This window comes from Blennius ocellaris (genome assembly GCF_963422515.1).
Source record: "Blennius ocellaris genome assembly, chromosome: 14".
Taxonomy (NCBI): Eukaryota; Metazoa; Chordata; class Actinopteri; order Blenniiformes; family Blenniidae; genus Blennius; species Blennius ocellaris.
Window position 1 is genome coordinate 8,871,697 of NC_137663.1, and position 52,682 is coordinate 8,924,378.

At 42.2% G+C, this 52,682-nt stretch overlaps 5 protein-coding genes across 5 annotated transcripts; 3 read left to right on the forward strand and 2 right to left on the reverse strand.

The window, feature by feature from the left end:
* Positions 1 to 10,033: 10,033 nt before the first annotated feature.
* On the reverse strand, positions 10,034 to 19,964 carry LOC308139200 (apoptosis-inducing factor 3-like; the record flags this gene model as incomplete). Its single annotated transcript, XM_080508546.1, has 19 exons — positions 10,034 to 10,067; positions 10,166 to 10,270; positions 10,385 to 10,460; positions 10,679 to 10,777; positions 12,088 to 12,205; positions 12,417 to 12,493; positions 13,398 to 13,461; positions 13,552 to 13,623; positions 13,704 to 13,819; positions 14,702 to 14,832; positions 16,077 to 16,168; positions 16,284 to 16,370; positions 16,516 to 16,628; positions 17,240 to 17,321; positions 17,447 to 17,491; positions 17,585 to 17,694; positions 18,275 to 18,384; positions 19,708 to 19,798; positions 19,946 to 19,964. 19 exons carry the CDS (start codon positions 19,962 to 19,964, stop codon positions 10,034 to 10,036), a joined length of 1,641 nt encoding a protein of 546 aa, XP_080364672.1.
* Positions 19,965 to 21,959: 1,995 nt separating this feature from the next.
* On the forward strand, positions 21,960 to 23,980 carry LOC308139201 (TLC domain-containing protein 2-like; the record flags this gene model as incomplete). The annotated part of the gene is made up of 5 exons (XM_080508547.1): positions 21,960 to 22,138; positions 22,228 to 22,310; positions 22,416 to 22,498; positions 23,322 to 23,527; positions 23,785 to 23,980. The coding sequence occupies 5 exons, from the start codon at positions 21,960 to 21,962 to the stop codon at positions 23,978 to 23,980; spliced, it is 747 nt and encodes a 248-aa protein (XP_080364673.1).
* Positions 23,981 to 26,463: 2,483 nt separating this feature from the next.
* Positions 26,464 to 27,651, reverse strand: LOC308139202 (TLC domain-containing protein 5-like; the record flags this gene model as incomplete). The annotated part of the gene is made up of 2 exons (XM_080508548.1): positions 26,464 to 27,020; positions 27,462 to 27,651. 2 exons carry the CDS (start codon positions 27,649 to 27,651, stop codon positions 26,464 to 26,466), a joined length of 747 nt encoding a protein of 248 aa, XP_080364674.1.
* A 3,844-nt stretch (positions 27,652 to 31,495) lies between these two features.
* lrwd1 (leucine-rich repeats and WD repeat domain containing 1) lies at positions 31,496 to 37,178 on the forward strand (the record flags this gene model as incomplete). Its single annotated transcript, XM_080508549.1, has 15 exons — positions 31,496 to 31,575; positions 31,824 to 32,058; positions 32,138 to 32,257; positions 32,609 to 32,755; positions 32,969 to 33,052; positions 33,255 to 33,593; positions 33,702 to 33,816; positions 33,936 to 34,042; positions 34,165 to 34,375; positions 34,524 to 34,596; positions 35,376 to 35,519; positions 35,623 to 35,723; positions 36,152 to 36,313; positions 36,510 to 36,619; positions 37,023 to 37,178. The coding sequence occupies 15 exons, from the start codon at positions 31,496 to 31,498 to the stop codon at positions 37,176 to 37,178; spliced, it is 2,184 nt and encodes a 727-aa protein (XP_080364675.1).
* Positions 37,179 to 39,113: 1,935 nt separating this feature from the next.
* bckdk (branched chain ketoacid dehydrogenase kinase) lies at positions 39,114 to 50,844 on the forward strand. Its single transcript, XM_080509136.1, has 11 exons — positions 39,114 to 39,727; positions 42,038 to 42,106; positions 42,198 to 42,308; positions 43,739 to 43,786; positions 45,498 to 45,617; positions 45,856 to 45,954; positions 46,208 to 46,281; positions 47,076 to 47,204; positions 47,415 to 47,504; positions 47,887 to 48,042; positions 48,186 to 50,844. Exons 1-11 carry the CDS (start codon positions 39,479 to 39,481, stop codon positions 48,328 to 48,330), a joined length of 1,290 nt encoding a protein of 429 aa, XP_080365262.1. The 5' UTR covers positions 39,114 to 39,478; the 3' UTR covers positions 48,331 to 50,844.
* The last annotated feature ends 1,838 nt before the right edge of the window (positions 50,845 to 52,682 follow it).

A 52,682-nucleotide genomic window follows, 5' to 3' on the forward strand; every position in this document is an offset into this window, starting at 1 on the left:
AGATGTTTAATAAGGTCACAAATTAACTGGTTTAAATCTTCTTCTTTTTTTAATCAGTTGCCTTAAACTCTCTCATGTTGAGAAACCTGTGTTTGAGTCAGTTTTAGCTTGAAGGTCTCGGGAATTCAGAGCAAACGAAAACATCAACATTTAACTAGATTCTCTGTGCTTGTTAATCGGCTGTTAATGGTTAAAGCCCGAAATCAATGACACAAATTTGGTTGCCGTTCAGACGGAACAAGAGTCTGTTTAAATGGCGTCTGGAGACAGAAGGCGGTTGAGATGAACCTGTTCCCCTCTCGCTGCTGACGCACGCAGACGCTCGCGCAGCACGGACTGTGAGGCCGCTCTCCTTTTTCTGCCTCCCTCCTCTGAACCTGGGCTTGTCACTCTGCGGCTTTAAGGTTGCTGCAGTTTGAGAGGCTGCTTCCTCACTGTCACCTGACACACACACACACACACACACACACACACACACACACAGAGCAAAAAAAAAACACAAGGCCAAACCGTTTCCGTTCCTTTTTCCAATTTCATAACAATTTCAGAGAAATGTGTATCCAGATTTGAGTAAGTGCACATAGTCAGATGTTTAATAGGATTCAGCTGAGTCATCAGAAGCTTGCTCTTTGAGCACTCCTCCTTCAAGACTTCTTGTGACCTGTTGTATAAATGTGGTCGTGTTTCTGGGGAATTGCCGGCTGCCGGCCTTCTGATTCAGACACGGGGAAGTTCTTTGGGTGGAAACTGTTATGAATCAGTGATTTCCACGAGAAAAAGGCACAAACATTCACGATGGAAATCACACAACCGGTGTTCAGGTGACGTGAGAGCTTTATTACCTCTTCCGACAAACACCACAGTCCTGATTCTTTTTTCTTTTCTTCTTCTTCTTTTTTTCCCCCACCTTGCCTGCTGTGGGAATCTTCCCCTGTGAGCTTTTGTTTGAGCTTACATGTTTGTGGTGGAAATAGTTGCATAACATTGGTTCATTTTCAGGTACACATTGAGCCCAGAGAATAACATGTACTCAGCGTCTGTTGTGAACACAGAACAGCCCAGTTCAAGCTTGTAAGACGATCTAATTGCTCTCTGAAAACTGCCTGTACGAGCTGCTACGCATATCTGGAGTGCCGGGTGGGACGCCGGCGAGGTTAAACCCTCCGTCGGTAAAACATTCGCCCTGACCGCACTGAAATCGACTCGATCCGCCAAGTCCCTCCGAGTTTGAAATCTCGTCGGGCCTGTTTGCAGACGCTGTTTGAGTTGCTGTTTACAAAAAAAAAAAGCGCTGCGTGTGGATGCCAAGCACTTCTCGGTGCGGCTCAGAGATCTGTTTGTATAATGATGTCCGCACCAGCTGGAGAGGCATTCAAGTCACATTCAAGCCCCCCCCCCCCCCCACCCCCAACAGCCACCCGTGACTTGCAAGCTCATCGGAACAAGACATGACAGAAGCACGGCTTGCGAAACATAAAAAAACACACACACAGAAATCACATGATCAAGTTGAAAGGATCTGTGAAATGTAGGTTAAAGGTTATGTGAAAATTTGAAGGAGTTCACAGGTCGAGGCTTGACGTGCTTTGCATTGTCTGTAGAAGGACAGTATTTGTCCTCGCCATTGCCACTCTTCAGTCGTCACGGGATCGTCTCAATCAGCTCGATCACGTCCTAAAAAGGGTCGACGCGAAAAGCTCCTCTATCAACGTCAGCGTGTTACTGTGAACTTTGTCATGCCCGCGTGGAGAATTGCTTGTGTGTCACCTGTGATTCAGCAGGATGATTTAGTGTCTTTTCTTTCTTCTTCCTGCAGTTCTTTCAAGAAAAGCTCAGATACGATGTGGAAAAACACAAGCTGGATGGACTCGTTTGAGCTGCAACACCGAGTCTATTCTTAGTGCTTGCAAAGGGAAGCAAGTACAGAACATGTCAACGGGACAAATTTAGACACAAAGTGGGTTTTACAGTGTTTTTACAATGTTTGAGACGGACTGTGATGAGCCAGCAACATTTGATAGCTCAGGATTGGTTTGTACTGGATAAACACATGAAGCAGTGGCGGAACCTGGACACAGAAATAGGATGGTGAAGTCTTCTCTCAGGAGAAATGGACATGAAATCCCCTCACAGAGTTTCATTTACAATATTCAGTACATTTTACTTAATAGACTTAAACTTAGTAAAATGACATTCTCTTTCTCTTCTTACCAAACTACATCAGCTATGTGATACAACACAAATGGAGGCAGGCTATCAGAAGGCTTTTTTAAGCATTATTATGAAAAGCCATGGAGGTGGGAATAGAAAGTGACCATAAAGTATCACAGTCATGTTCAAAGTGTGAGACGTGCATCCCCTCGGGGGCACCAGAGAGTTTCAGCACTCAAAAAAACTCTGGGGGTGAGGGTGATGCCGTTTCCCTTCCAAATGATCTTCCAAATAGAAATGAGTGTAGGACAAACTCTTTTTCAAAACACCCTGGAAGTGGAACCTGTCAGAACAGATTCTGAATTATGTTCAAGGTTCAACTTATATGATCTATGACGTAAAAGCCGTCTGCTAAATAAACACAGTACAATATGTCAAGTCACATTCATTTAAAAATAATACATGTAAAATGTTATGTAACCATACAAATATATATAATGACATGTTTGTGAAATTATATTATGTTATGCATGATAATATAATGTGTAAAATGAAAACCATGGTAAAACAAATATGTATGAAAATATATATAGTATATATATGTATGAAAATATATACAGTATATATAAAACATATATAAAGATGGAAAAGATGATGCATGGTTAAAGTATGTGGAAAATCCATGGTGATAAAATATGTAAAATGATAATCATTGAAATAAAGTTTGTTATATGGTGTACATCTCTGTGGTCTTTGAAAATTTCATGTTTTACCCTCAAATTTGGGCCTTGGGGGGATTTAATTGCCCTGGGGACATTTCAAATTCTCCCAGATTTCAATCCCCCCCCCTCCCATGACACATTACGCAACTCCCAACCGAGGTGAAGAGCCAAAACCAGGTGGAGGACCCGCTGGCACGAAAGCGACTCAACACTGCCACCCAGAGTACAACAGAGGCATTATCTAAATTTTACACAGGGCCACTTTAAGGGACGTGATTATTCTGTGACTGACAGTTTCTCTTCTTTACACTGGTAAGGCAGGGATTCCATAAAAAAAACATGCTCAATACGTAAAATGTTTCATTTTTGGAAACTGCTTGCTTCTGATACTTGCAAGAAGGCATATTCGTGGTTATATTAATGCACGTGAGACATGGAATCACATGAAATCACATGAAATCATGATGCGCACCTATGTGCCAATCTTATTTAGAGCTATTCAACATGTAAATGACAGAGGGTAGTGATCCGCAGACCCTGATCCATGCTCTTCTGTGTTTTGTCTCTTCGCGACGCGCTTGTTTCCTCCTCCTCCTCTTCCTCCCCCTCTTCCTCCTCTTCCTCCCCCCACCCCCCTCCTGCATACTGTCGCACCTGATGAGCACGAAAATTGAGGGTGTCGCGGACCTCGTGGCGCAACGGTAGCGCGTCTGACTCCAGATCAGAAGGTTGCGTGTTCAAATCACGTCGGGGTCATTTATTTAGCTGTTATTTATTACCAGAATGTCTCTGAATCTCTCAGGTCATTTAATCTGTTCTTGTTCCATGATGTCTTATGGCCACATCAGTGGTGGTGTCATTATATGCCTTAAGTATAGATGATTTATGGTAACATATATATTCCAAATGATAAGTACTATTTTTGAGAAATTGTAATCGACATCATTAATGAACCGCTTTCAAGAGTTGTGAGAAGAAGACTAAAGTCAATATCAACGTAGGGCTAATAGTTCAAACAAATTCTACAGTTTCTTCATGTTTTCATGTGGAACATTTTTTAAGGTGTTTTTAAAAACCACTTGCCTGACAATATGGAAGCAAAACCAACCAACTGGACTTCTTTATTTCACTAAAAATTGAATATTTAAGAATAGGTTCTTAAATATTTATCAGATCAAAAAGTAAAAGTAAAACTTTTCACTTCACCGATCCACAATGTGTTTTTCAAGGCATCTGGAAACTGTTCTGGTTGTTGTGCAGGGGGCTGTAAATATGTCGCCTCTACAAGATGCACATAATGTGATGGCCTTGTTAATGTTTTCCCATTTCCTTGCGGTTGCCATTTTCCCCGGGCAGCATGTGTCCGTGTTCCCACACATTAGAACCGTTGTTTGTCCACCAGCTTGATCATTGGCAACGACACAAGTCATTTCATAGGTTTTTACACCTTAATACTCAAATAGAACAATAATAAAGGTGCTCATGTGGTCTGAGATGTCCATCAGACAGAATGTGCTCCATGTCCCATTAAGACCCAGGCAAACAAAGTCCTCCAGTTGGATGACAATTGGTGACTTGATTCAGTGGAGCTGACATGGCATTTTCATACCATAAGTTTGACTTCAGGAAAAGCGTCTTTTGATTCAGTTATGAATTAATGTGAATTTAATGGTTGACAGAATTAGAAAGTTGCTAAATGAGAGCATTGACCCCGACGTGATTTGAACACGCAACCTTCTGATCTGGAGTCAGACGCGCTACCGTTGCGCCACGAGGTCCTTCCGTAAGAGGTTCATGTGACACCATGTAGGCCCCGTGGTCGGTCCAGAGATTATGGCTTTTGTTTGGGTTCCCTCGAGAGCGGGAGGAGGAAGTTGGGCTTCTTCCACCATCATATTTCTACGTTGACCTCACATGGAATAAATGGAACAGAGAATGAATGGATGTCCAGTAAAAAGCTCAATATACATATAATCTCACTTGCTACCTCTAGTTTATGATGCATCCAATAAAACAAATTACTGTGTAAACTGAACAAAATAATGTGTATGTCATACTGTCATGCTTCTATGTGCTGGTTAATCCTGTTCAGGGTCAAAGACAGACAGTGACTGTGGACTGTGAGAGGAAAGAGGAGTATTTCGACTAAACTCACACACTGGGAGAACATGCAAACTCTGCACAGAAAGATTAATATCTAAACCCATGATATTCTGCATGAGGTGAAGTCATCAAATACATTTTGTAAAAAGGACTGAATAATGAGTGTGACTAATTGTCAAGTGTGTAACAGTAAACAAAACGATCCACATATTTCGAATATCCATGTTTGATTTATTGGCAACTTTCTATCTCTTAGAATAAGAAAAGTCATGTCACGTGACAAATAATTAAAACAAAGTTCATTTATGATTCCTTTAGAACAAAAAACTATGAAATTGTCTATATTCTGATGTATCTATATATGAGTTGACCAGTTTCATAGTAAAACGTGATTTTATTAACAAATCAGGGTGTGTGACTTTATAGGAAATAGAAAGGACTCACGTGCGGAAGGCGTGTCCTGTCGTCATGGAGACGAGCCCCTGAGCAACACGGCGCTGAAGCGTGATTGTGGGAATGTTTTTCTCGAACACAGACAACAAACATAGAAAACAGCAGCTGCATTTTATCCTCTCCCGGTTTTTTCCCCCTGTTTATTTAGCGACACTTGGACAATCTGAATCGTTCTGAAACACGGAAACTTGAATGCTGCTTGGTGTTCTTCTTGTTTTTGTTTAGTTTTTTCTTAGAGAAAATGAGAACAACCATCTGAAGGGACATTTAAAGTGTTCGTCTTTTATTTATTTATTTATTTTTACATGGTTTTTGTTGTTTTGTTTTTTTAACTCAGCACGGATCTTTTACAATGAAGCTTCAACATGCTTGACGAAGGACACTGCAAGAGCTCAGGACAGAAAAAGAAGAAAAAGAAAAGCACCACTTCCACCAACACTGCAGAAAATGCAGGTAACGACGAGACTTTGTGTCAAAGAAGTTCATGCAGGCAGTAGAAATGACACATTTCCATGGGAAAGATTTGTCACACAAAGTTAAATGATCTCCTTTAAAAAATAAAATAAAATAAAAGAGCTGCTGGAGAGACAAGTGAGCCAAAATTGTATATAAATAAAAACAAACACATATAGAATGACTACGAATAGCTGATTGAACTGTTTTGATAAGATTCAAAATGATGTGATTTACCAAATGACTGGAAAACTACAAGTGAAATTGAACATAAAGGGACAGAGTGGCTTTTATATGGACAATGCTTTCTTTGGAAAAATGTAAAAAAAAAAAAAAAAAAGATAGCGATTGATTTTCCCCTGAGCCTTGGTTGGAGTAAGGGAAATGTAATCAATTAAAAGAAATACAAAAAAATCTGACTTTGGGAGCAAATCATGTATGTTTCATTTAGTTCATGAAAAAAAAACACAGAAAAACATTTCGATACATACTTTTTTTTTTCCTTTATATTTTTTATGCCATACAGTTACGGAGCACTAGAAAGAATAATTCATTTCCATCAGGTATCATTGCTCAACCAGTTCAAATAAAGGTCACCATAATGTAAGTACTGGTGTAAAGGATCACGTGTCGCTGGAGAAGATTCCCTAGCAAAGCTGAATGGGTCTTTAAAAATAACGCACCTCATCAACTGTAAACTAAGCCAACAGGCTTCTGAGTCGGCAGGGAGTCATTAGTAATCTAAACCATAAGCTTTGTTTGCTGATGAATGTGCCGGAGCGCTCATGTTTATGACGCTTGTCCACAGAGGAAGTCCACGCTACGTCAGCCCCCCTGCTGCCCCCTTGGTGTCTGACTCCGCCTCGGTTCCAGCCCCCCGCTCCAGACACGGCCCGCGAGAAGACCGCAAGCCGCCTGGCAGCAAGCGGCCGCAAGAGCAAGAAACTCCACAAAAAGTCCCGGGCAATGAGGCTGACGGAGGCCCGAGACACCAGCAAGGACTGGGACGAAGCAGAGGGCTTTGGAACCCAGTTCTGCATCCAGGCCAACGAGAGCCTGAGGTGGGAGGGAGAGCTGCAGGACCCGCAGGCCGAGGCCCAACGGCTGGAGCAGTACAGGGCCAGCAGGCGGCTGCGTTACATCGCACACAGTGAGGCGGCGTCAAAAGACTCCACGCAGCGCTTTTAAGACAAACTTTAAGTGAAGACCGTAGCGAGGATGAAAGGCTTGAGCTTGAGTGCAAACCACAGGAGACGGCATCATCACTGGGCCTGCACACACTGAAGTGAAGAGGCAAACAGATTTTTACCATCTTTTAGAGACAAAGTAGTGATCTTTGGGTACTTTAAAGAGTCGAATCTGGAAACATGCTGTTCTAGTTCAGTTCCCTTTAAAGCACCTGCCTGAAAAATGCTATTTAATATATATACAGTATATATATATATCACCCAGTGGTTCAGCTTTTGCAAGAGCGGGAACTCCTCTTTCTGAAAACGCCTGTTGAAAGCCTAATAGAGGATTTGCACCATTTATCTTGCTCTCCTGAATTATGTAACAGTACAGAAATGACCTGAAGTTGGAAACCCAACCAACCGAAACCTCCCTGGAGCTGTCAGTGAGGCGAAATGGACGAGGAGGTCACGTTACTTTGCTTCACGACCGCACCGAGAGAGTGGGAAGATACAGAGGGGGTTAAACAGAAAGATCCTATAACACTGTACGTGCAGCGTTTGGCTCTCACAGTTCTTCTACAGGGTCTCTGTAAGAGCTTTTAATGACATTTGACATTTGACCCCCCCCCCCCCAAACATTTAATACTGATTATGAGATTAAAAGTATGTTAATGGGGCCCTAAATCTTACAGCCAGCCCGGTTGTTTATGGAAGTGAATTAATTAAAAAGTTCAGCTGGAAGTTGTGATATTCAGCCAAAAATACGTCTGCATTTTTTGCATCCTTATTTACAAAGTTGTCTCCGGTGGGTTTCGATCTGGGTTTGCTGTCTTGGAGAGGTGCAAATGTAGCATAGAACATGATGACTCTTTTTGTAATTACACATAATGGTGTTTTTTCAGCATGTTTTAGAAATCTCTGAACACCTCTGAGGACCAACAGAACAGACCATGGTCATTTATTTCCATCGCCTCTCAACAGAGCTGGGACATATTGTAAACATGCATAACCCAGATGTGGAGCGACAAGCTATTTGTGTCTTGTTTGATTATTCTGTTCAGGTAAATAATAGAAACACTCCAACGTCGGTGGATAGATAGAGAAGAAATGTGTGCTCTCAGAGTAAATCACACTTTTCTACGTCGATGAGGTCAGTGAATGCAGCAGAGACGGGGGTTTTGTGCCTGAGATATTTTTTTTTTTAATGCATGAACAAAGTGAAACACACGACACAAAGTTGAAATGACAAATACATCACTGTTATTTCTCTCTGGAGCTTCAGGGCTCATTTTGCATTGATAACATGTGTGTGGACTGATATACATTGTATTTTATATTATTGGAGCAAACTGCAATGCTTATTGTGCCAATGTGATTTGGTTTAATTAATTTAGCAGAGTTGCTTTTAATATGTAAGACTGGGAATGTTGGAGAATCACTGTGACGGTCTCCCTGCAGGGTGAGACATTTTACTTGAGTGGGCTATAAAATAGTTTTAATTTAAAAAAGTGAACTGAAACAAATTTAGAAAAAAAATAAAAATAAAATGAGATTGTGATGTTATTGAAAAAATTATATCAAATGATAATATACTGTGATTTAAAAAAAAACACATCCTATTCATAATAAGGTGGTGTGAAACAATTCAAATGTAAATGCAGATTTAAACATTGTTCATCTCCCCGTTGGGCTAAAACGTCCCTGATCTTTTACAAACAACATCGGTACTGAAATGGAAATTAATCTTGTGGATGCTGAATTCTGAAGTTAAATCTGTTAAAGGGGATAAAGACAGCGAGTCACTAGCAGAGCGACCGGCGGAGGCAAAGAGGGGTGGGGGTGGGGGGGGGGGGGGAACGCAGCATTTCTTTTGTGGTGGTTGTGTTGGCGTCTTTGTTTGGTGTTTGCTGAAGGCCCTTTGTTGCCCGTCGGTGTGTTTTGTCAACGTTGCCTGTCTCAGCATCTCTTTTTCAAAGAGCTGGACGCCCCCCTTCTCTGTTGTCCTAATCACCCCCCCCCCCCCCCCCCCCCCGCCTGACTCACTGACCACAGCTATGCAGTCATGCCTGGGTTTGAGTTTTTTTGTGACTGCCAACATAAGCGTCCCCAAGTGGAAGATGATCAGATATCATTTACTTTACAGTTACTTGCTTTGAGTCTCTCTGCGGTCTTCATTAGCGAGGTGAGGGAATGTAAACCAACCAGTAAACAGAGTCATCCATACTGCCGTGCTTTACTTGACTGGCTCTCCGCTGAGAAGTCGATTTCAATCCCTGGCTGAAGGATTCAGGTTGAGCAACTGCCAAAAAAGTGCCCCACCCATCTTTACTTACCAAGTGAATCCCTACACACGAAACACAGGTTGGTTTTGGTGCACTGGACTTGATTAAAGCTCAACATTTGCCGCTGCCAGTGCGTGACTGCAGGAGCTCCCACAAAGGATGTGATTGAGGCAAAACTCAACGTAACACCAGACCATATGCGCAGCTGCAGAGGGCATCAAGGTCACTTGTGTTTTTTTTTTTCCTTCCCAGCAGCCACCTTCTGGGTGAAAGGTCATCCTTTTTTCTTTTCTTTTTTTTTTAAATACTGAGAGCAGAAAACATACTGGGTAACATCTCTGGACTGTCACTGAAACCCTCCGAGAGACATGAATCCATCAATTGAAATGTTCTATTGAAATAATGACAATTATTGTTAAAAAGAAGAAGAAAGAAGTTCCAAAAGCTGCATCCAGTTGAGGTATCTGTTGTGTGCATGGCGGACCGCCTTGCGTGTGAAAACAGACTGCGTGTTTCAGCCTGTGGCTGCGATCGGTGCTCTCTGACTCCAAGCGGCGACGCCTGCCTCTGCTCACTGAAGCATTCCAGCGCAAGTCTTCAGACCCCTGCCCTCTTGGCGAGGGCCGCGCCGGCGAAGAGGCAGCCGGACGACTGGCCGGCTGCGTGTGGACATGGTGCACGCGGTGCGCCGACTGGATCAGGACAACTGCAGCCAGCTCAGGTCGTCTGACCTGTTGGGACGAGACGGAACGGCAGCGTTCGGACGGCGTGTGAGTCCACGTGTGGGTCAAGGTGTTCTAAACGAGGAATCAGAACCAGATACACATACTGGGCCTCGTCCTTTGTGATAACGTTTCCTGTTACGAGCCTCTCAGCGACAGCAGACACCGCTGGATCGTAGTTTAGACCCGCTGCTGCTATGACTTGATCGTCCCTATAATTTTGAAACAAACAAAAAATATAAACACATTTGGACTCAACGACTCGTTTTTTTTCTGACTACAAAGTGTTTGATATTTTCCAGCTGCAGAATGATTCCTCAACTTACTTGATGTACAATGCCAGGAATTTCCTGTCCTCAAACTTGCCTTTCATTACCATCTCAGTGTATCCCTCCCCGTAGCCTGCACACAAAACATTAGTGACATCGGATGAATGGAATTCTTCATGCTGGCTTCCAGTACATGTAACGTGTGCATACCAGGAATAACTGAGCAGCCGGAGTAATGACGGCCACCATTAAAAGACAAATACATGAGGGAACGTCACATGATGTCCGTGTGTGTGTGTGTGCGTGCGTGCGTGTGTGCGTGCGTGTGTGTGTGTGTGTGTGTGTGCCCACCTGCGTATCGGATGGTTTTACCCAGTAGGACGGTCCAGTAAAAAGGAACTGAGTTGAGTTCAGTTGTTTTGTTCAGCATGTTCAGCGCAACGATCCTCCCTAAAACACAGCCAACAACAATTATGTAAAAAAAAAAATGTTCTTCTTTCCTCGAAATAAAACTAAAAGACAGAAATGACAAGCTTCATTTCAGGAAGAAATCATGGAAGTCTTTCTTTGAAATGGTTTTGTTGTCATTTCTCTGGAATTTGCACAAACAAGAGCTGAAACCATGTCCATGAGTGACCAACAGAGCTTAAAAAAACAACACAAAAAAATAGGAATAATAATGTAAAAACCAATTAAGTAAAATAGTAAAAAGACAGATTGAGTGTCGGCAGCAGTATCAGTGACATCTCGTCAGTTATTCTCTTTTAGAGGAGCCACCGGTGTTGATCTTTCTGCCACAGCTGGAATTTGAGGTCAAGATTTAACCTAATGTGACATTTTATCAGTAAAATTTAAAATAAAAAAGTTAAATCCTACATCATCCACAAACTCTTACAGTCACAGTGTAAAGAAATGAAGCACATGGAACATCCTGCAGAGAGAAAAATGATATATAAGGGAAACAAAAAATATCTGCCTCAACATGATATACCATATATTCAGATTTTTTTTTATTTCCAGCTCTGTAAAGAAATGTAGAAAATCAAAATGTTTGAAGCAAGGCAGTGAAATAAAACCTCTGGATACAAGTGTAACTGAATCAGGTTAAAAGAGTGTTTACATTAAAGTAAATATCAGTTACAGTGAAAAATGAAATTAGTTGAAAATAGTTGGAGCAACGTCATTGAATTGAATTGATAGTTTAAATGAATCAAGTTGAACTTTATCTAATTAATTAAATTAAGTTCAAAGAACATTAATCAATTAAGTTGGCCCAACTATTTTCTTTTTTCATTGTACAAAACAAAAAAATCTTCCTAAAATTATATAAATGTAAACATCTAACCAAGGCAGCGTGACAAAAATCACTGTTTAGCAGAAATAACACATTTATCAATATCAACTGAACCACATTCAAACATTATCAATTTCACTCATGTGGTCAGCTTCCGGTAAGCTTTACCAACAATTACTTATAAAATATATTAAAAGTACTGAAACAAATAAAGTGTTGTAGGCGAAGCAGTGAAATGGATACACGGTTTGATAAGAACTGATATAAAATGACAAAACAATGCATTCCATTGATGGGCTCAACCACACTGCATCAGATTCTCCTGCTATTTGAATATTTAAACAGTTTCCTCTGGAGAGAATCAAAGGTTCAGGTTTTATTAAGTCAGAAGCGCTCAGGTTCATGTACGATCATCTGAGTTCAGCCACGAAGTTCCATCAAATCAGCTCATTTGTTTCCCCGTTACCGTGTGCTTGTGCCATCTGCCAGTGTCCGATGTTGACCAGCTGGTTTTTGGCCATGGCCAGTGGGAACGTGGCCAGGTCACCTCCGCAGAACACATCCGGGACGCTGGTACGCATGTACTGCAGGAGGAGGGTAACAAGCAGAGCGCTGGTTACCTGTGCAGGGTGTATCCACACACTGACACCACCAGACGTGTGTTTAATGACAACGAGAGGACATAAAGAGAGTTTGTGCTCAGCCACGTTCATCCCAGCTGCCAAACACAACAAACAAACAGTTCTGGGAAATGTTTGGAAAAGAAAAGAAAACCAGAAGAAGTGATCCACACACCTTGTCAACAATCACAAAGTGTTTTGAGTCCATCGCTATTTTACTGCCCTGCAGGAACTGCGAGTTGGCTAAGATGCCTGATGGAGGAGAGGGAAAGAAGAGCAGCTCAGCAGCTTTTATCTTGAGTTTTCAGAAGTGTTCAGAATGAAAATATAAAAGACTTGGAATAGAAAGACTTCGTCCCTGCAAAGATAATGAAGTCTGTCAACCAGCAACTTTCGTCATTTGTCATCCGTTACCAGCCTTATCTGGATGTTTTATAAAGACAAGAGATCCTGACAAAAATGCTAAATATTGATCGGAATGAAAAGTCAACATGTTTGAAATACTCACCTTTATGTTACAACATTGGCTTGTTAATAAAACAAAGAAAACAAGAAGGAAACTTTCCCTATATTGAAGTTTAAATCATATCTACTGTTCCTTTCTATTGAGCTGGTGCACATTTAGTTTTGTATACAGGTTGAGTGTAGTTTCTACAGTGGATCTGATTTATAATTGTGAGGCTTGACAAGCCCGAGCTGTTGTGATAAATACATAAAATACTAAGTAATCTAACTACATAGAACTCTGGAAGTTTCATGAACTGTCGATCGTGGAGAATATATGAAAAGACTACAATATCATGCTTTGATCGTTTGTTCTGTAGTCTACAAATGTGCTGTACACCGAATAAAGAAAATAGTTGGACTTACTTAATTGATTTGCTTCAATTGGAAACGTCGAAATAATAATAATTCTTCAAAGTAAAGTTAATTAATTAGATTTAGTCCGAAGAACTTGATTCGTTCATGTTTCCAGTTGAAACAAATTAATTAAGTTGGTCCAACTATTTTCTTTTTTTAGTGTAATCCTGCAGTGAAAAGAGCATTAAAAAAAAAAGAAAAGAAAACCAAGTGAATGCAAATAATGAGAAACAGGCTCATGGTTGGGTGACAATACAGAAATGTGAACTCTGAAAGGCGTCTCTGTTGCACTTACCAATACCAACAATCAAAACATCAGCCGGGATAACTTTTCCACTTTTAAGCACGACTTCCTTCACCTTGAGGAAGACGAGAGGTTCACAAACATTCAGCTCCAAACTGTCTCGTAGAATGCTGAAACCAAATGATGGTGCTTCTCCGGGGCTCACCTTGCCATCCACACCTTTGACCTCCGTCACGTTGTCGTTCATGTAGAACTTCACGTTTCTGTCTGACAGCATCTGGACGCACGACAAGAGTCTCAGCATGCAAAGTGGCGGCGAGAGAGAAAAGAACGGTGGCGACACTGTGCACGACTCACCATCATTGTGAATTTACCAATTTCACGACCCAGTGTGCTTTGGTACGGTAGCTCACTGCTGCCGATCACTGTGATGCTGCTGGATTTGTCCAGCAAATAGGAGGCCACTTCCATGCCTGGGGGGGAAAAAAACAAACGAACAAAACAAGTTTCAGTGCAGGTGAGTGGACGAAACCAGAGGCCTGTGTGTGTCAGAGAACTGAAATGATCACAACATTGTTGTTTTCCCTTGTTTTATTGATTGATATCTGTTTTATTTCTGTTGTTGCATCTTGTATTTGGTTGACTGAATTAACAATTTCTACTACACAGCAAAAAGCCCAGCGTTGAATTAACTCCCACAGAGTCTATTTGAGGACGACCGGCCTCAAATAGACTCTGTGGGAGTTAATTCAACTCTGTGGGAGTTAATTCAACTCTGGGCTTTTTGCTGTGTACTACAGTCAATAGCCACAATTGCTGGGTAAAAAGAAATTGATTTAATTAAGTTGCTGAAGATGTTTATATATATATATATTACATCCAATCAGTGGACTGAGCTTCACTGCATTGATATAAACATGTCACTTCCTGGGTGAGCAGAATAAAATGAAAATGAAAACAAAAAAGAAGTAAAATATTCCAACCAGGAACTAGTTTGTATCATGGAGCAACATCATTCTTTGGTGTTACTGCAACTTAGATGGAAGGGTTGAGTCGCACATCATTTTCAAAGGTTAATTTGACATATTTAACTTCAAGTCCTGAATTTGAATAACAAGGATCTCCTCCTCTGTCTCTCTCTGTGGTCAGGAATATAATTATTTATTTATTCTATATTATTATTATTATTATTTATTTCTATTCAAGTCATCCAACAAAACGCTACTCTCATTTCCTGGTCCATTAAGTCAGTAAATAATAACTTCCACAGTGCTGTGCTATTTATTTTTCTACACCCTATATACTAAACACAGGCCAAAGAAATGTAAAAATGTGTATATTTCCCCCCACAGTACCAACAAAAGAGGTTCCCACGAGGACCACGTCTGTCCCCGTACAGGCTGCATGGATCCGTCGAGCGTCTTCTGGCGTCTCCAGCATCATCACGTTGTCCAGTTTCATGCCAGGTATGTCCAGACCTTTCGCTCTGAAGGACAGTGGCGGTGCAGAATAATGACTTCACAGAGTGAAGCTGGGGATTCACTATCTGCACTCAACATTGTTATAGTTCTATCACTTTTAAAAGAAAACTTATGTGTCAAATTGTGATTAAATAAATTCGATCCACAGAGCAGCTGCTATCCTGTTTTATATCCCTTCAATAATTCGTATTGGGCGTTTCATAAATCTTTACCTCACCTCAACACTTTCTTATCCAGATTACAGGTGAAAATAGACAAACGGTCAAATATGATCAGATCATTTTGATTTATTATGTGAACTTCTTATAGTAATAGCACAGATATACAGATGTTACATTTCTACATGCTCACATGAATACAACTTTGTAAATAATTTCCAACCTGAAGCTGAATAAACCATCAATTGTGACACTTTTCAGAAATTCATTTTAGGCTGAAGAATCTCGCTCTCGTGGAGGTTTACAATCTGCCGGAGCCTTTTTCAGCCACAAGAGGGCCTCCATACAAACTGCAAATGTTTGCCCTGTTAAGTTTGTGCCTGAGTTTGTTCCAACATCAGATTTCAAGCTCAGGATTCCAGGCCACGAGAATAACAACAAACAGTGTAACGTGTGATATATTTTATGCTCCATCTCACTTTAATCTGCACATAAGAAAATAATTAGCCAGCTTTAGAACTTGTTGTCTTATTATCTACTGGTTCTGAATGACTTCGAAGAATTGATTTTAGGATTCTATTTAGGTCTTTAGAACGGCTTCTTATTAACTTTTAACTCACTTGTATCACATCGCTTTCACTTATTGGTTTTCCATTTCTCCCAAATTTCCATAAGTCATTTATGTGATTTAAATCTGTGTTAAGTGTTTTAAACTCATTTTTGGAGTAAAGGTGAAGACCCTCACCTCATAATAAGAATATCAGTGGTTTGAGTCCATTGGGGAACTTTTCCCTGGGTCATGCCCGGGTTTTTCTCCCACGGTCAAAAAACATGAGATTCGGCTATAAATTGTCCGTCGGTGTGAATGCGACTGTTTGTTACTTTTCTTTTTCTAGAATACAATGAATTTGTTTTAGTAGAAAATGCTTTTTGTAATGATCATTTGAGTTATTATGAAATTTGTTCTTAGAATAAGAAGAATCGAGGGTTAATTATCGTCTCCATGGAATCTATGACGATGAGACAACCTTCCTTTTTTTTTTACAATTTAAATGCTCCAAACAAACACAGAGTATTGTATGTGGTTGTACCTGCAGCCAGTGGAGATCAGGAGCTGATCATAATTCTGGACTGAACCATCGTCAAACGTCACCGTCTTCTTGTCCGTGTCTATTGACAGCGCCTGTAAATACAGCGAGGATACAAAACACCTTTATCGTGTGACACACTATTGATTTTCACCCACGGGTGGCAGATCAATTCCTGGAGTGAAATGAGCAACACTGAATGAAACTCGCCTCTTTCCTGAGCCACACCTCGATGTCATACTGGTGGAAAAACTCCCTCCTCCTCAGCAGGATGGTTTCACTCTCCACATTCATGACCTGTCGACAGGAGACAGTGATGACAGTAGTATACATATATATATATATATATATATATATATATATATATATATATATATATATATATATATATATATATATATATATATTCAAAGCAGACGTTCGTCCGCCTGGTGCCACACACTTTGCTCAGTCGGGTTTTGTCGTAGGGCAAGAGGTCGTCTCTGGTGGCCATGATGATCCTGCCACCGAAGCGTTCCTGTCGAAGGATCTCAGCGCAGCTCAGCGACGCAGCTCCTGTGTGGAGGTATATAGAACCTTTCTATTCAGTTTTCTCTTTCACACTCACCCGTGCAAAAATACACGACGATAGGGCTCTGCAACCTCCATGGCTAAATGCTTCCACCGAATTTTATTTGGTGAAAATGCTTGGTCGTGAAAACCCGGTCGTCTAAAATATAGTAAATATCTGAAATTGTCTGGAGGAAAAAAAACCATTCATGACATTTAATTGGTATAATTAAGACACTTTTTTCTGCTTCTGTAATAAACTTGTTCTTTTTTTTCATATTTTGATCTTCGCTTTGTTTTAGCCAATTTAACGATTTATTTATATAAAATTTTAAGCTCTTTTGAAACATTTTTTTGTGATTTTATCATTTTAGCTGTCTTTGATGTTTGTTTTTTGTTTAGTTTTTTGAGTGGTTGTAGCTCTTTTAGCTGTTTTTAGCAATTCCAGCTGTTTTGCCTCAAGTGTTTATAATAGATTTATTTATTATAAATATTTATTTGTACAGAATTGTCTGGGATTTTCAGGGGGCCACTCCAGAAAGGCTGTCGAGCCTCATGTGGCTCCTCTTGGTTCCTCTTGCAGGCCTCTGGACTGGGATGAAGTGTTCTGTACTCACCTCCTCCCAGCAGCATGATGGTGTGATTAACTCCCGGCACTGCTTTTCCCATTCCCTTCATTCTCTTTTCTTGCCTGAGAGTCTGAATCAGAGGAAAGAAAAGAAGATGTTTGAAAGCATAAGCAACAAGTTTCACCTACAATGTTTTTCTTTGTGCTTTGTTGGTTGACTGATTTGAAAACTGTTCAAAATAATGCATGAACGCACCTTTTTATTTACAGACACATACACTTTGCTGTCTTGAATTTCTACCTTTAAAGAAAGAAAAGAAACCCAGAAAGAGACGAATTACAGTAATGTGACGGGAGGTGGCGTGACGTAGCATAGAGTCTCCTTGGTTTGTACCTTGTGACAAGGTAGACAGTCCATGCCGGGATACTCCTCCATGTCCCCTGTGAGGACGTTGAAACAGGCGCCGTGCCACGGGCAGCGCACTCTGTGGCCTGACAGGAAGCCTGGCAACACACACACACACACACACACACACACACACACACACACACACACACACACACACACGCACGCACACACACACACACACACACACACACACACACACACACACACACACACACACACACACACACACACACACACACAAATCTGTTCTCTTTATTTCTGAAACGTCAAAGTGTTAGATCAGTGGCCTCTGTTCTCAAGGCAAACACAAAGCAATTGTGTGAAATCCCTGCACCAACAAGCTGTCAATAAGCAGGCATGTTTTCGTATTGTAACATAGATTATATCACGTCAGTTTTATATATGAGACCAGATGTTTGGTGCTCAGGCTCTGATGTACAGTGAAGTAATAATAATTACGTTTAATGTACATTCAGGGGGGCACAGCACGTGCGAAGAGAGGCTGCAACTGAAACCTATTTCTGACTCGCTTCATTTGTTTTCTTTATTTATGAGCTGACCTCATTCTTCTTATTGTTCATTATGTTCCATGATCAATTTTAATAGGTGGTCGGACATGAATACTTCCATCCATCCATCCATCCATCCATCCATCCATCCATCCTCAGGACCTACCTTTACTGAGTGGTGCGCCGTAGTGTGTACACTGGTTACCCAAGGCGCTGTACTTCCCCTCGGTGCGGGCCAACAGCACGCTGTGATGTCCCACTTCAACCTCCATCATTCTGGGATAACACAAAAATCACACGTAAATACACACAGGAGCGACTACTAAAAAAAGATATCCATTTTGAATGAAAGATTTTCTGTTTCCTCAAGGAACTGACTTATCAAGGACATTTTACACAAGTATTATATCTGTTTCGCCCGTTTTCAATCATTGCTGTTGATATTGTGTTGTGTCACTTGTTTTCCAGTCCTCAGTTGTTCAATCAGTGAGCAGCAGAGGTGGAAATAGTACAGTTATTTAATTTAACTGTATAGGATTAACTGCAAGCACTACTGCACAAAGTGTTTTATTGTAAAATGTTGCAAAGCATTGCCAATATCAGGCATTCATTTCACTGTACTACATAGAGCTGATATTCATGGGGTGAAAAATGCACAACAAAAAATTAATTTAAAATGTAGATTTACTCAGTGGTGACCCATGACTTATAATGTACAGAATTACATTCTTGAAAAAACACTTAATGGCAGTGTGGCCAGTGTAATTGAATAACTCCATCCCAGCTTAGTGTAAAATATCAGTTTTTCAAGTAAGTACCAAGTAAGTCATTACCATGCGGCTCGAAATCTATAATCTCAAAGTGGTGGAAGTGTTTCTTAACGGCTCATCAGAAATGTGAATATTCTTTACTTAGAATGCCATTCACTTGAGAAACATATTGTTTGTGTAGGTCAGTGTATTATAAATGCACACAAAACTAGGATAAAGAGCTTTGTGGCACTTTTAGGGTCATGTTTATTTTATTCATACTTGAGTAACATTCAAATTTACCAGAGAGAATCCCTGTTTGATTCTATATTTGTAGTCAACAGAGTGCCATCTGTAATATATTTCTTGATGGGTTTTTTTTAGATTTGATTTGAATATTTTATCTATATGTGAAAATCCTGCTACATTATATTTTTATACCTTGTCTGTGAGATGTCTTTTGAATGCAGATCGTTTATACGGCAAAATAAGACGATTACCTGCTGACTAACAGAACAATTAAATGCAATTAAATAGTAACTAATACATTTATTAGGTCTTGAGAAGTACACGTTGTGCCTCTACTATTGCTTTGATCACTTAAGTACACACTCCTTTTTACATCAGCGAATTATTTTATAAATGGGTCATTCAGATGTGACTAAAGTGAGTTTGTGTGTATTTGACTCCTCTTTTAAAGTTATTGCAGCGTGCAGCACTGTCTTAGTGACTTTTACAGCAAACATCCTGCGACTTTACAACCTGTGTCTCTCAAACCCGACAAACATTTTTTAAATGTGAATAAATGTGTTGAAATAAAGCATCGGGGTTGCCAGGTTGGGGGCCTTACTGTCCGTCCTGCAGGTCCGACTCCAGACACACCACCTGGGTCAGTTCCTCCGAGGAGTCCTCTGGGTCCGAGTCCGGCAACTCTCCACGAGCTGAACGAACCGGTTGGATCAGAGCAATTCATCATACGACACTGTACATCTCACCATTTTACATTTCCTAACACACACACACCCACACACACACACACACACACACACACACACTGAATCACTCCAAATTACAGTCAGGTTACTCACGTGGTTTGGTCGCGGACATTTCTCTGATTGAACCCTCACAACACGCAGACTCACACACCTCCTCCACCAACATTAAAAGCCAGCCAGTAACTCAGCCGGCGGAGGTTCAGTCCACGGACGGCGGTCACTCTGCTTTCTGCCCTGGAGCTGGATGAATGGAGTCAGTTTCCATGGCAACCTGTCCATCACCAGCCCACATCCCTTGATCCTGGAGACAGTGTTTGGGGGGGGGGACTGCAAGATTTGGGTCTGATAAGAAAAGCAAAAGCACCCAAAAAAAAAAAAAGTAACTTTTGTGGCTCTGGTGAATGAGCAGATTTGGTGCTGCTGCTGCTCGTGTTCGGCCCCGTTATTGTTCCACAGAAAGGCAGCGGTGGTCTTTTTTTGTTTTGCACAACTGCAGCATAGAGAAAGGCTGACGAGGCTGAACGGCTGAATGGACGAGCGACAAAGCACCACTTACAAAACCAGAGGTGGCTGCGATCGCTCACTCACCGGTTCAAGTTTCAGCACTACAACGCTCAAGGTGAAAGAGAAAAGCAGTCACTTACTAGTTAAAAAAAAAAAAAAAAACACAACTCAAATGGTTGAATTGGCAACTAATGAATTATAAGAATAATTTTTTTTTTTTAAACAAATGTGTATTTTAAAGTCAATTAAATGAAAATACGGATCAATCTCTTAAGTAAACTGTTACATAACAGCTAACTAAAGATATGCGTTAACCATAGGCTGATTAATGGAGGCCCTAACATTGGAAATATATGAGAGTAAATTAGTCTAGAAGCCCTGGAAAAATCTAGAATCTTGAAGTATTGTAATAATATCCACTGAACTCAAATTGATGAAAATAGATTGAAAACAACTGTAACATTTCAAAAACTTGTTTCGAATCATCTTTTGTTAAATCTTGGAGAGGTGGAGGAAAGAAACTGTGGTTTATATTTAAATTAGGAGCATCAAGTTTTGGGTTTTTATTCAGAGTTTAAAATACAGTATGTGTATTTACAATACACGATAGTTCGGATATCTACATATAGATGCCTCATCTTACATGATCAGTTTTAATTTTGAAGTTCTTTCCAGGATGCATCCTTCAATATTCTCTGTAGAAATGTCTCGTCGATCTTTCTTGCCCCAAAGACATAAAGGTCTGAAGTGTGGAAACGAGACTCTTTAACATCACAGTTTACACTTTGTATGCCTTTAATGTAAGAAAACATTAATACAGACTTAACTAAGTGACTGTCTAAAGGTTTAGATTTGCTTAAGATTTCACAACAAATAAAGAGATAATTTAAGTAAACAGCACCGGCACCTCTAATATCTATTATTTCCCTTTTTGAAGTGTCAATTTGCACAATTTTCTCATTGCATGAAAACTCATTCACACAGCAGACATGGATTACTGGATTTACACACTTTGCAGCATATGAGCCAATAAGAAAAGAATAAAGGATGGTGGTCATTTTAAGTAGATTAAACAAAATATAATTTGAAATTATTCTTATTCTTATTCTTATTCTTATTACTATTATTAAATTACTCCAAATCCCAGAGTTTAGATGAAGGAAAGAAAATTATAGAATACACATTTCACACTCGTCTTCAGACAACTTCATAAATTAAAGTTCATGTGGTATAACATTTATTTTTCATTGCCCATCATAAAACACTTCATTATTGATGTTTGGAAATAGTTTAATTTGTGTTTCGTGTGCTGTTGTCCAGATCTTTGATAAGCGCCAGGTTTTTTTTTCAGTCATAATATTGTGAGTAGAAGGTGAAGTAGAAGTTAGTGTCGAGGTCGGAGGGAGCAGGAAAGCAGTGATTTTCACCTTATCAGGGAATATTTGGGGGGAGTGTTGTGTGGGAATGACCCTTCACCTCTTATCAGTTTGTCGCCTCAGTAGTTTGTCGGATTGTGTGCGAAAGGGCAACGGCTGCCTTCAATTCACTCACTGAATGTGTCGGATCTGGGTTCACCTCGCAGGCCGCTCGTCAAGATCAAACAATGGACGTGACGTCAACCCTCGTGGCCGTGGGAGGATCTGCCTGCTCTTTCAAAGTGCTGAACGCCGTCGTCAGATCCCTGCCGACACCAGCGGCCGCACGCGACAAGTCCTGGAAGTGGAGGAACACCAGCACCTCGTTGGCTCACAGCGCTCTCTCGGGAGCCGGGGCTTTGTCATGGTTGGTGCCGACACGCAGGGGTCAGAGGTCACAATCGCTTTTAATCGTTGCTTTGATTTCGCTGATTTCAACGTTCTTTGGCGACACAGTTTCTACCTGCAGCCTCCGATGGGGAAGGACCTGCTTTACTTCTACTCAGACCTCTCCCACACACTTGTAGCTGTGTCCACAGGTGACACACACACACACACACACACACACACACACACACACAGAGCGAACATGTGAATAATGAAGCGTCATTCACTTCTGGGTTTTTTTTTCTTTTCTTTTCCAGGTTACTTCATCCATGACTTCTTGGACTTGGCCTTGAATAAGCACTTGAAACAGTCCTGGGAGGTTCTGCTTCACCACTCAATGGTTATAAAAATCTACAACCTTGCACCCTGCAAGTGTGTGTGTGTGTGTGTGTGTGTGTGTGTGTGTGTGTGTGTGTGTGTGTGTGTGTGTGTGTGTGTGTGTGTGTGTGTGTGTGTGTGTGTGTGTGTGTGTGTGTGTGTGTGTGTGTGTGTGTGTAGGTTTACAAATGTTTTGTTTACCATTTTTGTTTTCATTTAATGCACTATTCAAGTGTGGTTGTAAATTGTTTATAAAACTTTATTTGCGTCGCATCATTCCTCCACTACCAACCGTGTTTTCCAATATTCTGTTTCTAATTTCAGACGGAGGCAGATCATTTTCTCAATAATTATGCAACGCCCCTTTTTGCCACATTTTTATTTGACTAAATAGGAAAGTATGTTCTAATTAAGTTTTTCTCATTCTATTCCTCTTTACTCATGTCTATACAGTGGTGAGGCAGCCAATGAGAGCTCATATAAACATTGCGAGGTCAGTTTGAACTTTGTTATCTGTGCGTGTGTCACGATGAGGACGAGGTTCAACGAGGCCGCGCCGTCACATTCGCTGCAGTTTGTTGGCACGGTGACTCTTGATCTCTGATTCCAGAGGCTGCTCGGGTCACCACCTGGTTCAGGTCAACCCGCCTCTTGTGTTTATCGTCTTCAAAATGCAAGATCGATAACAAGGAGGAGTTTCAAATGCAGAGTTTGACTTCTACTAATCAAACAGTTGCTCACGACACAAAAGACCAAAATTGACCTTTGGAATGGAGAAGCCAGTCTGATCAATTTGACCAAAACGTTTGAAGCCGTCATGCATGATATCAAAACTTTCCTTTCAGGTGATCTCCTGCCTCGGTTTTGCACTCAAGTCTCATGTGTGCCTGGGCTTCGCCGTGGTGTCTCTGCTGGTGGAGATCCACTCCGTCTTCCTTCACATCCGGCAGCTGCTCCTCCTGTCGGGCCGGAAGAAGTGGCCAGGAAGTCAAACCGCAGCCTGTCGTCCCTCTGTAGTCTACAGAATCACCAGCTGGCTCAACCTGGGAACGTAAATATCCCAGTTTGCTTTCACCTCCTTTTCGCAAGCAAGACTCTGTCTTGTACAACAAAGTCTCCAGCACCTGTTCAGTCAGCGATCTGCTGGAAGAGCATCAAGAACACTTTGTTTCTTTTATTGTCTTTTAATTCACACGTTCACAGAACTAGGATTAAGCCACACAAATATATTTTAATCATGTACTGTCAGTGTTTTCTATCATCATATTCATGTCCTGTGCTCTCTTGGCTTTCCACTTCCTGTTCCAGGCTTGCAGTGTTCCGCGTTGGCACACTTTGCTGGATGACCCGCTGGCTGACTCGTCAGACTCAACATTTGCCTCTATATGTCCTGATGTTGGGAACAGCTGGCCTGAGCGTCATCTCCACCATGAGCCTGGTGCTGTTTTACAGACTGCTCCGAGCAGACATCCTCACAAACACCAGCGATAAGCGACAGAACTGACGTCACCACACCTCGCAGCCTAAAAACATGTTTTTCACACTTTACACCAAATAAAACCTTGAATAAAATGTAAAGTCAATACAAGCCTTTATTAGTTTTTTTATTCCTAAATGTACGAAAATGGTGGCTTATGTTGCATTGATGAACTTAAAGGAATTAATGTTGTTCTTTTTAGTTTGACTTACCGGTAAATCTTTTAGCAATAAATCTTTGATGTTATATTATCAGGAGTGTTGTTGTCTGCAGAATGTTTGTGTTTTGATCTGCTGAATGTAAACAATTTCCCATAAACATCAATAACATTTTATATTCATTAACATTGTCATATTATCCATTTTATTGTTTTAACTGCTTAACTTTATTAGTTATTTTAATCATTTCAGCCCATTGTCTGTTTCAGCTGTTTTGACAGTTTGAGCTCTTTTACCATCACAACTCTTTCAGTTATTGTTGCTTTAGTTTCACTCAATAGTTTAGCCAGCATTGCTGTTTTGGCCATTTCAACTGTCATTTTCAACAATGCTTTGTCTTTTAAATCAGTTTTGTCATTTTACCTCAAAACATTTGCTCATAGCTGTTGAGTGCAGACTTTTACACTAGAGGGAGACAAACACTCCATTCAACCCTGAAGCCCTGTGCAGGAAGTGTCTCTTTCTCAGGCACAGAAAACTTTCTTGTTGTTGTTGTTGTTGTTGTTTTTATCTCAGCCATGAAAATGTTGTCTTTAGAAATATTAGATTTTCTCCATATTCACTCTATGACATGTTTTCTGTTACTATAGAACTGTTAACTACAAGATTTGTAAAGTTATATCATAACCACATTATCTAACCCAGTTTAATTGTTAATAGAGCAGTTTTTAGTCAATTGTACAAACAAAAAGAAAAATAAACTGAAATTAAAGAAGAAAAACTGATTAAATCAAGTAATGATTGGAAATAACTTTAGAAAAAAAAAGTTTCACAAAACTTTGTTTACTAAAGACACTACAGTCCGACAGACTGTAGTTGCGTTTTAGTGTTTCTAGGTGGCGTGAGAGAGCACATTTTGCCACTCTGGGGGTTAATTTTTACATTTCCATAAATATTTCGCCATGTTCATCATGCTTCATCATGTTTCATCATGTTCAGTGGGTTTCATGTTCCCTCTCTAATAATAATAAGAAACAATACAAATACAACAGGGTTCTGGGGCTTCATTTATAAAGCTGCTGAAGCACAAAACAGGTCCTGATGCGTACGCCACTTCCCACGCAAAGTTTGTGATCTCAAAAAATAAACGTTGAATGTGCGTCCCGGTACGACAACTTTGAACCTTGTGCAGCACATTGTGGAGACGGAACCTGGTGGTGCTGATTGTGACGTGGAGAATTGAAGCCAGATTCATCTCATGCATTTAAGATCTTTAAATATCACACTTATTGATCCACGTCACCATAAACAGCCAAGCTGCAGTGGTATATATGTGATTCTTTAGTGGAACATTATTACTGAATCAGCAGCTCCATGGTCATATGTCAAACTTTCATCTTCAAATGATCCAGAGTTGATCAAACTGATTGATTATCAATTATGACAAAATGTGTAACAATCAGTCTCATTTCAGAGTAAACACATAAATAGCACAGTGACAGCTGTGAATAAAGCTCCAGTGTGGCTGCTTATATATTGTTATATATTATGATATATTATTGCTTATTTGATATTTTATTTTTCCTCAGCAATTGTATTTTATTCTACTTACATCTTTTATTCAAAAATGATTTTCTTATTCACACTGAAGCCGATGGTCGGGGCATCTGGGAGAGCTTCTCTGAGAGAACTGTCCCTTTTCAATATATCCCAATTTCTTTTGTTTCATTTTATTTGCTTGATTACTATATCGTGTCTCAAAGTATATTTGATGAGAATTTTGTGGATTTTGTCTGTTTGGAAGCCAACAGTTGTTCTCCAGGGATCCTGAACTGAAGAGCACCAGAGGAACACTTTGTTCTACAGCCAAGCTTTGTTGATGTTTGACAAAGCAGCTTTATTTACGTCGCAGTGGCTTTATGGTGCTTTCATAATTAAAATAGCAAATTTAAAACACAGAGTCGTAAACTTTGGATTTTTTACTTGAATTGAATTTTAGCAAAACATTTGTTAGAATTGAGATGCAGTTACACTTTTGTTTTTAAATAATTAAGAACACATCTCATTGGATCTAATTACAATTTTGAATCAGTTCAAACTGTAGAGTTGCTGGAATGTCAAACTCCAGTTGTGTTTTGCTTTTCATTTTAGGGTCCAAAGGTTGAATGGAGGCTGTGATCGATCCTTTGCTCGTCTTATTTTCATCACAACCTTTTCTTCTACAACATCCAGGTCCACTGGCTCCATCTTGGACAAAGAAATAGGGTAACTGAGTAAGTTACCCAGTATTTAATGATAGATATTACTATGTTAAATAGCACCTCCCGAGTCTCCATCTATACAATCTTCCATTTACTTTCCTCGATCGGCCTTGTTTGCTTGTCCTTCCACTTTTTCCGAGTTGGTGTCTTTGAGCCTGTGGTTCTCCTTCCACTTTTTATACTTGGCTCTACTCTTCTTGTAACCAAACCTGGCTATGTCCACCATGAACACCCAGGCCAGTCCGTACATGACCACGCCGCCGAGCTTCATGATCAGAGACGTCCTGGGGGACGTGAGCTCGCAGTAAAACATGACCGTGCCCACTCCCACGCGCACGGTGGCGAAGAGCACGATGAAGAGCAGGTCCACGGCGTCGCCCAGCAGGCCGTCGTAGAGGCCCAGCTGGCGGAGGAACCAGCGGCTCTGCAGCAGGGGGTTGGTGAGCTCGCTGCCGAAGATGACCGCGCAGGTCTCGCAGGCCGACGCTCCCATGGCGAGGGCCAGGAGGATGCCCGCGATGCTCGCCGCGTGGTGGGCCAGCATCACGGGGCCCTCGGTGCGGTAGCAGACGCACCAACCCATGTCGAAGAAGAAGTAGCCGAGGCAGACGCACAGGGAGAAGGTCTGGAGCTCCGTGTTCTCTGTGCCTGCATGGAAACACGGTAACAGGAAGGGGGAGGAACTTTAGTCCATCACATGCAGCAGCGGGCTTCCTACTGCAATTAACCCTGATATACCAGGCTTTTCTTACATGCTTTAGTAAATAGTGTATCTAGAATAGGGTTGCGGGACACTGCTGGGACACCTTGGAGGCGTCACCTAAAGATAAAAGATACTGAGTCAATGGTAAAATCATTTTCACCATAATAAAACGGCTTGACCCCGTTTGATCCTGAACTCCATAAAGTGGGACAGAAGATTCAGAAGCAGTGTTTCAGAAGTGTTTGACCAGAGAACAGACCAGAGAAGATCTATGTTGGAGGGAGGTGCAATTTGCACCAGATAATTGATGCTTTTTTGTTGTTGTTGTTGTTAATGATGAATCCTTCTTGGTGGAAAATGTGTGTGTGCTGTCTTGTTCTCCCAACCTGCATGTGTGAGCGGCCAGGGTCCGTCAATGAAGATGACGTAAGCGGTCAGCAGCACGATGACGACACCGTGGGAGAACGTGACCAGGCGGCAGTTCCACTCGGGCCCTCGCCGGGCGAAGGCGCAGCAGAACAGCCAGTAGAGGCACAGCCAGCCAATCAGGCTGCAGAACACCTCCAGCAGAGGCATGGCGGTCTGTACAGGAGGAAGGAACTGACTTCACCACCGCTGACTCAAGATAGAGGGAGAGCAAGTTGACCCATAACCTCATACTCTGACTTTTACCTTCAGTCTTCCTCCTCTCCTTACGCCTCCTCACACTCAGGACACACGCGGAACACGTCCCCAACGTCCATCCGTCCCCTCAGCCTCCATCACCATTCACAAGTAAAGACTCCCGTAAAGTGCCCGTTGCAGCGCATTTCGAACGCGGACAAGATGACAGCGTGCCATGTGCCACAGACTGTGGATAGGTAGTATCGCCTGTGTCACTTCCCTTCCCCCTGGATCTCAAACTTGATCCTCTTAAAGGATTACAGTCTCTGCAGATACCTGCTTTTAAATGGGACGTGCAAGAACAGGCTGCAGACCCACGCCCGCATCCCACTGAAATGACACAAAATGTAACTTTGGTCATGAAACACTGGCCCCGATGTCTCTGCACAGACTGCCAACAATTAGATACACAAATGTATTTAGTCTTCTTAAAACCAAATTTCTTTTTTTATGTTTCCATTTCACTAAAAGTGGCTCACAAAGCTATTATTGTAAAATCCCTTCTGTACAATAAGCAAGTGCGCTAACAACTTCAATTCCAGATAAAAAGAACTCTCAGAATAGTTTTAGATGCTGCACAGTGTAAACAAATAGAAACTTTTAAGAAATGGTAAGAATGAGACACGCCTTTGACAAATGCTCGTCTTGTTCATATTTCTGTGCTTTGTCTCTCGTCTCAGTCAGAGGTTAGATGAGATATATATTCATTAATCCCATCTGATCATTGATCCATCTATAATATTCAGTTTATTCAAGTGAAGGTCAATTGACCAATATGAACTCACCAATAATCCAAACAAGCATGTCTTGTTGGACGGAGCCCCAGTCCTCAGAGGAAACACAGGGAGGACATGCAAACTCCACACAGACAGACTCTGAACTCGTAATCAAACACGGGCCCCTTCGCTGTGCAATGAGAGTACTAACCACTTCACAACTGTACCGCCACTTTGCAAGATTCAATTCACAGTGGTCACTTCTGCTCTCTTCAACTTGCATCATCGGCTGGTTCTCATGTGTCGTTTCCCTTCCTGCCACAGGTTTAAAGTTTTCTTAAAGCTGTGGCAGGTTTAGTCTCAACTCAAGGTCACCACCCTGGGGGGGGGGGGGGGGGGGGGGATTTTCATACCAATCTGAAAATTATTCATTCAAATAATCTGACTCCTGCAAGGAACTAAAACGTTGAGAGTCACGTAATCTTGTGCTTTGTGGGAGGATGCTGCGAAAAGCCACACGAGCACAGGGGGTCACGTTCAAACTCCGCAAATGGTTTTGTGTAAAAAAAACAACAAAAAAAACTTTCTGGGACAAGTAAAGTTTAATAGTGAGAGACTGGAATGTGTACCACCCCAGGATCAACAGGCCAAACCTCTAATGTGATTAAGAGATTTAAGCCTCAAAAACACACACCAGACTGACAATCTTGTCTTCTGGTCATTTGGATATGTGCATGTATATATGTATACCCTGCTGACATGGCCATCCTGTCCTCGTGCAACATGCAAAATGTCCAAAATCGATCAGATTTAGAGACATGATACTAATAATGTTGTGACTGAGGTCAGGTTCAGAGTCACTCTGCAGAGGTTCGTCCTCTCTGAAGACAACAATGGAAATATGAACATAAATAACAGATGAGCACACACAGCAGTAGATGTGTCACTACTGCGGGTTATACTCTGATCGGACGTTTTCATGTGTGACTCAGCAGACGTTTTTATTTACCTCTTCATCACAGTGGATACCTCACCTGACAGTCTTGTATTAACCTACTTCCAGATCAGCTCTAATCCCACTTCTGAGCTGATTATTGGCCCAGACAGACGGCTAAAACAGAAGCAGGTACATATTCATCTCATTGGTGGTCATACGTGCAGAGTAGTATTGCATTATATGTGCAGCAAAGTGGTTTTGAATGTACCATGGCAATTTTAAAATGTTGAACATTGAAAGCAAGAAGCTGACGTGAGCTCATCCTGGTGAGGCGTGAGAAGAGTTAATTAAGTAATATTAACGCAATAAGTAAAACATACTTTGTATTTTATCAAAAATGCTTCAAAAATTCAAAAATGTTGAAAGAAAAACATGAATGTTGTGTAAAAAGGTCCTCATTATGTTCATTCATTATTTACATGTATACAGCAAAAAAAGCCTTTTTTTCCCTTATACATATTATGTAACTGTCAAATGTATTTTACGTTAATATTCTACTGTCTCTGCCGACAGAATAAATCCCATAATTTGCAAGGACTCGGGCGTAATGCTGGATACAGATTACATGGTGATTTTGATCTGCTTTATAGTAATTCAATTTTATCATGCCTCAGTTTGCTCTGGACCATTTATATAATGCAGGAAATAATTGTGACACTACTATCTCTGTGTGATGGCTTTGTCTAAATCAGCAGACGAGTCAACAAGTTGATAATTTTGTGCCTCCTAAACTAAAGATGCAAATAATCCCTTTTAAAAATGATTGCCAATGTTTTTGTAGGATCCCCAAAAAATGTCAGCAAAACACATTTTAAACTACAAAGGATCAATTGTGATTAAAAAATTAAAAAAAAAATTTTTCGGTCACTGGAGCACCGATGATAATCAGCAAGTAAACTCAGATTTGAACTCTGTCAGGCGGCGCTATCTCGCCGGAACTCTATTTAAACCACGCCTACCGGAAGTACGTATTTTTTTCCCGGGAAAACTCGGATCATGTGGCTGTAGAGGAGGAAGTCTTGTTCAAAACTGTGGAAGCGTTGGTTTGAGTAAGTTCTCTTTCATTCTCGTTAAGGGACACACGTTCATAATTTCATGCTGTCTTTTATATTGAAAGGATCAACATTGACGCACGTTAAATCTAAAATGAAAGTGATTGTTATCAACGTGAAACGAGCAGAAAGAGTCTGCAGCGTTGCAACGTGGGCGCAGAACTTGTTTTTAGGGGAGAAACAAAATCAAGTAAAAATAAATTACTTCATCAAACATCCGATTGTTGCTTAATGTGTCTTTTCAACAGTAAAGACAGGGTTTCCTGAGTAGATTGTCCAGTGAATAACGATACTAAACTGTAAAAAAAAAAAAAAAAAGAAAGAAAGAAGCACGTGGGATGTTGTTTTTCTCTGATCTCGGGTCAATCACTCACGACTGTTACGGTAAATTAGTGCAAAGTTGTGGGAACATTCATGGGGGAAAAACGATGTGGCTGAACAGTATTTGATTTTGCGTCTTTAAAGTAGTGGAATTGTGTAAGAAGTTCAGGTTTTCATCACTTCCGGCAACATGAAGCACAGAGAGGATAAACAACACTGATTAAATCAATGGCTTTTGTTGATTTGGCTCATTTATTGTTGACCTCAGTAGCTTTTGTTGATCGTTTTGTGCTTCCCATTGTTTGTTGTTGATTCAATCATTGAATCGATAATTGTTTTAAAACATATTTCAGAAAGAATCATACACTTTCTGTGGCTGAAATTGATCGTTCTTATTATACTGCACAGTAAACCTGGAGCCCATTAGATATTCTTCCTCATGAATATATTTAACGTTCTTTATGGTCCCCATCTACATAATCTGATGGACTCGCCCTGAAAATCTGCCTTCTTGTTTTACTTGAAATGATGCTTATCAAAGGTGTACCTTTCAATTGATTACTTTCTGAAGCAGTTTACTCTATATTGATATTTTTCATGTATTTTCTCTTTTCAATTTGTTTCTATTTTCTCTTGTCTGATTTAATCGTAATTCTTATTACAGAGAAGTGATGGAGAAAATAAGTGAAAAACTTCTGCTGGAGAAAGGCTCTCCAAAAACCAGCAAGCTGGAGCAAATCAAGACATTGGAGTAAGTTGTTTTTTTGTTTCTTTATGCTCCTTGTGGATGTACGATTGTGTGTTTAAGTACAAGTTGCTCGCATTGCAAAAATGGGTAACAGGAAGGTCATAACAGTTTCATTGTATTTTTGTTTTCTAGTCCCCCCCCCCTTTTTTTTTTGTTTACCGTAGAATGATTTCCCTGTTTGTGTCATTGAAACAAGTCCTGACTCCCTTGGAAGTGTCACAGCATATTAACTGTGGCTCCCTCCTCCTCAGCCTCTCCAAGCTGGGACTGAAACACCAGGACTTGCCGGTGAAGCTGCTGTCCCGGCTTCGCTCCCTGGAGCACTGGGATTTGTCCGGCAACCGTTTGCAGGAGTTCCCCAAGAGCTTGGAGCTGCCGGCGCTTCGGCGTCTCGACCTCAGTGACAACCAGATGGAGGACGTGACGACCCTGGAGAGTCTGAGCGGCCTGGAGGAGCTCAACATGGAAGACAACCTCTACGTCACAGTGAGGCCTCGACTTCTCAAATGTGACCGACTGTTTTTGTCGCGCGGTCGTTCCTCAAGTGTCGGCGTTTCTCCACCAGGTGAGCGACAACTACAAGCTGATGGTGGTGTTGCCCAGGTTGAGGGTGTACAACGGCAAAGACGTCACAACTTCTGCCAACCACTTGCGCTTCGTCTACAGCGACAACTTGATGACCAGGGTAGGAAAAATTACTTCTTCTTTTTTTTAATCTTCTATTTAGCAAAGCTGAATCGGTGGTGAAATGCATGTCGTTCAAAGCGCGTTCAGTGTCTGTAAAGGACAAGGCAAAGACGGAAAAAGGCTTAAAAAGAATCTCCGACATCCATCCTTCTTTAGGATACAGATCAAGTACCGGTATATTGATTTATAAAAGCCAGTAATTCCTATCAAGGTTGTGGAAACTCAAAGATTGTTGATCCTCAACCTGGACTTGAACTTTCATTTTATTTTTTTTTCTTTAATTAAAAAGTTCAAGCTGAAGATGAAGGCTTTGTCGTGTGTGTAATTCATTGTTTGCTCCTTGTTTCAGATAATTGCGGTTTGGGAGAAGAGCTTCTCCCTCCCGGATCCCCTCACGGCACAGAAAATGTCCAGTTTGGAGGCCAGCTTCGTCCACGCTGCCCGACAGCAGGTCAAATATGGACCCAACTCGGTCAGCGACTTCACCAAATGGAGGGTACGGTCGTCTTACAGCAGATCTGTTGTTGTTGTTCTTCTTCTTCCTCTTCTTCCTCTTCCTCTTCTTCTTCCTCCTCCTCTTCTTCTTCTTCCTCTTCCTCCTCTTCTTCCTCTTCTTCTTCCTCTTCTTCCTCCTCCTCTTCTTCCTCTTCTTCTTCCTCCTCCTCCAGTCACTTTTTATTAAGTGCCGGTCTGCCTACTTTGTTTTCAGGTGGAGATCCTCGCGAAGGAATATCTGCGCTCTCTGACGAAGCCGGAAGAAGACGAACGGAGCGAAAAGACTAAAAGGAGCTGTGTAAGACTTTGTCTAAACGGACAAACGTGGAGCCACAAAGGACTCTTGCTGCCATTGTTCATATCGTCGCTGCTTCGTGTCATCCCTCCATCCATAGTTTATCTTGTAAAACACTGTGTGTCTTTTGCCTCGAACCCCAAAATGGTAAATGTCGTACAAAACAAGTATGATTTGAACTCGTCTGTGTCTGTTCTTCGTCCAGGAAACTTTAACGCCGGTCAAGAGGAAACGAGCCGAACCGGAGACGAACCACAGCGTCAGACTGACGCCTCTCAAGAAGGCCCGGCCCGACGCCCCGGGAAGTCCTCGCAAATCCCCCGGCCTCCTCCCCGAGCATCGCACGCCGACGCGGCCCGGCGGCGGCGGCAGGGCGGGCCTCCGGAGGGCGGCCCGGCCGACGCTGACCCCCGCCGGGACAGACGGGACGTGTGAGACGCCCGGGAGAGCCTCCAGAGAGGAGCGGGCGCCGGCCAAGCAGGGGGGCGGCGTCAAAACTGCACGGCTGCACGAAGACGTCGACTCGGGGCTCACGGCGACGCAGGTGATGTAAATAAATGCAGCTGCTCTGCACTCGATTTGTATTTTTTTTTTTTTTTTTTTTTTTTTTTTTAAACAATTGTCTTGTCTCTAAATGCCTGTCCCCCTGCAGCCGGTGCGTTTGCAGCCGCTCCACGTCCTCCAGTGTCACAGCAAGCGGGACAGCCCCGAGGATTTCTCCACCCAGCTGTGGGCCTGTGCCTTCCAGCCGCCGACACCTTCCCCCGGTACCGTCGCATACGTGGAGGAAACTCACGGTGTATAATGTGAGAGGGAAGGAATCTGCGATATTTGTCGCTAAACTCCTCTCTGTTTTTTTTTTTGTTGTTTTTTTTCGGATCGACAGGCGACGACGGAGCGAGCCGGCTGGTCGCCACCTGCGGAGGAGACGCGCTCTGCGTGATCGACTGTGAAGCCGGGATGGTGATGAAGAAGTACAAAGTTCCCGGAGAGGTCGGCTCTTCTTTTTTTTTTCTTTCTGGACTTTTAAATTTTCATCCTGAGATTTAAAGACAAAACTCTGTATTTGCACTCTGCTAAATCACAGTGATGAGAAAAGAGGTGTGTCTCAACAGGAGTTCTTCACCCTGGCCTGGTCCACCGTCCTGATGTCCCGGGGGCCCAAGGCGTCGGCTCAACCCTGCAGCGTCCTGGCCGCCGGCGGGAAGAGGGGCCTGGTCAAGCTCCTCCACCCCAGGAACAACGTGGCCTACGGGGAGTTCCGAGCCAGCCGCAAGGCGCTGTCCACCCTCCGCTTCAACCACCGCCAGGGGAACTTCCTCTTCGGTGAGTTTTCGCCTTTGCTTTGTGTGCGAAAGATTCGTTGTCTTGCTATTAAATGACTACATCCTCTCCTGTTTCAGAATTTTTTTTTTTACTTTAATGCGAGTTTGCCCTGTCGTTGGATGGTCATGTTCCACTTTCTCTCTCGCAGTGGGATCGTACGACAATAAGATCGGGTTGTGGGACATCGGGGGATTGGACAGCAAGTACAGCTTCAGAGTTGGGTAAATATTTCGACTCTACCGACAAACTCGGTTGTTTTTTTTGGATAAATGTACATTTTAAACGGGCCTCGTTCACAGAATTCAGCTGTAATTTAAAGAATATCCGGTCCGTTTAAAGAATCTGGGCTCAGTTTGAATCTCAGAAAGACAAGGTCACCTGGAAAAAGTTTGTTTTAATTTAAGCAGCCTGTTTTAAAAACAAGAGAAATTATTACAAGACAAAGGTGCAGTTTGATACGTCACAGTATGTTGGTCCGGTTTGAGTTGAGGAGAGTTAAATTTTAGCCTCAAGTCTTTTTTCACTTACAATTCTTGATGTGTTTTTATGTAGTGTAATTCTCACAATCTTTATCTAACCATTAAGTTTGTTTGCAGGAAGAAATCAGGCTTTCTAAAAAACGATTTAAGTTGATGTCGATGTGCTTTGGGCAAAGCTTATATTCTACCTGTATTGTTTGAAATTGTTGTATTAATCAAGATTTTTGTCATGTTGTGAAAAAGACATCTTTGCATCATCATATTAATTTGAGATGCACGTCCTCTAGTCCAGTTTATCTTGGAATTTCAATTTGTCTTTATCACACCTGCATATTTCAAAATGTCTGTCTTTATTAAATCAAACTGTTTACAAGGGCAATTAGCTCTTATTTGCTAAGGAACTTTTATATAACGTAAAAACAAGTATGTGTTTATTCTGCTGCTCAGATGATGACAATTTACTGCAGTTTGCAGCCAAAGCACACCCTGGGAACCGTCTCTGCCCCGTTTTGTTCCTCCAGGCAGCTGCTGACGTTGGACACCGACTCCACCCCGCTGCACATCTGCCTGCCGCCCACCTCGCCCGGCACCGACCTGCTGCTGGCCAGCGAGGAAGGCCTGCTCTGCTACGACACGCAGCTCGGCACCATCCGCTCCACAAAGAGGTGAAGTCCTCCTCCGTCGCCGAGGTGTGGCGCTGCCGCGCCTCGTTTGGAGGTGGTGGCGGTGGAGCAGCCTGCCGTAAACGTGCGTTTTTTTCTTCCACAGCAGGTCCAAGAACATGGAAGTAACTTTCCCCATATATAAGAAGGAAGACCAGGACTACCGCACTATTGATGGCTTGAGTTTCCTCACTGATGATATTGTTGGTAAGCGACACTAATGGCTATTTACAACTTTCTTAAAAAAAAAAAAAAAAGTCTGGTTTGGTTCAGATTTTGCTTGAAGTGATTTTATTTGGCCACAAGGTGGTGCTGTAGCTCCTGGTAGCGGTTATACGTTCTTACATAAATGCATGCAATTATTAACTACAAGCTGTTTATTCCTGTGTTTTTATTTGCTGTTTATTAACCTTTATACTTCCCAAAGAATTTATGAATCTCTTTAATGGACAAAAGCTCCACTTGAGGAACTCAAAAGGCAACAAGCAGATTAGTTAATCCAGTTTGGAGTGAAATGAACTTTTAAGTTTTCATGTAAACAATTATGAAATGTGTTTGCATTCAAAGTGTAAGGCTCAAAACTACTTATTATTATTATGTGTCTGTCTTTTGCCCCCCCCCTCGTGTGTGTTTAGCTTCCAAGAACCACATGCATGGTTGCATCTACTTGTGGAGTTGGAGTCAGACCAAAGTTCAGCGGCCGGATAAGAAGAGGCGTGCGGTGAGCGCCGTGGTCCTGGCTGAGCTGCAGTGGGCCGACACGGAGATCCCCTACCTGGCTCTGGGCACCTGCCCCGGTGAGCACCTTCACTGGAACTGCGCTCTTTCTGTTGTATCTCCAGTCTAGATTTTGTCCGGACGACTCAAGGACAGTCGGATTTCCCCCAGAAGCCTCGTCGGTTGTTTTGGCCGAATGTTGCAAGCAGTTTCTTTTTTTTTTTTAAGCATGTTTCAGTGTCTGAACTCAAGTCGACGCGTGTTTATGTTCTCCAGGTCGAGGTTACATCGCGTGTGGCGATCACAAAGGCCGTGTGTGGACATACCACGTGAACAACCTCCAGAAAAGCAACTTCCAGAATGGGAAACCCGTTCAGCCCACTGAGGTACCACGACATGTTCATCTTTAAACAACACTGGCAAAGTTTTGAAGTCACAACTGTGTTTCGCATGCATACTTAGAACAAGTGCTGTAAGTTGAGCCTAATTATTGACTCATTGCTAAAATTATCTTTTTACAATCGGTCCTCGAGTTCCTGCTCCTTTTTTTTTTTAAACTATTGTCCTCCATTAAGCTGTGCTCATACCGCCTTTTATGAAGGTGGAACCTGTTCAAAGTGATCAAAAACTAAATATTCAATCCAATTTGTATGTACCGTAAACCGCACTTTTTTTTGAAGGCTTGCACAATTCAAACAGGACAAATATTTGATAGAAATGTTAAAAAAAATAAAATAAAATGCATGTCTCCTCATTTGTATTAATGGAAAAAACTCTGACCCACGTCAGGTCCTGGAGTGGCCGGCCCCGGTGCGGAGCGGCCTGGGTCAGGTGGACGGCCCCTCCATCAACAGCGTGGCCACGGACCCGGAGCTCCGCTACCTGGTGGCTCTCAGCGACAAGAACATGGTGATCGTGTGGAGGAGGGAGGACGACTCGTCTTGATTTTGTACAACAACAAAAAAGACTCGATTGTACCAAATGTTGGTAATGTGGCATATTTTCTATTATCTTCACAATTGGTGAAGGATAAGTGAATTTAGTTTACAGAATTTGTTATAAACTCTGTATGATTTGTGGGGGTTTTTTAAAGTATGGAAAGTTGCTGCTGCAGTATTTTCACCTCTTGTTGCTCCTGCCTTATTTATTGATCGGTTGTTTGAAACTAGATTTTTTTTTAAACTCCAAGTCTGTATAATTATTCAGAGGGCTGTCGCCAACGAGTCGATTAATTGAATAGTCCATCACAAAGCTGATTATAAAACCTGTTAACATTGTCAGATCAAACTGTAAAAACATATCCCTCCTTTTTAATTCAAACGTTTTTCAGCTCATTTGTGCTGAAGAATTGATCATTTACAGACTGTTAATGGGGAAAAAATACTAATTCACCTTCCGTGGGATTTTTTTAGGTCTTCTTTCATGTCAAAGGCTAAAAAACATGGATTTTGACATTTTATGCCTTTCGTTTTTCTTTTTAAATCTTGTTTTTAGCATTATTGACACAGTTTTGTGTTGTTTGTTGTTGTTTTTTTTAATGCCCTGCATTGAAGTCATTTTACAGTGTACTGTAAGTTTGTAAGATAGGTGCATCACAATTGTTTACAAAACCAGAAGCGCAACTTTTAAACTGCAGTTTCACACTGAAATAATTAAAATGAATTTGATGCTCTTTTATGTGTTAAAAAACAAAATATGAATTATTTGATCTTTTTTTCTTGTCTGCCATCTCTCTGAAATCTGTTATCTTCATGAATGAATGATGAAATGCCATATGTTATATTTGAACAAGACCAGCAGCTAAAAATAAGAAAATGAAATGTGTTCAGTAGAATAAAGCAATATTTCTTCGGCCACTTGTTTCTTTACTGCTATTTTTCCTTGGTAGTGCTGCTTTGTCAGGATTTGTAAAAACAGTGTTTAAAGGCAATGACATTTTTTTTTCCAGAAACAATAGGAATTGTGATTTTGTGGAGGCTGATAAACTTTCAGATATGACAGGACACAAAAACAAGAAAAATCTAACAACTACCTGAGACAGATTATTCTATTGAATTGAAATAAACTTTGTTTATATCATGCCAAAAACACACACAAAACATGTGTGTTTTGTCATTTCAAGGCAATTCTACAGAGAAAACCTGACAATTCTAAATACATGAGCAAGACATGTGGAAAGGAAACACTCGGCCTATTGTGAAATGTCCAACAATTCAAACAATCTTAACAGATGATGGGGGAAGATTTAAAACAGATTTGATGGTTGAGAAGCTGAAAAACATGTTTCCCACATAATGATCGAATAAGAGATAGAAAATAGCCACAGATAACGAAGACGAAACATTAAACGGCCATAAACACACAAAAGGTGATTAAAAGACGAAAAGAAATGAGCTTAACTAAAAAAAGATACACGTGAAAAAATAAACCAAGAACACAAGACAAAATATACGAGATGAGGAGTCTGAGGTGTCGTCACAAAATGAAACTAAACAAAACTCACAAATGTGCTGCGAAGATGGAAAATAATTACAGAAAAAAAAAAACAAAGCAACCATAGGTGTTGGCAAAAAACTTTATATTAAAGCTCTTTTTAAGCTACTTTATTCTTGATATACAGTTTTATATCAAATAACATTTTTCAGTCTCTTTGTTTTCATGAAGTTTAGAGATTGTAAGAACCCAGACTCCAGGAAACATTAGAGTATGCCTGAAAGACACCCTCCACCCCTCCTCCACCCCCACCTTTTCCTACACATGTCTGGAGGAATGTAAAGCATCCAGGATGGCGAAGGGTTTCCAGGAACTTTGTTAAGAAACTGTCTTCAAATATCTTTCTGGAGGTTATGTCAACAACTGCCTGCTGTTTGCTGCTGAGACCTGAGGGTTGAGGGGGGGTGAAGGTGAGGGAGGGAGGATGGGGGCGAGTTGATGAGGGAGGGGGGGGTGATGAGGGGACGGGGGGGATTTATGGGATGGGGTGAGGGAGGAACGATGGGTGGTGTGGATGCTGCTCGGCCCCGCCCCGGCCCCAGCTGATTGGCTCCGGCGCCGTGTCGCTGGCCGGCTCTCTCCTCGCACTGGCCAATGCAGACAAAGCCCTCCGTGGCCCCCGCCGGTCTCCGCCGTACGCACGTCCGTGCCTTTTGTGCAGCAGTCCACCGCGACCCCGATGGCCTCGTAGCGTCCGCCGGACTCCGGGCAGCCCTGTTCACACGTGCGGACACACACGGCCCGTCTTCCACATGCATCCGGCACTCGCGGCACTCGCGGCGGAGATGCTGAGCGGCGTAACCTGCAGGGCCAGGCCGAGGATCGGCAGCCTGCTGCTGGCCCCGGCGGCCGCCGGCGGGGCGCCGCCGCTGTCACTGACCTGGAGCCGCAGGTTTCGCTCCACGTCGTCGATGCAGGGCTTTTCGGAGCTGGCGAGAGAGCGCTCCAAGACCGTCACGTCTTTTTACAACCAGTCTGCGATCGACGCCTCCGCGGAGAAGGTGAGCGCGCGCGCGTGTTTGTGTGTGTTTGCGCGCGCGCGCGCGCGCGTGTGTGTGTGTGTGTGTGTGTGTGTGTGTGTGTGTGTGTGTGTGTGTGCGTGACTTTGCGGGAGCGAGCCGCTCATCTCGGAGCTAACAGCTAGCATGTGCTACGTTCAGGGACACGAAAAAAAACAGTCTCTACGCCTCTGTTCACTTACGAATTTACTCAAAATTAAATATTTTCGCCTAAAATCAAGATATATGTATTTAGTTTGCTTCCTATTAAGTTGTAGCTTTATCAACGACACTCACCAGCTTCCAAGTAACTTAATATCCCCACGACAAGCATATCAGTTCTATTTTTCCATTCCCTCCCCCCCGGACTTGAACGCAGCGTCACGGCGTTTCCCGGGAACATTTTGTTTTGCCGGTTTTGATTTCGAGGAAAAAAATAAATGTCCCCACATGCAGGTTTCCTGCTGATTGCACAGGGAGTTGTGTGTTTAAAACGTCGCTTATCAAGCTCCATTGGAGCCGCTCGTGGGGGTCATTAGTGAGGGGAGTGCTGATGGTGTAAAGTTTCATGGATGAATGCGACTTGACCCAGTTTTTGAGACTGGAACGTAACTACTGGCTGATCGCCAAGTCCAAATGTATGGCATTCTGCACATGTATTCCTTAAAAAAAAAAAAAAAAAACATACACACACATCGCCTAAATGTCACTTTTTATATTATTAGTTAAAATATTTATTCAGTGTGCCATTTAAAGTAATAATAACTGCATTTTAAACTTTATCATAAAAGTGACAATTTCCTTTCATATCAATATAGAAAGCATTTGTATAATTGTTCAAAGCTTTTCCTGGTTTATATGTTCTGCATATTGTTTGGGGCCTGAACATGTGTTTTCAGTTTCAAGCAGAAACTTGTGTCACTCCATCAAAATGTCTTTTTGGACACGATATTCAAGTTGTTTTCTGGGGTAAAAGGGAGTATTGCTTCATAGTGAAATGAGGGAGATAAAAATATTTTTGTTTTTTTTAAAGAACCACCCTGCAAATCGGATATGTTGAGTGAGAGGGGTTCAGAAAAAACTTGCTCAGACTGACTCAGCATGGATTAGACTGGATGTAACTGCATGAAGGTCCTGATCCGGCAGATCTCAGTCCACTGCACTTAATGTCTTGTACCTCGTGGTCACATATTAATCTCCTGCAGTGGTTTCTGGCCTGGCAGCTGGGGGGGGTCACAGGATCAGTAATACGACAAGGTGTAATGAAGATTATGATGAGCCTGATGAGCATTTGGAGAGGCCTGCAGGAAGAATCGGGTCAAACGTGTGCAGCAAAGTACACATCTGGCCTTCTGCATTCACATGTGGGCAAACGCAGCTACAGTTTTGAAAGCCAATGTATGTCTAACATAGGTGTGGCTGCAACACCATATTTATTGCGAGATATGATCTCCAGCTACTGAAGCAGGCATTGTTCTTACGCCATCTGTGCTGCATTCAAACTGTCTGCCAAGTCAGCAAGTTACACCTCTGATTGCGTAGTGATTGGCTAATCACTGGTTAAAAACACATTAACGTAAATAGATAAACACTGTGCTTAACTGTCATTCAGAGCAGGATCTCGGGAGTCAATCCCAGTAAGATCTTATGATGATTTCATCAACAATGTGATTGTAATCATTCTGATTAGGTTTGAAGATGAGGATCCCATTTCAGCCAAGACGGTTTCCGCAACTCTGCTCATCCACTAACCGAACTGTTCTTGGGCAAGGCACTAAACCCCAAACTGGATGTCCAGCAGCTGACCTAGCATGGCAAGCAGTCTCTTAAGAATCTAACCAAACTATTCTGAGACTGTGACGACGTGCTATATAAGTGAAGTTTATTTACATGGCCAACACAGAATCACACAGTCGGTGCTACTCACCGGGGGAAATATGCAAACTTGCACACAGAAAAGCTCGTTTTGCATTACGGACGTTAAGACAAACCCGTTAACGACGTTGAGTCTCGGTGTGATTCTGTTCCTTTGGGGAAACTTCTGTCAATGTGATGAACACAAGAGACTGATTCACAAGTGTTAATAAAATATGACACATAATCACGGTATCATGAACTTATCAGGACGTTATTGGCGTCTCACGAAATTTGAATACCTTAAAAAAAAAAATCTGTTTTTTTTCAAGTATCAATTTTTATTCAAGTTCTTAAGAGGCTCTTAGTGTTGAAACAACATTGGGTTTACAACAACGAATGGGTTACAACATGATGATCCCAGATTACCAAAGACTTGACTTCCATTTGTCTCCTCAGGCTTCCGTCCGACTGACGCTGGCGACCCTGCTGTATTCTGGAAAGTCTCCAGATGGACATCACGTCTTGGTGAATATATCAGCCCCAGCCAGACGTTCATGTTCAATAAGTCTCCAGTCACTCGCTCACCGTTGGTTGTCTTGTGTGTGTGTGACCTCAGAGCAGTGCCAAGTACCTCCACAAGGAGCTCCCTGTGCGCATCGCCCATCGCATCAAGGGCTTCCGCAGTCTGCCCTTCATCATCGGGTGTAACCCCACCATCCTGCAAGTGGTAAGGACGCCATTGTCAAGGTTCCCAAGTGTGGCTGCAAGTATCTGGTCGTATGAATGACGCCGGCCGTGTAACGGATGCTAAAATGCGAAAGTGATATGGAGGGCTCTGCGTACGAGAGCCTCAGCTGAGCTTTGAATGAACGAAGGAAAAAAACTCACCTGCAGATTTTCTTGTTCTTGACCATAATTCTTTATTAAGTTAAATTAAGAATGTACAGGCTCTGCAAAGTGCAAAATGTAACTTTTAACACAAACGCACATTAAAACGAGTTTTCAATGTTTGGATAAAGCGACGGGAGAGTAAATATTTGTCGGTGTCCAAAATAATAATTGGGTCTATATGGAAGGAGGCCAAATGAGGAAGGTTAAAGTCTCACAAATGCTTCCATCCATTCAACATCTGCACCGCTGACAGGTCGCCAGTCACAAGACAAAACGGAGAGACGGACCGCTAAACACGAACACACACGGAGTCGCCGTCTACCTGAACATGTGTAAAAACTCTGCACAAAAAATAACCCCGGGCTCAGAATGGAACCGGGAAATATATTCTGGCTGCGAGACAAGAGCGCTCACCACGAAAACCACATTGTGAAGGACTAAGTACCGAATTAGTTTGGATGAATGAGAGATCGTAGTTGAGTTGAGATGTTTTCCTTCACCTCTGATACTTGGAACGCTTCACTTGCACGCGTGTCTAACTTGAATTCCCCTCAGAACAAGGTCGTTCCCATAAGATCTGTCCTTGTTTTAAAACACCGCTCAGACAGTCTCATTGTGTGGAGGTGGAGGTGGAGGGGGTGGTGGTGGTGGTGGTGGGGTTAATTCCTCCAATCCTCGACCCAAAAAGAGGAAGTGAATGTCGCCGTGGAACAGAAGTGCCCTCCACTTCGAGGTCGTCTGCGTTGGGATCAGCATGTGCTATGATTTTTATTTCCAGTGCCGTGCCTTAGCCTGTTCCCTTCTCTGGCACCCCGCCCTCCTCCTCCTCCTCCTCCTCCTCCCCCCCGCGTCTCACTGCTGCTGAACTTTCCCCCAGATTCCTCCCTTTCTGACATCGCCGTGCTCCTCTGTGCCGATTGCATAAAGCCCAACTCCTTTTGTACAGCTGCCAGCTGAAATGTAGGTCAGCATGGATCCGCTCGCACGGCTCCATTAAACGTGATAAAACATTTTTTTTTAAAAGGCATAAATGCTGCACATCTCAATTACACGTCCAGCTCAGGAGCTTCTTGTGATCTGAACCTGGAATTAGTGAAGAATAGGAGGTATTATGTGACGTTTTTGAACTCCCATTACACAACGTGCTCTGGGGGCGAGGGGGCCCAGCCGGGCGCCGGCGGCGCGATGCCGTGCGGTCGGATGGGTGATCACAGGGAATCGGTCTGAAACTACAACCCACACCTCTGTTCTCTCTCTCTCCTGCAGCATGAACTGTACATCAGGGCCTACCACATGCTCAGCGACTTTCCCCAGGTGAGTCTCGCAACGCACGGGAAACCGCAAGCAGGCAGACGGGTCGGTGTCATAAGTTCAAGTTCCTCATTTGTCAGATGTTTGGCGTTGGCTTCCCCGAGCATAACAGGATGTGTGAGCAGTGAGCGTCTGGCTAACTACGTGCAACAGAGCTGTAAACGATCTGTTTACCACAGAAGCTGCTGTTGACCGCAAGGTTTGTTAGTAAGCCGATGACTCGTAAGAGATTCAAGCGGACTGCTGATGCCGCTCAACTCGATCCGCAGTGTTGAAACGACATATTGGCGACACGGCAGGGAACAGAAATAGTGAAGCTATCACATTTTATCGTCAGAAAAAAAATCCTCTCATGGCTCTATGGCTGGAGAATTGTCAAAAGCGATGTGACGATGGAGTGTTGGAGTGCAGCGACGTGATGGAAGGAAAGGGTCTGAACATTATCAGATTAAATCAGTGATATCAAGGGAGCAAGCACTTCTCACTTCTTGTATTGTTAGTGACCTTTGAGCTCCAGTGCACAGGATATAAAAGTTTGAATTAAAATACTTTTCCTCTTGGTATTTGCCTTCAAAAAAAAAAAAAAAAAAAAGAAAGAAAGGGAGAATGATATCATGTGAAATGCTCCTTTGGCACTCTAGTAATTAATATGTTACTGTGAAACTCCATCGCAGTTTAAACTGTAAAGTCTTAAGCCATAAGAAAACATAAGAAACATTTTAGAGTGAGTTTGTAGTTTTAGCAGCTCAGCAGCAGCACATTTCTGTGGGTTTGTTTTCAACATTTGACGTATGAATTGCAAATGAAGGCGACAAACAGATCTGCTCCCAGTTCAGGTCAGGATGTGTTCTTATAAAACAAATAGTGAGGAATAAACCGTAGATCTGATGAAAGTGCTTGTTTATTTTTGTTCTGCACTATATCAACGGTGACATTCAGATCTGAAAGACGTGGTCTCTGGTTTTTTATCGGTTTCAATAAATCACACGTCGTATACAGGTATGGACTTTCGTTTTCCTGCAGCTTTCTACCTGGAGACAAACAATCGTACAGACACGTGTCCTTCTAAACTGTTACAAGATACGTCTTGGTGATCAGCCAGCAGAAGATATGTCCTGTGAGAACTGGGTCAAGCACATGCACGTCTATCAGAGCGCTCCCGGTGAATTACAACGTCCAAGTATATCCACAGCGCTGATTGAGCATAATGGCGAAGTCATGCCTGGTTCTCGCTTTGAGTAATTATCCTTTTAAACGTTCACGTTTCATCGGTCACGTGCCGGCTCACTCCTAAAGTCATAATGGGCCTGGAAAAGTTAAAGGTTGGACAAATGAGCAGGTTTAGGACGGCGAGAGATCATTCTTATAGTTTGCTGTGATTGCAAGACATAAAAGCACAACTTAGGTGAGCAATGAAAGTACACCCATATAACCACATGTTACAACAGGGACAAAGCTGAGATTGTGATCAACAAAATGTGGAGGAAGATCTGAATAATACGGGTTGTTTCTGCTTTAATGTTCATTTCTGAGCCACCAAAATGTATATATATATTTATTTATTTATTTATTTTTTAAATGATGTGCACCAAAACCAACAAAGCAGTCTCTTCTTGTTCTGTGAAGCCACCATGCAGCATGTTTGACGTGTCGGCGTGTGGTACCTTTGCACGGCTGTAATGGGGGGGTGGCGTGTCCTCTTCTCCATCAACAGATCAAGGACCAGGACATGGAGGCTCGGTTCTGCAAACTTGTGCAGCAGCTGCTGGACGACCACAAGGACGTGGTCACCATGCTGGCCCAGGGCTTCAGGGAGTGTCGCAGACACATCCAGGTACCGCGAGAGCTGAATTCAGCAGCCCGTAGTGGGATTTACGTCTTTTCGGAAAGGCCTGATAGCGTTTAGTTTTCAGAGTCCACACAAGCATCGCTGTTTGCATGCCGTGACACGTTTATAACTTACCTTCCCAAGCAGATTTTATTTAATTAATTATTTGTAAATGTCATTAAAAAAAAGAGCTGTAAAACAAGTTTCGTGTGGGAGTTTCAGTTGGCTTCTCTTCACACTTCAGGATGAGGCCATCATCCGCAGCTTCCTGGACACGACGCTGTGCTCTCGTCTGGGGATCCGCATGTTGGCCACACACCACCTCGCCCTCCAGGAGGATAATGTACGCCCGTGTTTACAGTCTTCCTCTGTTTAACCTTTCATCTGTGTTGGTGGCGATGAAGCCGGGTGGATTACAGACCTGGATAGACCCGTTTGTTTTCGAGGGATGATTCTTTGATTTTTGCAGAATTTGCTTTAAACTGGTGAAACTTTTAAGAGTGGTTAATTTTATACAGATGCTTTTTGAAGCTCTTGCTTTGCTTAAACCAGCATTTTTTATTTTATTTTTTTTAATGTATTTGTTGTGATTTCAGTCTGATTTTGTCGGGATCATCTGCCGCCGCCTGTCGCCCAAAAAGATCATCGAGAAGTGGGTGGACTTTGCCAGGCGAGTGTTTGCAGCCGTTTTGTTTGTTTATCACCCTTCAATGGCTCTCCGCTCCTCTACGAACGCGCCGCTGCCTGACGAGGGTCAGAGTTCAGCTGATAAAACTTCCAGTTTTAGCACCTTTTAACATGCGAGCAAGATACGAGCTATCGTCTTTGTTTATAATTCGTAATCTTATCGAATGGCCTTTTTGAGGGGTCATCTCGTCTCAGAGTCCATAGAAGGGCTCACGCTGGAAGTTACTACTGTATATGGTCTCACAATCAGCGTGGAAATGCATCCGGATTCAAAGGCAGATTAGAACTGTTTAACGCCATTAACTACAGTAATCATTAAGTACATTATGAGTACTATAAAGTACAGCAGCTTAGAACTACTTTCAGTTGAGTATCACGATCTGCTAGTGAAATTGTTTTAATCACATTTGCGGCTAATATTGAGGGGCGACTGATATAAAAAGGATAAAGACATTGGTTTGACTAATAATGAATAAAATAATAAACCGGTTTTTCAATTAAATAAATCCAGACGCAGCATAAACCACATTGTGCTTTGCAAAACATGCAAGTATACTTTTTTTTTTTAATGTTATTCTAGTTTGAAATGTCTCACAGTATATTCAATAAAGTGTTATTTATCAAGTAAATGTTAAAATGTAGGAATCTTATTGAGCAAGTCAAATGTATAAGTTAGAAAACGACTAGAAAATTGTAAAAAGGCAGCAAAAGTGACTGAAATCCATCAACCCAAACATTGAATATGTAATGAAACAACTGTAACGTTTCCCCCTACAGACGCCTGTGCGAACACCAGTATGGGAACTCGCCCAGGGTGAGGATCAACGGACACGTGGCGGCTCGCTTCCCCTTCATCCCCCTGCCTCTGGATTACATCCTGCCAGAGCTGCTGAAGAACGCCATGAGGTGCACAAACACCACCCCCCCCCCCCCCCCCCCCCCCCCCCCCACCCGCCACACCCCCTTGCCCTCACCGAGTCCAGCCTCCAGTTTCCGTCAGAAGCAGGATAAACGGCAGTTTGATTTAGTTTGTGAAATGTTGACGATTCCGACTCTGGTAAAAGGGTCATGCGATTTGACATTTCACTATATATTTCTTCTATTTGATCTCTCCAGGGCAACGATGGAGAGCCACCTGGACACGCCGTACAATGTTCCCGACGTGGTCGTCACCATCGCCAATAACGACATCGATTTCGTCATCAGGTGAGTGTTCACAAACGTGAAAACTCCAAACGGATTAGATCAAATCGGTGACTATTTCTCGCCACGAATTAAGATGAAAGTGGTTATAATTCAGAGATCTGAAGGCAAATCCTCCCATAAAGCTCCAGACTTCAGGTAGAGGGATTCGAACCTGCGGTAATGTGAGCTTTTGTGGGTTTTAGGTTCGGCTCTCGCCGTGTCTTGACTGTCTCAGGTGACACACACAAAAGAGAAGTGGAGTCGCGGGTCAGCTTGCCACAAAGCTCCATTTAACCACAAGTGTTGAATTACAACGCCAAACGTGAACTAAAAGGGTCGTTGGTTAAATGTTAACTGCAGAAAACCAGCTGGTTTCAATGGCGTCTTTTCCTTCTCGCTTCAGGATCTCGGACCGTGGCGGCGGCATCCCTCACCACATCATCGACAAGGTGATGGATTACCACTTCAGCACGGCCGAGGAGAGCGCGCAGGACCCCCGCATGAGCAACTTCTTCAACAACATTACCAACAGTGGGAATCAGTCCAGCCCAATGCACGGGTAGGAACGGCACGCCGCCGGGTTTGCGCCGCACACTTTTTAGCCAGCCGCCTCCCGCTCACGCTCCCGTTTTGCCAACAGTGCACCTTTTCAGTCCGCCCTGATTTAACCCGCTCCCTCTCTCCCCCGCCGCGTTCTCGCAGGTTCGGCTTCGGCCTGCCCACGTCCCGGGCCTACGCCGAGTACCTGGGCGGCTCTCTGTCCATACAGTCTATGCAGGGCATCGGCACTGACGTCTACCTGCGCCTGCGCCACATCGACGGCAAAGGAGAGAGCTTCAGAGTGTAAGGACTGGGAGGTCCCTCTTGATTTGACGGCGCAGGGAGTGCAGAGGGTTCCCCCCCCCCCCCCCGAAGGCGAGAGTGAGGAGTTTTTCACTCCACCAAAACCTTCAGGGTTGTCAGAAAAGCTCCAAGATTCATCATCACCACCACCACCACCCCCCAACGACTCGTTCTCTTTGTTTTGTTTTGCCTTAGACTGATTATAAGCTATGTTAGCTCGCAAATTGATGATTTCAACCGTTTCTCCGTTGTGTGTTGTTTTTGTACCCTGTGGCATGTCGTCTTAGTGGGAGGATGAACGTTGGGTTTTTGGTTTATCGGGACAAACTGTGCATGAAAGTGGAGGACGACGAGAAAGAAGAGCTTCGGTTTTAAGGAAGTTCACAATGAAGTTACTTATTGTTTAGCCTCAAAATAGAAAGAAACATTTTGATGATAAATGAAACTTCTGAGACACTCCAGCTACCCTGTCAAAATCTTTTTTTTTTCTTTTCTTTTCTTCTTCAAGTACCAGATCAGCTGTAATCACTCCACCAAAACCTCATCTGCCGTGACTCGCACATGCAGAAAACTGCCAAATCACCAAAAGCTCATTAACAGGATTTTCTTTATTTCAGCAGTATTTTTGTGGAAGCCAACCGCCTTACTGCGTGACTTTAGTCCCATCAACTGCATGCATGCATTTAATTTCTTGTCTTCTTGTTGCCTTTTTGTTGGTTTTCATAGATGCACATATTGTCACTCGATTTCATCAGTTTTAATTTTCTTTTCTTTTTTTTGCACAATGAAAATATTTTCAGTTGTAAAGCTCAACATTTGCACCCATAAAGCAGCTTTTTTTTTGTGTGTGTGAAAACATTGTAACAACTTTAAAAGTAACAATATACCAGAGAAGTATTGTCTGTTATCGTCTTCTGTTTTCTGTTTAATTCAAAGTCGGATTTCTAAAAGTGCGTTGGTTATACTTTTAAATTTGTATATTTTTAAATGTTGAGCTCACATTTCCAGATTTGTCGTCGATGGGGTTTCTGGACTTTTAGCTGTGTGAAAACTAGATCGGCTAACCGTTGTTTCGCTCCATTTTTATCCAGATGACAACCTGATAATTTAATATTCCTCCTAATTTCTATTTCCTGGTTCCTCGGTGTACTAAAAGGCACACTATATGAGAAAAGAAGTTGAATGGAGCAAAAAAAGCTCCAGACCTTGGATCCTTTGGTACGTCTGGCCTCTCCGTATACTCATTTTTTTTTTGTGCATTTAGTGGCTGCAGAGAATCTTTGAATTCAAATCGTCTCTGTGTACGACCAAAACATTTACCGGCGAAACCTGTACAGAGGTGACCTGCATTCATGTAAGAAAAAAAACCAAAACAATCACTTAAGTTTTGCATTACATTCAAAGGCAAAGTGGGTTTTTTTCCCCATTAAAAATGGCATTAATTTATAAAAATTAAGCTAAAAACTTTCGTTTCGTGAGTTGATTCCAGCTGATTAGACAAAGGAAGACTAGAAAACTCATATTTCATGTTTATGTGCAATTGCAGCATCAATTAACCTCAGGTCCAGTTTTTGGGGGTTTTTTTCTTATGTGAATGCAGTAAGCCTCGGTGGCCTTCAGCTCTTGGTAAATGAAATCTTAAAACGCATCAACACTTGAGTCGTGACGTTCCTAAATTTGGTCTTCAACACAAACACTCCTCACATTTTGTTGAACATTCCCTAGAGGGAGGCAGGTGTCAAACAACAGATCAACCTTTGTGTTACATTTGGTTTTCATTCAGGAAAACTTGTTGTATTGTACAAGGTTTTTTTTTTGGGGGGGGGGGTTTATTTCTATTTTTCACCTGCAAGGGCATTAGGAATAATAATAAGCAACTTGTTGTCAAGACTTTGTAAAAACCTTTTTTTTTTTAAATAATGACTTATTATTTTTTGAGTTGCAAATTGTATGAACTACCTTCTGAAAAACACAAGATTTTTTAATCTTTGATTTAGAGAAATGTCTATTCTAAGATGTCTGAATGTTTTAAATCGTACAAATTAGGTGACAAGTGCAGAAGTTTGTGTTCGACTCGACACGGAATAGATAAAGGAATTTTAACATGTGAAATATGAACAGTTTAATTTACTTTTAGGATTTAAAAAAAAAAACATGTATATAAATGTAATCATCTTATATCAAATTAAAGTGCTTAGTTTTGAAGGTCTAAGGTAGTTTATACATTTTGCATGTGACAGGATATCTGAGGGCTTTATGAGGCCTACAAAGTGCAGTCTGCCCTCTGCTGGCCTGACGGGGTGCAGCAGAGCTTCTCTTTGAAGAGCCACACTTCTTTCATGTTTTAGATGCACGTTGCAGTCCAAAATAAGAGGTCGGCACAAACGATTATGAGATGATATTTTGTGCAAAGTCAAATATTGGAGCCTCGTTACTGAGTAAACGTTCTGCCATGGAGTGTCTTATCTCTCAGACTGAATTTTGCTTCTCCCTCGTGGCTTCTGTTGTGTTCAGGACTCTGTAGGCATAAAATTTCTCTTGGATGAAACTTGAGTCGGCTTAATTTTTACACAGACAAGATTGTGAGTGTGCTTCTTCTTCAGAAATATGAACATATCAACTCATTGTTGCGACACTATTCCAACTCCCACGTGAAGAAACTGAGGTGTTTACTTGACAAGTGACCAACTGGTAACTTACACATTTCTTCTGTTTCTAAACACAAAGAAGCTAAAAGTTGAGTTAGGTGCTTCTGCTGCTGCTGTAGAGTCATTGAATTATGCCTTTGAAAAGTTCAAAGAAAAAACTTTCACAAAGCAGTGAAAGTTTCCCTTTTTTAACATGCTTGTCGGATAGTTGGGTTGTTTTTGCAAATAATACACTTTGCAGTGTATATTGTTTTGTTTTGTGCACAACATAGACAGTCTTATGACTCAGTCAACTTGAATGAAATAGTTTAAGTGATAAATACTAAAAGTAAGAATGATTACCGGAGGATTCAGACAAACGGGGAGATTGGACTAATCAGGAGGAGGTTGAGGAGGAGGTGGGTGTGGCGCCTTTGTTTCTACCTGAGGATGGAGGGGAGGTGGTACCCAAGCAGAAGTCCTTAAATTGCACAGTCCTTAATGTAGAAGTGAGGATGATGTAAGGTCAACTAGTTCTGCCAGAGATTATTTAGAGAGCAGTTTTTCTCCACATTTTACAAGAAAGCACTGACAGGAGAGGACGAGCACTCTTCAGTTTCAAAGGGACGACGTATTGTTTTCATTGATTCTGACGCTGTCAGGATGTAGATCATCTTTATCAAGCAGAAAGAAGACCTCTCACACAGGTTGCACACACACTCATTCATTCAGCTAAATGTGTCCCACCCCAGATGGGACTCGAACCCACAATCCCTGGCTTAGGAGGCCAGTGCCTTATCCATTAGGCCACTGGGGCTTGACACTCTGCTGCTGACCGATGCCGAAGAGACCCTTCAATGACGAGGCCTTGCGTCTTTGAAGGAGCACCCCGATTCTAAATACCGTACCCACAGGTAGACCAAGGCCTTGCTCAAGAAAGACAAGTATTCTTTCTTGATGTTACCACAGAACTGGAGGGCTGGACTGACAAGTTCTCCCTGGATGCTGACGTCCTTGTCCCGGTGGCAAACTCTTGAGTCCACTTTGATGCAGAAGGAGAAATCCTTCTTTCACCAAAGTCAACGAAAGGCTCTCTTGTCCCAACATTTATATCCTGAACAAGCTGTACATCACTACATCAACTGACAGTCACTGACTGAACAGGCCAGACCTTTATTCTTTCATATTCACGGTGGAGGGAGAGGTAAGACAACAGACAAGCAGAGATACAATAAAGCAGGCTTCCCCAAATCCGGGCCTCGAGGTCTGGTGTCCTGCATGTTTTAGGTTTCTCCCAGTTGCAACACATATAATAAGGGCCTCATTACTTGTCTTGTTTACAAGCTTGACGATGACGTGAACATCAGATTGAGGTGTGCTGAAGCTGGGAGAGAGCGAAAACCTGCAGGACTCTACAGCAGCTTCTGCTGCTGCTGTAGAGTCATTGAATTATGCACTCACCTTTGAAAAGTTGAAAGAAGAAACTTGGACATAGCAGTGGAAGTTTCCCTTTTTTAACATGCTTGTCGGGTAGTTACCGTAGGTTGTTTTTGCAAATAATACACTTTGCAGTGTATATCGTCTTGTTTTGTGCCCAACATAGACAGTCTTATGACTCAGTCAACCATGAATGAAATAGTTTAAGTGATAAATACTAAAAGTAAGAATGATTACCGGAGGATTCAGACAAACGTTGGGGAGATTGGACTAATCAGGAGGAGGTTGAGGA

Coding starts and splice junctions, on each gene's coding strand:
- bckdk (XM_080509136.1), top strand. CDS start 39,479: ATGCATCCGGCACTCGCGGCACTCGCGGCGGAGATGCTGAGCGGCGTA. Junction 43,787..45,497: donor TGCTCAGCGACTTTCCCCAG/GTGAGTCTCGCA, acceptor CTCCATCAACAG/ATCAAGGACCAGGACATGGA. Junction 45,955..46,207: donor TCGCCCTCCAGGAGGATAAT/GTACGCCCGTGT, acceptor TTGTGATTTCAG/TCTGATTTTGTCGGGATCAT.